We start from the raw sequence: 72089 nt of genomic DNA, 5'->3' as shown, positions 1-72089 counted from the left end.
CTCTCCCTGACAGTCTACTACTAACCCCAGACCACTCTCCCCTGACAGTCTACTGCTATCCTCAGACCACTCTCCCCGACAGTCTACTACTAACCTCAGACCACTCTCCCCTGACAGTCTACTACTAACCCCAGACCACTCTCCCCTGACAGTCTACTACTAACCCCAGACCACTCTCCCCTGACAGTCTACTACTAACCCCAGACCACTCTCCCCTGACAGTCTACTACTAACCCCAGACCACTCTCCCTGACAGTCTACTACTAACCCCAGACCACTCTCCCCTGACAGTCTACTGCTAACCTCAGACCACTCTCCCCTGACAGTCTACTGCTAACCCCAGACCACTCTCCCCTGACAGTCTACTACTAACCTCAGACCACTGTCCCCTGACAGTCTACTACTAACCTCAGACCACTCTCCCCTGACAGTCTACTACTAACCCCAGACCACTCTCCCCTGACAGTCTACTGCTAACCCCAGACCACTCTCCCCTGACAATCTACTACTAACCTCAGACCACTCTCCCCTGACAGTCTACTACTAACCCCAAAACACTCACCCTGACAGTCTACTACTAACCTCAGACCACTCTCCCCTGACAGTCTACTACTAACCCCAGACCACTCTCCCCTGACAGTCTACTACTAACCTCAGACCACTCTCCCCTGACAGTCTACTACTAACCCCATGCCACTCTCCCCGACAGTCTACTACTAACCTCAGACCACTCTCCCCTGACAGTCTACTGCTAACCCCATGCCACTCTCCCCTGACAGTCTACTACTAACCTCAGACCACTCACCCCTGACAGTCTACTACTAACCTCAGACCACTCTCCCCTGACAGTCTACTGCTAACCCCAGACCACTCTCCCCTGACAGTCTACTACTAACCTCAGACCACTCTCCCCTGACAGTCTACTACTAACCCCAGACCATTCTCCCCTGACAGTCTACTACTAACATCAGACCACTCTCCCCTGACAGTCTACTACTAACCCCAGACCACTCTCCCCTGACAGTCTACTACTAACCCCAGACCACTCTCCCCTGACAGTCTACTACTAACCTCAGACCACTCTCCCCTGACAGTCTACTACTAACCCCATGACCACTCTCCCCTGACAGTCTACTACTAACCTCAGACCACTCTCCCCTGACAGTCTACTGCTAACCCCATGCCACTCTCCCCTGACAGTCTACTACTAACCTCAGACCACTCTCCCTGACAGTCTACTACTAACCCCAGACCACTCTCCCCTGACAGTCTACTACTAACCTCAGACCACTCTCCCCTGACAGTCTACTACTAACCTCAGACCACTCTCCCCTGACAGTCTACTGCTAACCCCAGACCACTCTCCCCTGACAGTCTACTACTAACCCCAGACCACTCTTCCCTGACAGTCTACTGCTAACCCCAGACCACTCTCCCCTGACAGTCTACTACTAACCCCAAAACACTCTCCTCGACAGTCTACTACTAACCCCAGACCACTCTCCCCTGAAAGTCTACTGCTAACCCCAGACCACTCTCCCTGACAGTCTACTGCTAACCCCAGACCACTCTCCCCTGACAGTCTACTACTAACATCAGACCACTCTCCCCTGACAGTCTATTACTAACCCCAGACCATTCTCACCTGACAGTCTACTACTAACATCAGACCACTCTCCCCTGACAGTCTACTACTAACCCCAGACCACTCTCCCCTGACAGTCTACTACTAACCTCAGACCACTCTCCCCTGACAGTCTACTACTAACCCCAGACCACTCTCCCCCGACAGTCTACTACTAACCTCAGACCACTCTCCCCTGACAGTCCACTGCTAACCCCAGACCACTCTCCCCGACAGTCTACTGCTAACCCCATGCCACTCTCCCCTGACAGTCTACTACTAACCCCAGACCACTCTCCCCGACAGTCTACTGCTAACCCCAGACCACTCTCCCCTGACAGTCTACTACTAACCTCAGACCACTCTCCCCTGACAGTCTACTGCTAACCCCAGACCACTCTCCCCTGACAGTCTACTGCTAACCTCAGACCACTCTCCTCTGACAGTCTACTGCTAACCCCAGACCACTCTCCCCTGACAGTCTACTGCTAACCTCAGACCAATCTCCCCTGACAGTCTACTGCTAACCTCAGACCACTCTCCCCTGACAGTCTACTACCTCAGACCACTCTCCCCTGACAGTCTACTACTAACCCCAGACCACTCTCCCCCGACAGTCTACTACTAACCCCAGACCACTCTCCCCTGACAGTCTACTACTAACCCCAGACCACTCTCCCCTGACAGTCTACTACTAACCCCAGACCACTCTCCCCTGACAGTCTACTACTAACCCCAGACCACTCTCCCCTGACAGTCTACTGCTAACCTCAGACCACTCTCCCCTGACAGTCTACTGCTAACCCCAGACCACTCTCCCCTGACAGTCTACTACTAACCTCAGACCACTGTCCACTGACAGTCTACTACTAACCTCAGACCACTCTCCCTGACAGTCTACTACTAACCCCAGACCACTCTCCCTGACAGTCTACTGCTAACCCCAGACCACTCTCCCTGACAGTCTACTACTAACCTCAGACCACTCTCCCCTGACAATCTACTACGAACCCCCAAAACACTCACTCCTGACAATCTACTACTAACCTCAGACCACTCTCCCCTGACAGTCTACTACTAACCCCAGACCACTCTCCCCTGACAGTCTACTACTAACCTCAGACCACTCTCCCCTGACAGTCTACTACTAACCCCATGCCACTCTCCCCGACAGTCTACTACTAACCTCAGACCACTCTCCCATGACAGTCTACTGCTAACCCCATGCCACTCTCCCCTGACAGTCTACTACTAACCTCAGACCACTCACCCCTGACAGTCTACTACTAACCTCAGACCACTCTCCCCTGACAGTCTACTGCTAACCCCAGACCACTCTCCCCTGACAGTCTACTACTAACCTCAGACCACTCTCCCCTGACAGTCTACTACTAACCCCAGACCATTCTCCCCTGACAGTCTACTACTAACATCAGACCACTCTCCCCTGACAGTCTACTACTAACCCCAGACCACTCTCCCCTGACAGTCTACTACTAACCCCAGACCACTCTCCCCTGACAGTCTACTACTAACCTCAGACCACTCTCCCCTGACAGTCTACTACTAACCCCATGCCACTCTCCCCGACAGTCTACTACTAACCTCAGACCACTCTCCCCTGACAGTCTACTGCTAACCCCATGCCACTCTCCCCTGACAGTCTACTACTAACCTCAGACCACTCTCCCCTGACAGTCTACTACTAACCCCAGACCACTCTCCCCTGACAGTCTACTACTAACCTCAGACCACTCTCCCCTGACAGTCTACTGCTAACCCCAGACCACTCTCCCCTGACAGTCTACTGCTAACCTCAGACCACTCTCCCCTGACAGTCTACTGCTAACCCCAGACCACTCTCCCCTGACAGTCTACTGCTAACCTCAGACCAATCTCCCCTGACAGTCTACTGCTAACCTCAGACCACTCTCCCCTGACAGTCTACTACCTCAGACCACTCTCCCCTGACAGTCTACTACTAACCCCAGACCACTCTCCCCTGACAGTCTACTGCTAACCTCAGACCACTCTCCCCTGACAGTCTACTGCTAACCCCAGACCACTCTCCCCTGACAGTCTACTACTAACCTCAGACCACTGTCCCCTGACAGTCTACTACTAACCTCAGACCACTCTCCCCTGACAGTGTACTACTAACCCCAGACCACTCTCCCCTGACAGTCTACTACTAAACCCAGACCACTCTCCCCTGACAGTCTACTACCTCAGACCACTCTCCCCTGACAGTCTACTACTAACCCCAGACCACTCTCACCTGACAGTCTACTACCAACCCCAGACTACTCTCCCCTGACAGTCTACTGCTAACCTCAGACCACTCTCCCCTGACAGTCTACTACTAACCCCAGACCACTCTCCCCTGACAGTCTACTGCTAACTCCAGACCACTCTCCCCTGTCTGTCTACTGCTAACCCCAGACCACTCTCCTCAACAGTCTACTACTAACCCCAGACCACTCTCCCCTGACAGTCTACTACTAACCCCAAAACACTCTCCCCTGACAGTCTACTACTAACCCCAGACCACTCTCCCCTGACAGTCTACTACTAACCTCAGACCACTCTTCCCTGACAGTCTACTGCTAACCCCATGCCACTCGCCCCTGACAGTCTACTACTAACCTCAGACCACTCTCCCCTGACAGTCTACTACTAACCTCAGACCACTCTCCCCTGACAGTCTACTGCTAACCCCAGACCACTCTCCCCTGACAGTCTACTACTAACCTCAGACCACTCTCCCCTGACAGTCTACTACTAACCCCAGACCATTCTCCCCTGACAGTCTACTACTAACCCCAGACCACTCTCCCCTGACAGTCTACTACTAACCCCAGACCACTCTCTCCTGACAGTCTACTACTAACCTCAGACCACTCTCCCCTGACAGTCTACTACTAACCTCAGACCACTCTCCCCTGACAGTCTACTGCTAACCCCAGACCACTCTCCCCTGACAGTCTACTACTAACCCCAGACCACTCTCCCCTGACAGTCTACTGCTAACCCCAGACCACTCTCCCCTGACAGTCTACTACTAACCCCAAAACACTCTCCTCGACAGTCTACTACTAACCCCAGACCACTCTCCCCTGATAAACTACTGCTAACCCCAGACCACTCTCCCCTGACAGTCTACTGCTAACCCCAGACCATTCTCCCCTGACAGTCTACTACTAACATCAGACCACTCTCCCCTGACAGTCTATTACTAACCCCAGACCATTCTCACCTGACAGTCTACTACTAACATCAGACCACTCTCCCCTGACAGTCTACTACTAACCCCAGACCACTCTCCCCTGACAGTCTACTACTAACCTCAGACCACTCTCCCCTGACAGTCTACTACTAACCCCAGACCACTCTCCCCCGACAGTCTACTGCTAACCTCAGACCACTCTCCCCTGACAGTCCACTGCTAACCCCATGCCACTCTCCCCGACAGTCTACTGCTAACCCCATGCCACTCTCCCCTGACAGTCTACTACTAAACCCAGACCACTCTCCCCGACAGTCTACTGCTAACCCCAGACCACTCTCCCCTGACAGTCTACTACTAACCTCAGACCACTCTCCCCTGACAGTCTACTGCTAACCCCAGACCACTCTCCCCTGACAGTCTACTGCTAACCTCAGACCACTCTCCCCTGACAGTCTACTGCTAACCCCAGACCACTCTCCCCTGACAGTCTACTGCTAACCTCAGACCAATCTCCCCTGACAGTCTACTGCTAACCTCAGACCACTCTCCCCTGACAGTCTACTACCTCAGACCACTCTCCCCTGACAGTCTACTACTAACCCCAGACCACTCTCCCCCGACAGTCTACTACTAACCCCAGACCACTCTCCCCCGACAGTCTACTACTAACCCCAGACCACTCTCCCCTGACAGTCTACTACTAACCCCAGACCACTCTCCCCTGACAGTCTACTACTAACCCCAGACCACTCTCCCCTGACAGTCTACTGCTAACCTCAGACCACTCTCCCCTGACAGTCTACTGCTAACCCCAGACCACTCTCCCCTGACAGTCTACTACTAACCTCAGACCACTGTCCCCTGACAGTCTACTACTAACCTCAGACCACTCTCCCCTGACAGTCTACTACTAACCCCAGACCACTCTCCCCTGACAGTCTACTGCTAACCCCAGACCACTCTCCCCTGACAATCTACTACTAACCTCAGACCACTCTCCCCTGACAATCTACTACGAACCCCAAAACACTCTCCCCTGACAATCTACTACTAACCTCAGACCACTCTCCCCTGACAGTCTACTACTAACCCCAGACCACTCTCCCCTGACAGTCTACTACTAACCTCAGACCACTCTCCCCTGACAGTCTACTACTAACCCCATGCCACTCTCCCCGACAGTCTACTACTAACCTCAGACCACTCTCCCCTGACAGTCTACTGCTAACCCCATGCCACTCTCCCCTGACAGTCTACTACTAACCTCAGACCACTCACCCCTGACAGTCTACTACTAACCTCAGGCCACTCTCCCCTGACAGTCTACTGCTAACCCCAGACCACTCTCCCCTGACAGTCTACTACTAACCTCAGACCACTCTCCCCTGACAGTCTACTACTAACCCCAGACCATTCTCCCCTGACAGTCTACTACTAACATCACACCACTCTCCCCTGACAGTCTACTACTAACCCCAGACCACTCTCCCCTGACAGTCTACTACTAACCCCAGACCACTCTCCCCTGACAGTCTACTACTAACCTCAGACCACTCTCCCCTGACAGTCTACTACTAACCCCATGCCACTCTCCCCGACAGTCTACTACTAACCTCAGACCACTCTCCCCTGACAGTCTACTGCTAACCCCATGCCACTCTCCCCTGACAGTCTACTACTAACCTCAGACCACTCTCCCCTGACAGTCTACTACTAACCCCAGACCACTCTCCCCTGACAGTCTACTACTAACCTCAGACCACTCTCCCCTGACAGTCTACTGCTAACCCCAGACCACTCTCCCCTGACAGTCTACTGCTAACCTCAGACCACTCTCCCCTGACAGTCTACTGCTAACCCCAGACCACTCTCCCCTGACAGTCTACTGCTAACCTCAGACCAATCTCCCCTGACAGTCTACTGCTAACCTCAGACCACTCTCCCCTGACAGTCTACTACCTCAGACCACTCTCCCCTGACAGTCTACTACTAACCCCAGACCACTCTCCCCTGACAGTCTACTGCTAACCTCAGACCACTCTCCCCTGACAGTCTACTGCTAACCCCAGACCACTCTCCCCTGACAGTCTACTACTAACCTCAGACCACTGTCCCCTGACAGTCTACTACTAACCTCAGACCACTCTACCCTGACAGTCTACTACTAACCCCAGACCACTCTCCCCTGACAGTCTACTGCTAACCCCAGACCACTCTCCCCTGACAATCTACTACTAACCTCAGACCACTCTCCCCTGACAATCTACTACGAACCCCAAAGCACTCTCCCCTGACAATCTACTACTAACCTCAGACCACTCTCCCCTGACAGTCTACTACTAACCCCAGACCACTCTCCCCTGACAGTCTACTACTAACCCCAGACCACTCTCCCCTGACAGTCTACTACTAACCTCAGACCACTCTCCCCTGACGTCTACTGCTACCCTGAGACCACTCTCCCCTGACAGTCTTCTGCTAACCCCAGACCACTCTCCTCAACAGTCTACTGCTAACCCCATGCCACTCTCCCCTGACAGTCTACTACTAACCTCAGACCACTCTCCCCGACAGTCTACTGCTAACCCCATGCCACTCTCCCCTGACAGTCTACTGCTAACCCCAGACCACTCTCCCCTGACAGTCTACTACTAACCCCAGACCACTCTCCCCTGACAGTCTACTACTAACCCCAGACCACTCTCCCCTGACAGTCTACTGCTAACCCCAGACCACTCTCCCCTGACAGTCTACTGCTAACCCCAGACCACTCTCCTCAACAGTCTACTACTAACCCCAGACCACTCTCCCCTGACAGTCTACTACTAACCCCAGACCACTCTCCCCTGACAGTGTACTACTAACCCCAGACCACTCTCCCCTGACAGTCTACTACTAAACCCAGACCACTCTCCCCTGACAGTCTACTACCTCATACCACTCTCCCCTGACAGTCTACTACTAACCCCAGACCACTCTCACCTGACAGTCTACTACCAAACCCAGACCACTCTCCTCTGACTGTCTACTGCTAACCTCAGACCACTCTCCCCTGACTGTCTACTACTAACCCCAGACCACTCTCCCCTGACAGTCTACTGCTAACTCCAGACCACTCTCCCCTGACTGTCTACTGCTAACCCCAGACCACTCTCCTCAACAGTCTACTACTAACCCCAGACCACTCTCCCCTGACAGTCTACTACTAACCCCAAAACACTCTCCCCTGACAGTCTACTACTAACCCCAGAAAACTCTCCCCTGACAGTCTACTACTAACCTCAGACCACTCTTCCCTGACAGTCTACTGCTAACCCCATGCCACTCGCCCCTGACAGTCTACTACTAACCTCAGACCACTCTCCCCTGACAGTCTACTACTAACCTCAGACCACTCTCCCCTGACAGTCTACTGCTAACCCCAGACCACTCTCCCCTGACAGTCTACTACTAACCTCAGACCACTCTCCCCTGACAGTCTACTACTAACCTCAGACCACTCTCCCCTGACAGTCTACTGCTACCCTCAGACCACTCTCCCCTGACAGTCTACTGCTAACCCCAGACCACTCTCCTCAACAGTCTACTGCTAACCCCATGCCACTCTCCCCTGACAGTCTACTACTAACCTCAGACCACTCTCCCCGACAGTCTACTGCTAACCCCATGCCACTCTCCCCTGACAGTCTACTGCTAACCCAAGACCACTCTCCCCTGACAGTCTACTACTAACCCCAGACCACTCTCCCCTGACAGTCTACTACTAACCCCAGACCACTCTCCCCTGACAGTCTACTGCTAACCCCAGACCACTCTCCCCTGACTGTCTACTGCTAACCCCAGACCACTCTCCTCAACAGTCTACTACTAACCCCAGACCACTCTCCCCTGACAGTCTACTACTAACCCCAGACCACTCTCCCCTGACAGTGTACTACTAACCCCAGACCACTCTCCCCTGACAGTCTACTACTAAACCCAGACCACTCTCCCCTGACAGTCTACTACCTCAGACCACTCTCCCCTGACAGTCTACTACTGACCCCAGACCACTCTCACCTGACAGTCTACTACCAACCCCAGACCACTCTCCCCTGACAGTCTACTGCTAACCTCAGACCACTCTCCCCTGACTGTCTACTACTAACCCCAGACCACTCTCCCCTGACAGTCTACTGCTAACCCCAGACTACTCTCCCCTGACTCTCTACTGCTAACCCCAGACCACTCTCCTCAACAGTCTACTACTAACCCCAGACCACTCTCCCCTGACAGTCTACTACTAACCCCAAAACACTCTCCCCTGACAGTCTACTATTAACCCCATGCCACTCTCCCCTGACAGTCTACTACTAACCTCAGACCACTCACCCCTGACAGTTTACTACTAACCTCAGACCACTCTCCCCTGACAGTCTACTGCTAACCCCAGACCACTCTCCCCTGACAGTCTACTACTAACCCCAGACCACTCTCCCCTGACAGTCTACTACTAACCTCAGACCACTCTCCCCTGACAGTCTACTACTAACCCCAGACCACTCTCCCCCGACAGTCTACTGCTAACCGCAGACCACTCTCCCCCGACAGTCTACTGCTAACCCCAGACCACTCTCCCCTGACAGTCTACTACTAACTTCAGACCACTCTCCCCTGACAGTCTACTGCTAACCCCAGACCACTCTCCCCTGACAGTCTACTACTAACCTCAGACCACTCTCCCCTGACAGTCTACTGCTAACCCCAGACCACTCTCCCCTGACAGTCTACTACTAACCTCAGACCACTCTCCCCTGACAGTCTACTGCTACCCTCAGACCACTCTCCCCTGACAGTCTACTACTAACCTCAGACCACTCTCCCCGACAGTCTACTGCTAACCCCATGCCACTCACCCCTGACAGTCTACTGCTAACTCCAGACCACTCTCCCCTGACAGTCTACTACTAACCCCAGACCACTCTCCCCTGACAGTCTACTACTAACCCCAGACCACTCTCCCCTGACAGTCTACTACTAAACCCAGACCACTCTCCCCTGACAGTCTACTACCTCAGACCACTCTCCCCTGACAGTCTACTACTAACCCCAGACCACTCTCACCTGACAGTCTACTACCAACCCCAGACCACTCTCCCCTGACAGTCTACTGCTAACCTCAGACCACTCTCCCCTGACTGTGTACTACTAACCCCAGACCACTCTCCCCTGACAGTCTACTGCTAACCCCAGACCACTCTCCCCTGACTGTCTACTGCTAACCCCAGACCACTCTCCTCAACAGTCTACTACTAACCCCAGACCACTCTCCCCTGACAGTCTACTACTAACCCCTGACCACTCTCCCCTGACAGTGTACTACTAACCCCAGACCACTCTCCCCTGACAGTCTACTACTAACCCCTGACCACTCTCCCCTGACTGTGTACTACTAACCCCAGACCACTCTCCCCTGACAGTCTACTGCTAACCCCAGACCACTCTCCCCTGACTGTCTACTGCTAACCCCAGACCACTCTCCTCAACAGTCTACTACTAACCCCAGACCACTCTCCCCTGACAGTCTACTACTAACCCCTGACCACTCTCCCCTGACAGTGTACTACTAACCCCAGACCACTCTCCCACAGTCTACTACTAAACCCAGACCACTCTCCCCTGACAGTCTACTACCTCAGACCACTCTCCCCTGACAGTCTACTACTAACCCCAGACCACTCTCACCTGACAGTCTACTACCAACCCCAGACCACTCTCCCCTGACAGTCTACTGCTAACCTCAGACCCCTATCCCCTGACTGTCTACTACTAACCCCAGACCACTCTCCCCTGACAGTCTACTGCTGACCCCAGACTACTCTCCCCTGACTGTCTACTGCTAACCCCAGACCACTCTCCTCAACAGTCTACTACTAACCCCAGACCACTCTCCCCTGACAGTCTACTACTAACCCCAAAACACTCTCCCCTGACAGTCTACTACTAACCCCATGCCACTCTCCCCTGACAGTCTACTACTAACGGCAGACCACTCTCCCCTGACAGTTTACTACTAACCTCAGACCACTCTCCCCTGACAGTCTACTGCTACCCTCAGACCACTCTCCCCTGACAGTCTACTACTAACCTCAGACAGCTTTCCCCGACAGTCTACTGCTAACCCCATGCCACTCTCCCCTGACAGTCTACTGCTTAACCCAGACCACTCTCCCCTGACAGTCTACTACTAACCCCAGACCACTCTCCCCTGACAGTCTACTACTAACCCCAGACCACTCTCCCCTGACAGTCTACTACTAAACCCATAACACTCTCCCCTGACAGTCTACTACCTCAGACCACTCTCCCCTGACAGTCTACTACTAACCCCAGACCACTCTCACCTGACAGTCTACTACCAACCCCAGACCACTCTCCCCTGCCAGTCTACTGCTAACCTCAGACCACTCTCCCCTGACTGTGTACTACTAACCCCAGACCACTCTCCCCTGACAGTCTACTGCTAACCCCAGACCACTCTCCCCTGACTGTCTACTGCTAACCCCAGACCACTCTCCTCAACAGTCTACTACTAACCCCAGACCACTCTCCCCTGACAGTCTACTACTAACCCCTGACCACTCTCCCCTGACAGTGTACTACTAACCCCAGACCACTCTCCCCTGACAGTCTACTAATAAACCCAGACCACTCTCCCCTGACAGTCTACTACCTCAGACCACTCTCCCCTGACAGTCTACTACTAACCCCAGACCACTCTCACCTGACAGTCTACTACCAACCCCAGACCACTCTCCCCTGACAGTCTACTGCTAACCTCAGACCACTCTCCCCTGACTGTCTACTACTAACCCCAGACCACTCTCCCCTGACAGTCTACTGCTAACCCTAGACTACTCTCCCCTGACAGTCTACTACTAACCCCAGACCACTCTCCCCTGACAGTCTACTACTAACCCCAAAACACTCTCCCCTGACATTCTACTACTAACCCCATGCCACTCTCCCCTGACAGTCTACTACTAACCTCAGACCACTCTCCCCTGACAGTTTACTACTAACCTCAGACCACTCTCCCCTGACAGTCTACTGCTAACCCCAGACCACTCTCCCCTGACAGTCTACTACTAACCCCAGACCACTCTCCCCTGACAGTCCACTACTAACCTCAGAGCACTCTCCCCTGACAGTCTACTACTAACCCCAGACCACTCTCCCCCGACAGTCTACTGCTAACCTCAGACCACTCTCCCCTGACAGTCCACTGCTAATCCCATGCCACTCTCCCCGACAGTCTACTGCTAACCCCAGACCACTGTCCCCTGACAGTCTACTACTAACCTCAGACCACTCTCCCCTGACAGTCTACTGCTAATCTCAGACCACTCTCCCCTGACAGTCTACTACTAACCCCAGACCACTCTCCCCTGACAGTCTACTACTAACCCCAGACCACTCTCCCCTGACAGTCTACTACTAACCCCAGACCACTCTCCTCGACAGTCTACTGCTAACCCCATGCCACTCTCCCCTGACAGTTTACTACTAACCTCAGACCACTCTCCCCTGACAGTCTACTGCTAACCCCAAACCACTCTCCTCGACAGTCTACTGCTAACCCCATGCCACTCTCCCCTGACAGTCTACTACTAACCCCAGACCACTCTCCCCTGACAGTCTGCTACTAATCTCAGACCACTCTCCCCTGACAGTCTACTGCTAACCCCAGACCACTCTCCTCAACAGTCTACAACTAACCCCAAAACACTCTCCCCTGACAATCTACTGCTAACCCCATGCCACTCTCCCCTGACAGTCTACTACTAACCTCAGACCACTCTCCCCTGACAGTCTACTACTAACCCCAGACCACTCTCCCCGACAGTCTGATGCCTAACCAGAAACCCAGAAGACAGAGACATGACCTGTGACCTTCTCCAGGGCACACGCTACAATCATGACCTATGACCTTCTCCAGGGCAGACATTATGATGGCCCTACCTAAGAGCATTATCAATCTCATTCACTAAGGTTTCCAGTGCCATAACGAGTGTCTAATTCAAAGAAGTGGTGGAAACACGAAATGCTATGCCTGTCAAATGATTGGCACCCTTTATAAAGATGAGCAAAAAAGACTGTATCAGGTAAATAATACACAATTCTGACATACACTACCGTTCAAAAGTTTGGGGTCACTTAGAAATGTCCTTGTTTTTTTTGTCCATTTAAATAACATCAAATTGATACAGTGTTGACATTGTTAATGTTGTAAATGACTTTTGTAGCTGGAAACTGCTGATTTTTAATGGAATATCTACATAGGCATACAGAGGCCCATTATCAGCAACCATCACTCCTGTGTTCCAATGCCATGTTGTGTTAGCTAATCCAAGTTTATCATTTTAAAAGGCTAACCGATCATTAGAAAACCCTTTTGCAATTATGTTAGCACAGATGAAAACTGTTGTTCTGATTAAAGAAGCAATAAAACTGGCCTTCTTTAGACTAGTTGAGTATCTGGAGCATCAGCATTTGTGGGTTTCACTACAGGCTCAAAATGGCCAGAAACAAAGACATTTCTTCTGAAACTCGTCAATCTATTTTTGTTCTGAGAAATGAAGGCTATTACATGTGAGAAATTGCCAAGACACTGAAGATCTCGTACAACGCTGTGTACTACTCCCTTCACAGAACACTGCAAACTGGCTCTAACCAGAACGGAAAGAGGATTGGGAGGCTCGGTGCACAACTGAGCAAGAGGACAAGTACATTAGAGTGTCTAGTTTGAGAAACAGACACCTCACAAGTCCTCAACTGGCAGCTTCATTAAATAGTACCCATAAAACACCATTCTCAACGTCAACAGTGAAGAGGCGACTCCGGGATGCTGGCCTTCTAGGCAGAGTTGCAAAGAAAAAGCCATATCTCAGACTGGCCAAGAATACTAAAAGATTAAGATGGGCAAAAGAACATAGATACTGGACAGATGAACTCTGCCTAGAAGGAACTATTTCAGATTTAAGTATAACTGATGCCTTTAGTGAGAGGTCTAATGCTTTCATTTGTATTTTTTCCTTCATTTAACTAGGCAAGTCAGTTAAGAACAAATTCTTGACGGCCTAGGAACAGTGGGTCAACTGCCTTGTTCAGGGGCAGAACGACAGATTTTTACCTTGTCAGATCGGGGATTCGATTTTGCAACCTTTCGGTTGCTAGTCCAACACTAACCACTAGGCTACCTGACGCCTCAATTGGAATTTGTTCTTAACTGACTTGCATAGTAAAATAAATGTAAAAAAAATATATAAATAGGCTCTTTTAATTTTGTCTGGCTTGCCATTCCAAATAAAATGTAATATTTTTTGTTTAAATAAGTTAAAAAGCAGGTCACTAGGTGTAGGCAAAATCATAAGCAAATAGGTCAACTGTGATATGATTAAAGAGTTCATCAGGGTGATTTTTCCACAAATAAACAGGTATTTTCCTTTCCATGGTAGCAAGATCTTATCTATTTTTGCTAACTTTGCTAACTTTAAAATGTATTGAAGTGAGATCATTTATTTCAGGATATGTACTGTATACCGAGTATGTACACATCCCCGTCAGACCATTTTATTGGTAAACTACACGGTAATGTAAAAGTTGCATTTTTTTGTGATCCAATACGTAATATAGTGTACCTATCATAATTTGTGAGCTGAAATCATTAGAAATAATTACAAAGATGCAGTCAGAAGTAGATATTTTTTTAAATAAATATCTATGCCATTTTGTTGTATCTATTTTAGGAAACTTTTAGAGGGTGAGGAGAACTGAGTGACTACCATACTGTCTGTCACACATCTGTGTGGTTCGGAGACTGTTTCTATCCATAGGCATTGTGGGTACTGAATAGTGGACTGAATGGTTGACACACAGGCCTGCTGGTTATTGTATATATAGATACAGTATGTATGTAAATATATTTTGTAGTTGATTAATGATGAAACATGATAAATCCACACTACACTTGTTTTGTTTTATTCTTCACTTTTTTTAATAAATCAAGTGTTGTGATATTATAACCCACACAATATCACAATGTAGACTACTTTCATGGTGTGTGTGTTTTTGTGTGTGTGTGTTGTTTACTTTCTTCACTCTTTATAAATCAAATGCTGTAAGATACACAATGTTGTGATGTCCTTTGTTGTCGCTGTGTGTTTGTTTTCTACTTTTATCAATACAATTTTAAATAATGTTGTAGTGTATGTTGTGACATCGCTTGTTATACAATGTGTCATAAATCTGCTGCTGGGAATGCTTAAAAAAGGAATCGTCTTTGATTCTTCTGCAACTCAAGAGACCAACCGAAGTTACAAACAAGTGCCACTAGGGGTCACCTAAATATAATTTTAGGGAGAGAGGTCGTATTGAAATGGGTTTGATACTGTAGTTTTGCAGCTGACTCTCTCTGACGTCTCATGAAGAGGCAGAACGCATCACACCCTGGTCTGTTCAGTTTAAAGATTGTTGAAACATGGATTTGATAGTCAGCGTACCAGATTATGTTTTACACCATACAGAGGACTGAATTCAATAATTCTCACTAACTTCATGGTCATGTTAACTGACTGATAGTATCTCATAGAACAAAACGTATAAGATCTCCGAAGCCTGTGTTAACCTCTGACGTTATTTTCAGCGTTTATTCCAAAACCCTATTCTTTCCCCATTAATGTTCCCCATAGGAATGGCTGAACAATTATACCCATAGGAAGGGCTGAACGAACCAGAGGTAACTCATTTTTCCCATAGGAAGGGTAGAACGAACCAGAGGTAACTCATTTTCCCCATAGGAAGGGCTGAACGAACCAGAGGTAACTCATTTTTCCCATAGGAATGGCTGAACGAACCAGAGGTAACTCATTTTCCCCATAGGAAGGGCTGAACGAACCAGAGGTAACTCATTTTCCCCATAGGAAGGGCTGAACGAACCAGAGGTAACTCATTTTCCCCATAGGAAGGGCTGAACGAACCAGAGGTAACTCATTTTTCCCATAGGAATGGCTGAACGAACCAGAGGTAACTCATTTTCCCCATAGGAATGGCTGAACGAACCAGAGGTAACTCATTTTCGGTTTTTAGGACTACAAGCTGGCGAGCTCTATAACCTGGAAAAACTCCAAACACCTTTGACAGAACTACTGAAATGCAAAAGATGTGTACCTCCATGATGTGAAGAAAATGTATGAAATGTATGCATTCACTACTGTAAGTCGCTCTGGATAAGAGCGTCTGCTAAATGACTAAAATGTAAATGTAATAATTTGGTTTTAATCCAGAGAGGTTAGAAAAGGTATCTAGATCCTCTATGAGGCTGTGGAGGGATCCAAATTGTGGTTTTAAAAGAAAACATGAATCATCAGCGTACAATGACACCTTTGTTTTTAAGCCACGGATTTCTAATCCCTTAATATTATTGTTGGATCAAATTTTAACAGCTAACATTTCGGTTGCAAAAATAAATAGATATGCCGATAGTGGACAACCGTGTTTTACTCCTCTAGATAGTTTAAAACTTTCTGAGATGTAGCCATTATTTACTATTTTACACCTAGGGTTACTATATATAACTTTGACACATTTTATAAGAGATCCTCCAAAATTGAAATATTCCAGGCATTTATATATAAACTCCAGTCATACTTTATCAAAAGCCTTTTCAAAGTCAGCTATGAAAACCAGGCCTAGTGTCCCCGATATTTCATAGTATTCTATTGTTTCCAGTACTTGTCTTATATTATCTCCAATGTATCGTCCATGTAAAAAACCCTGTCTGATTAGGATGAATAATATCTGACAATCATTTTTTAATTCTATGAGCCCAGCATTTAGCTAGAATTTTTGCATCACAACACTGAAGTGTAAGAGGCTTCCAATTTTTGTAATAGACTGGATCTTTATATACTGCTCAAAAAATAAAGGGAACACTAAAATAACACATCCTAGATCTGAATGAATGAAATAATCTTATTAAATACTTTTTTCTTTACATAGTTGAATGTGCTGACAAGAAAATCACACAAAAATAATCAATGGAAATCCAATTTATCAACCCATGGAGGTCTAGATTTGGAGTCACACTCAAAATTAAAGTGGAAAACCACACTACAGGCTGATCCAACTTTGATGTAATGTCCTTAAAACAAGTCAAAATGAGGCTCAGTAGTGTGTGTGGCCTCCACGTGCCTGTATGACCTCCCTACAACGCCTGGGCATGCTCCTGATGAGGTGGCGGATGGTCTCCTGAGGGATCTCCTCCCAGACCTGGACTAAAGCATCTGCCAACTCCTGGACAGTCTGTGGTGCAACGTGGCGTTGGTGGATGGAGCGAGACATTATGTCCCGGATGTGCTCAATTGGATTCAGGTCTGGGGAACGGGCGGGCCAGTCCATAGCATCAATGCCTTCCTCTTGCAGGAACTGCTGACACACTCCAGCCACATGAGGTCTACAATTGTCTTGCATTAGGAGGAACCCAGGGCCAACCGCACCAGCATATGGTCTCACAAGGGGTCTGAGGATCTCATCTCGGTACCTAATGGCAGTCAGGCTACCTGTGGCGAGCACATGGAGAGCTGTGCGGGCCCCCAAAGAAACGCCACCCCACACCATGACTGACCCACCGCCAAACCGGTCATGCTGGAGGATGTTGCAGGCAGCAGAACGTTCTCCACGGCGTCTCCAGACTCTGTCACGTCTGTCACATGTGATCAATGTGAACCTGCTTTCATCTGTGAAGAGCACAGGGTGCCAGTGGCGAATTTGCCAATCTTGGTGTTCTCTGGCAAATGCCAAACGTCCTGCATGGTGTTGGGCTGTAAGCACAACCCCCACCTGTGGACGTCGGGCCCTCATACCACCCTCATGGAGTCTGTTTCTGACCGTTTGAGCAGACACATGCACATTTGTGGCCTGCTGGAGGTCCTTTTGCAGGGCTCTGGCAGTGCTCCTCCTGCTCCTCCTTGCACAAAGGCGGAGGTAGCGGTCCTGCTGCTGGGTTGTTTCCCTCCTATGGCCTCCTCCACGTCTCCTGATGTACTGGCCTGTCTCCTGGTAGCGCCTCCATGCTCTGGACACTACACTGACAGACACAGCAAACCTTGTTGCCACAGCTCGCATTGATGTGCCATCCTGGATGAGCTGCACTACCTGAGCCACTTGTGTGGGTTGTAGACTCCGTCTCATGCTACCACTAGAGTGAAAGCACCGCCAGAATTCAAAAGTGACCAAAACATCAGCCAGGAAGCATAGGAACTGAGAAGTGGTCTGTGGTCACCACCTGCAGAACCCCTCCTTTATTGGGGGTGTCTTGCTAATTGCCTATAATTTCCACCTGTTGTCTATTCCATTTGCACAACAGCATGTGAAATTTATTGTCAATCAGTGTTGCTTCCTAAGTGGACAGTTTGATTTCACAGAAGTGTGATTGACTTGGAGTTACATTGTGTTGTTTAAGTGTTCCCTTTATTTTTTTTGAGCAGTGTATATACCACTATTGACTCTATTGACCTAAATTGTACTGAATTGCATAGACTCTAAAGGCACATTTAAAGGGTCTCATACAATAAGGGGATCTGCTGTACCTATGTTATGTCTGAAAAAAGTCAGTTATAAATTCTTCTGTCCTAGTTAAAAACAAGTTATCATCCAGTAGGCTTTGATTAAATTGGAAATTCTGTCAGAATAATATATATGCCAATTATGTGATGGTCCAACCGCATTCTGTCCCGTATCAACACTTTTTAAACTTTTGGTGCCAGAATGACATAAGAAAGTAATCAAGAGGACTAGCTTGATTAAGCCTCCGCCAAGTATATCTCACTAGGTCAGGGTATTTAAGCCTGCATATATCCACTAATTCCAATATATCCATGACATTCATGATTTCCTTAAGTGCCTGAGGGTGATAGTTTGTAGTGTGATTTCCTTTCCGGTCCATAGAGGTATTTAAGACCGTATTAAAATCTCCCACCATAATAATAGAGTCTAGTGTTAATTATAGAGTTGATACATTCTTATATATATTTTCATAGAGGTTTAAACCCCTACAACTCATCCAGAACGCCGCAGCCCGTCTGGTGTTCAACCTTCCCAAGTTCTCCCGTCCTCCCCCCCCTCGCTCCGCTGAAAAATGTTTGGATATATTATTTGGATAGAGTAGGTTAAATGCATATCTGTTTAACATATCTAAAATCATTCATATACCTTGCGGATTTGTTTGGACAATTTGCACATTTGGATTAAAATGACTGTTAATTAATATCATCACTCCTTTTGAATTTCTTTGCCCATGGGAGAAATATACTTTGTCCCCCCCAGTCCTTTTTCCACAAAACTTCATCTAAAATTGTTGAATGTGTTTCCTGTAAACAATAGATATTATATTCCTTCTCTTTTAGCCAGGTAAATACAGACTGTCTTTTCTTATTATCTGCTTCTTATTATTATTACAATTAAAACTGGCTGTACTTATTTCACCAATTACCATAATGAGACACAAGTTTCAATTATATTTATCATAATACATGTTTGTAAACGTACCATTAAAAAGTAACCCCTGAATGTCTCATAATGATGAGTGACCCCTGTAGGACTGAATGTCTCATAATGATGAGTGACCCCTGTAGGACTCAATGTCTCATAATGATGAGTGACCCCTGTAGGACTGAATGTCTCATAATGATGAGTGACCCCTGTAGGACTGAATGTCTCATAATGATGAGTGACCCCTGAAGGACTGAATGTCTCATAATGATGAGTGACCCCTGTAGGACTGAATGTCTCATAATGATGAGTGACCCCTGTAGGACTGAATGTCTCATAATGATGAGTGACCCCTGTAGGACTGAATGTCTCATAATGATGAGTGACCCCTGTAGGACTGAATGTCTCATAATGATGAGTGACCCCTGTAGGACTGAATGTCACATAATGATGAGTGACCCCTGTAGGACTGAATGTCTCATAATGATGAGTGACCCCTGTAGGACTGAATGTCTCATAATGATGAGTGACCCCTGAAGGACTGAATGTCTCATAATGATGAGTGACCCCTGTAGGACTGAATGTCTCATAATGATGAGTGATCCCTGTAGGACTGAATGTCTCATAATGATGAGTGACCCCTGTAGGACTGAATGTCTCATAATGATGAGTGACCCTGTAGGACTGAATGTCTCATAATGATGAGTGACCCCTGTAGGAGACTGAATGTCTCATAATGATGAGTGACCCTGTAGGACTGAATGTCTCATAATGATGAGTGACCCCTGTAGGACTGGAATGTCTCATAATGATGAGTGACCCCTGTAGGACTGAATGTCTCATAATGATGAGTGACCCCTGAAGGACTGAATGTCTCATAATGATGAGTGACCCCTGTAGGACTGAATGTCTCATAATGATGAGTGACCCCTGTAGGACTGAATGTCTCATAATGATGAGTGACCCCTGTAGGACTGAATGTCTCATAATGATGAGTGACCCCTGTAGGACTGAATGTCTCATAATGATGAGTGACCCCTGTAGGACTGAATGTCTCATAATGATGAGTGACCCCTGTAGGACTGAATGTCTCATAATGATGAGTGACCCCTGTAGGACTGAATGTCTCATAATGATGAGTGACCCCTGTAGGACTGAATGTCTCATAATGATGAGTGACCCCTGTAGGACTGAATGTCTCATAATGATGAGTGACCCCTGTAGGACTGAATGTCTCATAATGATGAGTGACCCCTGTAGGACTGAATGTCTCATAATGATGAGTGACCCCTGTAGGACTGAATGTCTCATAATGATGAGTGACCCCTGTAGGACTGAATGTCTCATAATGATGAGTGACCCCTGTAGGACTGAATGTCTCATAATGATGAGTGACCCCTGTAGGACTGAATGTCTCATAATGATGAGTGACCCCTGTAGGACTGAATGTCTCATAATGATGAGTGACCCCTGTAGGACTGGAATGTCTCATAATGATGAGTGACCCCTGTAGGACTGAATGTCTCATAATGATGAGTGACCGCTGTAGGACTGAATGTCTCATAATGATGAGTGACCCCTGTAGGACTGAATGTCTCATAATGATGAGTGACCCCTGTAGGACTGAATGTCTCATAATGATGAGTGACCCCTGTAGGACTGAATGTCTCATAATGATGAGTGACCCCTGTAGGACTGAATGTCTCATAATGATGAGTGACCCCTGTAGGACTGAATGTCTCATAATGATGAGTGACCCCTGTAGGACTGAATGTCTCATAATGATGAGTGACCGCTGTAGGACTGAATGTCTCATAATGATGAGTGACCCCTGTAGGACTGAATGTCTCATAATGATGAGTGACCCCTGTAGGACTGAATGTCTCATAATGATGAGTGACCCCTGTAGGAGGACTGAATGTCTCATAATGATGAGTGACCCCTGTAGGACTGAATGTCTCATAATGATGAGTGACCCCTGTAGGACTGAATGTCTCATAATGATGAGTGACCCGCTGTAGGACTGAATGTCTCATAATGATGAGTGACCCCTGTAGGACTGAATGTCTCATAATGATGAGTGACCCCTGTAGGACTGAATGTCTCATAATGATGAGTGACCCGCTGTAGGACTGAATGTCTCATAATGATGAGTGACCCCTGTAGGACTGAATGTCTCATAATGATGAGTGACCCCTGTAGGACTGAATGTCTCATAATGATGAGTGACCCCTGTAGGACTGAATGTCTCATAACGATGAGTGACCCCTGTAGGACTGAAGTGGACTGAATGTCTCATAATGATGAGTGACCCCTGTAGGACTGAATGTCTCATAATGATGAGTGACCCCTGTAGGACTGAATGTCGGACTGAATGTCTCATAATGATGAGTGACCCCTGTAGGACTGAATGTCTCATAATGATGAGTGACCCCTGAAGGACTGAATGTCTCATAATGATGAGTGACACCTGTAGGACTGAATGTCTCATAATGATGAGTGACCCGCTGTAGGACTGAATGTCTCATAATGATGAGTGACCCCTGTAGGACTGAATGTCTCATAATGATGAGTGACCCCTGAAGGACTGAATGTCTCATAATGATGAGTGACCCGCTGTAGGACTGAATGTCTCATAATGATGAGTGACCCCTGTAGGACTGAATGTCTCATAATGATGAGTGACCCCTGTAGGACTGAATGTCTCATAATGATGAGTGACCCCTGTAGGACTGAATGTCTCATAATGATGAGTGACCCCTGTAGGACTGAATGTCTCATAATGATGAGTGACCCCTGTAGGACTGAATGTCTCATAATGATGAGTGACCCCTGAAGGACTGAATGTCTCATAATGATGAGTGACCCCTGTAGGACTGAATGTCTCATAATGATGAGTGACCCCTGTAGGACTGAATGTCTCATAATGATGAGTGACCCCTGTAGGACTGAATGTCTCATAATGATGAGTGACCCCTGTAGGACTGAATGTAGGACTGAATGTCTCATAATGATGAGTGACCGCTGTAGGACTGAATGTCTCATAATGATGAGTGACCCCTGTAGGACTGAATGTAGGACTGAATGTCTCATAATGATGAGTGACCGCTGTAGGACTGAATGTCTCATAATGATGAGTGACCCCAGTAGGACTGAATGTCTCATAATGATGAGTGACCCCTGTAGGACTGAATGTCTCATAATGATGAGTGACCCCTGTAGGACTGAATGTCTCATAATGATGAGTGACCCCTGTAGGACTGAATGTCTCATAATGATGAGTGACCCCTGAAGGACTGAATGTCTCATAATGATGAGTGACCCCTGTAGGACTGAATGTCTCATAATGATGAGTGACCGCTGTAGGACTGAATGTCTCATAATGATGAGTGACCGCTGTAGGACTGAATGTCTCATAATGATGAGTGACCCCTGTAGGACTGAATGTCTCATAATGATGAGTGACCCCTGTAGGACTGAATGTCTCATAATGATGAGTGACCCCTGTAGGACGAGGACTGAATGTCTCATAATGATGAGTGACCCCTGTAGGACTGAATGTCTCATAATGATGAGTGACCCCTGTAGGACTGAATGTCTCATAATGATGAGTGACCCCTGTAGGACTGAATGTCTCATAATGATGAGTGACCCCTGTAGGACTGAATGTCTCATAATGATGAGTGACCGCTGTAGGACTGAATGTCTCATAATGATGAGTGACCCCTGTAGGACTGAATGTCTCATAATGATGAGTGACCCCTGTAGGACTGAATGTCTCATAATGATGAGTGACCCCTGTAGGACTGAATGTCTCATAATGATGAGTGACCCCTGTAGGACTGAATGTCTCATAATGATGAGTGACCGCTGAAGGACTGAATGTCTCATAATGATGAGTGACCCGCTGTAGGACTGAATGTCTCATAATGATGAGTGACCCCTGTAGGACTGAGGACTGAATGTCTCATAATGATGAGTGACCCCTGTAGGACTGAATGTCTCATAATGATGAGTGACCCCTGTAGGACTGATGTAGGACTGAATGTCTCATAATGATGAGTGACCCCTGTAGGACTGAATGTCTCATAATAATGAGTGACCCCTGAAGGACTGAATGTCTCATAATGATGAGTCACCGCTGAAGGACTGAATGTCTCATAAGGATGAGTGACCGCTGTAGGACTGAATGTCTCATAATGATGAGTGACCCCTGTAGGACTGAATGTCTCATAATGATGAGTGACCGCTGTAGGACTGAATGTCTCATAATGATGAGTGACCGCTGTAGGACTGAATGTCTCATAATGATGAGTGACCCCTGTAGGACTGAATGTCTCATAATGATGAGTGACCCCTGTAGGACTGAATGTCTCATAATGATGAGTGACCCCTGTAGGACTGAATGTCTCATAATGATGAGTGACCCCTGAGGACTGAATTAGGACTGAATGTCTCATAATGATGAGTGACCCCTGTAGGACTGAATGTCTCATAATGATGAGTGACCCCTGTAGGACTGAATGTCTCATAATGATGAGTGACCCGCTGTAGGACTGAATGTCTCATAATGATGAGTGACCCCTGTAGGACTGAATGTCTCATAATGATGAGTGACCCGCTGTAGGACTGAATGTCTCATAATGATGAGTGACCCGCTGTAGGACTGAATGTCTCATAATGATGAGTGACCCCTGTAGGACTGAATGTCTCATAATGATGAGTGACCCCTGTAGGACTGAATGTCTCATAATGATGAGTGACCCCTGTAGGACTGAATGTCTCATAATGATGAGTGACCCCTGTAGGACTGAATGTCTCATAATGATGAGTGACCCCTGTAGGACTGAATGTCTCATAATGATGAGTGACCCCTGTAGGACTGAATGTCTCATAATGATGAGTGACCCCTGTAGGACTGAATGTCTCATAATGATGAGTGACCCCTGTAGGACTGAATGTCTCATAATGATGAGTGACCCCTGTAGGACTGAATGTCTCATAATGATGAGTGACCCCTGAAGGACTAGGACTGAATGTCTCATAATGATGAGTGACCCCTGTAGGACTGAATGTCTCATAATGATGAGTAACCGCTGTAGGACTGAATGTCTCATAATGATGAGTGACCGCTGTAGGACTGAATGTCTCATAATGATGAGTGACCCCTGTAGGACTGAATGTCTCATAATGATGAGTGACCGCTGAAGGACTGAATGTCTCATAATGATGAGTGACCCGCTGCAGGACTGAATGTCTCATAATGATGAGTGACCCCTGTAGGACTGAATGTCTCATAATGATGAGTGACCCCTGTAGGACTGAATGTCTCATAATGATGAGTGACCCCTGTAGGACTGAATGTCTCATAATGATGAGTGACCGCTGAAGGACTGAATGTCTCATAATGATGAGTGACCGCTGTAGGACTGAATGTCTCATAATGATGAGTGACCCCTGTAGGACTGAAGGACTGAATGTCTCATAATGATGAGTGACCCCTGTAGGACTGAATGTCTCATAATGATGAGTGACCGCTGTAGGACTGAATGTCTCATAATGATGAGTGACCCCTGTAGGACTGAATGTGGACTGAATGTCTCATAATGATGAGTGACCCCTGTAGGACTGAATGTCTCATAATGATGAGTGACCCCTGTAGGACTGAATGTAGGACTGAATGTCTCATAATGATGAGTGACCCCTGTAGGACTGAATGTCTCATAATGATGAGTGACCCCTGTAGGACTGAATGTCTCATAATGATGAGTGACCCCTGTAGGACTGAATGTCTCATAATGATGAGTGACCCGCTGTAGGACTGAATGTCTCATAATGATGAGTGACCCCTGTAGGACTGAATGTCTCATAATGATGAGTGACCGCTGTAGGACTGAATGTCTCATAATGATGAGTGACCCCTGTAGGACTGAATAGTCTCATAATGATGAGTGACCCCTGTAGGACTGAATGTCTCATAATGATGAGTGACCCCTGTAGGACTGAATGTCTCATAATGATGAGTGACCGCTGTAGGACTGAATGTCTCATAATGATGAGTGACCCCTGTAGGAGGACTGAATGTCTCATAATGATGAGTGACCCCTGTAGGACTGAATGTCTCATAATGATGAGTGACCCCTGTAGGACTGAATGTCTCATAATGATGAGTGACCCCTGTAGGACTGAATGTCTCATAATGATGAGTGACCCCTGTAGGACTGAATGTCTCATAATGATGAGTGACCCCTGTAGGACTGAATGTCTCATAATGATGAGTGACCCGCTGTAGGACTGGAATGTCTCATAATGATGAGTGACCCCTGTAGGACTGAATGTCTCATAATGATGAGTGACCCCTGTAGGACTGAATGTCTCATAATGATGAGTGACCCCTGTAGGACTGAATGTCTCATAATGATGAGTGACCCGCTGTAGGACTGAATGTCTCATAATGATGAGTGACCCCTGTAGGACTGAATGTCTCATAATGATGAGTGACCCCTGTAGGACTGAATGTGGACTGAATGTCTCATAATGATGAGTGACCCCTATAGGACTGAATGTCTCATAATGATGAGTGACCCCTGTAGGACTGAATGTAGGACTGAATGTCTCATAATGATGAGTGACCCCTGTAGGACTGAATGTCTCATAATGATGAGTGACCCCTGAAGGACTGAATGTCTCATAATGATGAGTGACCCCTGAAGGACTGAATGTCTCATAATGATGAGTGACCGCTGTAGGACTGAATGTCTCATAATGATGAGTGACCCCTGTAGGACTGAATGTCTCATAATGATGAGTGACCCCTGAAGGACTGAATGTCTCATAATGATGAGTGACCGCTGTAGGACTGAATGTCTCATAATGATGAGTGACCCCTGTAGGACTGAATGTCTCATAATGATGAGTGACCCCTGTAGGACTGAATGTCTCATAATGATGAGTGACCCCTGTAGGACTGAATGTCTCATAATGATGAGTGACCCCTGAAGGACTAAGTGTCTCATAATGATTAGTGACACCTGTAGGACTGAATGTCTCATAATGATGAGTAACCGCTGTAGGACTGAATGTCTCATAATGATGAGTGACCGCTGTAGGACTGAATGTCTCATAATGATGAGTGACCCCTGTAGGACTGAATGTCTCATAATGATGAGTGACCGCTGAAGGACTGAATGTCTCATAATGATGAGTGACCGCTGTAGGACAGAATGTCTCATAATGATGAGTGACCCCAGTAGGACTGAATGTCTCATAATGATGAGTGACCCCTGTAGGACTGAATGTCTCATAATGATGAGTGACCCCTGTAGGACTGAATGTCTCATAATGATGAGTGACCCCTGAAGGACTGAATGTCTCATAATGATGAGTGACCCCTGTAGGACTGAATGTCTCATAATGATGAGTGACCCCTGTAGGACTGAATGGACTGAATGTCTCATAATGATGAGTGACCCCTGTAGGACTGAATGTCTCATAATGATGAGTGACCCCTGTAGGACTGAATGTAGGACTGAATGTCTCAAATGATGAGTGACCCCTGTAGGACTGAATGTCTCATAATGATGAGTGACCCCTGAAGGACTGAATGTCTCATAATGATGAGTGACCCGCTGAAGGACTGAATGTCTCATAATGATGAGTGACCCGCTGTAGGACTGAATGTCTCATAATGATGAGTGACCCCTGTAGGACTGAATGTCTCATAATGATGAGTGACCGCTGTAGGACTGAATGTCTCATAATGATGAGTGACCGCTGTAGGACTGAATGTCTCATAATGATGAGTGACCCCTGTAGGACTGAGGACTGAATGTCTCATAATGATGAGTGACCCCTGTAGGACTGAATGTCTCATAATGATGAGTGACCCCTGTAGGACTGAATGTAGGACTGAATGTCTCATAATGATGAGTGACCCCTGTAGGACTGAATGTCTCATAATGATGAGTGACCCCTGTAGGACTGAATGTCTCATAATGATGAGTGACCCGCTGAAGGACTGAATGTCTCATAATGATGAGTGACCGCTGTAGGACTGAATGTCTCATAATGATGAGTGACCCCTGTAGGACTGAATGTCTCATAATGATGAGTGACCCGCTGTAGGACTGAATGTCTCATAATGATGAGTGACCGCTGTAGGACTGAATGTCTCATAATGATGAGTGACCGCTGTAGGACTGAATGTCTCATAATGATGAGTGACCCGCTGTAGGACTGAATGTCTCATAATGATGAGTGACCCCTGTAGGACTGAATGTCTCATAATGATGAGTGACCCCTGTAGGACTGAATGTCTCATAATGATGAGTGACCCGCTGTAGGACTGAATGTCTCATAATGATGAGTGACCCCTGTAGGACTGAATGTCTCATAATGATGAGTGACCCGCTGTAGGACTGAATGTCTCATAATGATGAGTGACCCGCTGTAGGACTGAATGTCTCATAATGATGAGTGACCCCTGTAGGACTGAATGTCTCATAATGATGAGTGACCGCTGTAGGACTGAATGTCTCATAATGATGAGTGACCCGCTGTAGGACTGAATGTCTCATAATGATGAGTGACCCCTGTAGGACTGAATGTCTCATAATGATGAGTGACCCGCTGTAGGACTGAATGTCTCATAATGATGAGTGACCCGCTGTAGGACTGAATGTCTCATAATGATGAGTGACCCCTGTAGGACTGAATGTCTCATAATGATGAGTGACCCCTGTAGGACTGAATGTCTCATAATGATGAGTGACCCGCTGTAGGACTGAATGTCTCATAATGATGAGTGACCCGCTGTAGGACTGAATGTCTCATAATGATGAGTGACCCCTGTAGGACTGAATGTCTCATAATGATGAGTGACCCCTGTAGGACTGAATGTCTCATAATGATGAGTGACCCGCTGTAGGACTGAATGTCTCATAATGATGAGTGACCCGCTGTAGGACTGAATGTCTCATAATGATGAGTGACCCCTGTAGGACTGAATGTCTCATAATGATGAGTGACCCCTGTAGGACTGAATGTCTCATAATGATGAGTGACCCCTGTAGGACTGAATGTCTCATAATGATGAGTGACCCGCTGTAGGACTGAATGTCTCATAATGATGAGTGACCCCTGTAGGACTGAATTGGACTGAATGTCTCATAATGATGAGTGACCCCTGTAGGACTGAATGTCTCATAATGATGAGTGACCCCTGTAGGACTGAATGTGGACTGAATGTCTCATAATGATGAGTGACCGCTGAAGGACTGAATGTCTCATAATGATGAGTGACCGCTGAAGGACTGAATGTCTCATAATGATGAGTGACCCGCTGAAGGACTGAATGTCTCATAATGATGAGTGACCCGCTGTAGGACTGAATGTCTCATAATGATGAGTGACCCCTGTAGGACTGAATGTCTCATAATGATGAGTGACCCGCTGAAGGACTGAATGTCTCATAATGATGAGTGACCCGCTGTAGGACTGAATGTCTCATAATGATGAGTGACCCCTGTAGGACTGAATGTCTCATAATGATGAGTGACCCCTGTAGGACTGAATGTCTCATAATGATGAGTGACCCGCTGTAGGACTGAATGTCTCATAATGATGAGTGACCCGCTGTAGGACTGAATGTCTCATAATGATGAGTGACCCCTGTAGGACTGAATGTCTCATAATGATGAGTGACCGCTGTAGGACTGAATGTCTCATAATGATGAGTGACCCGCTGAAGTAGGACTGAATGTCTCATAATGATGAGTGACCGCTGTAGGACAGAATGTCTCATAATGATGAGTGACCCCAGTAGGACTGAATGTCTCATAATGATGAGTGACCCCTGTAGGACTGAATGTCTCATAATGATGAGTGACCCCTGTAGGACTGAATGTCTCATAATGATGAGTGACCGCTGTAGGACTGAATGTCTCATAATGATGAGTGACCCCTGTAGGACTGAATGTCTCATAATGATGAGTGACCCCTGAAGGACTGAATGTCTCATAATGATGAGTGACCCCTGTAGGACTGAATGTCTCATAATGATGAGTGACCCGCTGTAGGACTGAATGTCTCATAATGATGAGTGACCCCTGTAGGACTGAATGTCTCATAATGATGAGTGACCCCTGTAGGACTGAATGTCTCATAATGATGAGTGACCCCTGTAGGACTGAATGTGTCTCATAATGATGAGTGACCCCTGTAGGACTGAATGTCTCATAATGATGAGTGACCCGCTGTAGGACTGAATGTCTCATAATGATGAGTGACCCGCTGTAGGACTGAATGTCTCATAATGATGAGTGACCCCTGTAGGACTGAATGTCTCATAATGATGAGTGACCGCTGAAGGACTGAATGTCTCATAATGATGAGTGACCCGCTGTAGGACTGAATGTCTCATAATGATGAGTGACCCCTGTAGGACTGAATGTCTCATAATGATGAGTGACCCCTGTAGGACTGAATGTCTCATAATGATGAGTGACCCCTGTAGGACTGAATGTCTCATAATGATGAGTGACCCCTGTAGGACTGAATGTCTCATAATGATGAGTGACCCGCTGTAGGACTGAATGTCTCATAATGATGAGTGACCCCTGTAGGACTGAATGTGGACTGAATGTCTCATAATGATGAGTGACCCCTGTAGGACTGAATGTCTCATAATGATGAGTGACCCCTGTAGGACTGAAGGACTGAATGTCTCATAATGATGAGTGACCCGCTGTAGGACTGAATGTCTCATAATGATGAGTGACCCCTGTAGGACTGAATGTCTCATAATGATGAGTGACCGCTGAAGGACTGAATGTCTCATAATGATGAGTGACCCCTGTAGGACTGAATGTCTCATAATGATGAGTGACCCCAGTAGGACTGAATGTCTCATAATGATGAGTGACCCCTGTAGGACTGAATGTCTCATAATGATGAGTGACCCCTGTAGGACTGAATGTCTCATAATGATGAGTGACCCCTGTAGGACTGAATGTCTCATAATGATGAGTGACCCCTGTAGGACTGAATGTCTCATAATGATGAGTGACCCCTGTAGGACTGAATGTCTCATAATGATGAGTGACCGCTGTAGGACAGAATGTCTCATAATGATGAGTGACCCCAGTAGGACTGAATGTCTCATAATGATGAGTGACCCCTGTAGGACAGAATGTCTCATAATGATGAGTGACCCCAGTAGGACTGAATGTCTCATAATGATGAGTGACCCCTGTAGGACTGAATGTCTCATAATGATGAGTGACCCCTGTAGGACAGAATGTCTCATAATGATGAGTGACCCCAGTAGGACTGAATGTCTCATAATGATGAGTGACCCCTGTAGGACTGAATGTCTCATAATGATGAGTGACCGCTGTAGGACTGAATGTCTCATAATGATGAGTGACCCCTGTAGGACTGAATGTCTCATAATGATGAGTGACCGCTGAAGGACTGAATGTCTCATAATGATGAGTGACCGCTGCAGGACTGAATGTCTCATAATGATGAGTGACCCCTGTAGGACTGAATGTCGGACTGAATGTCTCATAATGATGAGTGACCCCTGTAGGACTGAATGTCTCATAATGATGAGTGACCCCTGTAGGACTGAATGTAGGACTGAATGTCTCAAATGATGAGTGACCCCTGTAGGACTGAATGTCTCATAATGATGAGTGACCCCTGAAGGACTGAATGTCTCATAATGATGAGTCACCGCTGAAGGACTGAATGTCTCATAATGATGAGTGACCGCTGTAGGACTGAATGTCTCATAATGATGAGTGACCCCTGTAGGACTGAATGTCTCATAATGATGAGTGACCGCTGTAGGACTGAATGTCTCATAATGATGAGTGACCGCTGTAGGACTGAATGTCTCATAATGATGAGTGACCCCTGTAGGACTGAATGTCTCATAATGATGAGTGACCCCTGTAGGACTGAATGTCTCATAATGATGAGTGACCCCTGTAGGACTGAATGTAGGACTGAATGTCTCAAATGATGAGTGACCCCTGTAGGACTGAATGTCTCATAATGATGAGTGACCCCTGAAGGACTGAATGTCTCATAATGATGAGTGACCGCTGAAGGACTGAATGTCTCATAATGATGAGTGACCGCTGTAGGACTGAATGTCTCATAATGATGAGTGACCCCTGTAGGACTGAATGTCTCATAATGATGAGTGACCGCTGTAGGACTGAATGTCTCATAATGATGAGTGACCCGCTGTAGGACTGAATGTCTCATAATGATGAGTGACCCCTGTAGGACTGAATGTCTCATAATGATGAGTGACCCGCTGTAGGACTGAATGTCTCATAATGATGAGTGACCCCTGTAGGACTGAATGTCTCATAATGATGAGTGACCGCTGTAGGACTGAATGTCTCATAATGATGAGTGACCCCTGAAGGACTGAATGTCTCATAATGATGAGTGACCCCTGTAGGACTGAATGTCTCATAATGATGAGTGACCGCTGTAGGACTGAATGTCTCATAATGATGAGTGACCCCTGTAGGACTGAATGTCTCATAATGATGAGTGACATCTGTAGGACTGAATGTCTCATAATGATGAGTGACCCGCTGTAGGACTGAATGTCTCATAATGATGAGTGACCCGCTGTAGGACTGAATGTCTCATAATGATGAGTGACCCCTGTAGGACTGAATGTCTCATAATGATGAGTGACCCCTGTAGGACTGAATGTGGACTGAATGTCTCATAATGATGAGTGACCCGCTGTAGGACTGAATGTCTCATAATGATGAGTGACCCGCTGTAGGACTGAATGTCTCATAATGATGAGTGACCGCTGTAGGACTGAATGTCTCATAATGATGAGTGACCCCTGTAGGACTGAATGTCTCATAATGATGAGTGACCCCTGTAGGACTGAATGTCTCATAATGATGAGTGACCCGCTGTAGGACTGAATGTCTCATAATGATGAGTGACCCGCTGTAGGACTGAATGTCTCATAATGATGAGTGACCCCTGTAGGACTGAATGTCTCACTAATGATGAGTGACCCCTGTAGGACTGAATGTCTCATAATGATGAGTGACCCCTGTAGGACTGAATGTCTCATAATGATGAGTGACCCCTGTAGGACTGAATGTCTCATAATGATGAGTGACCCCTGTAGGACTGAATGTCTCATAATGATGAGTGACCGCTGTAGGACTGAATGTCTCATAATGATGAGTGACCCCTGTAGGACTGAATGTCTCATAATGATGAGTGACCCCTGTAGGACTGAATGTCTCATAATGATGAGTGACCCCTGAAGGACTGAATGTCTCATAATGATGAGTGACCCCTGTAGGACTGAATGTCTCATAATGATGAGTGACCCCTGTAGGACTGAATGTCTCATAATGATGAGTGACCCCTGAAGGACTGAATGTCTCATAATGATGAGTGACCCCTGTAGGACTGAATGTCTCATAATGATGAGTGACCCCTGTAGGACTGAATGTCTCATAATGATGAGTGACCCCTGTAGGACTGAATGTCTCATAATGATGAGTGACCGCTGTAGGACTGAATGTCTCATAATGATGAGTGACACTGTAGGACTGAATGTCTCATAATGATGAGTGACCCCTGAAGGACTGAATGTCTCATAATGATGAGTGACCCCTGTAGGACTGAATGTCTCATAATGATGAGTGACCGCTGTAGGACTGAATGTCTCATAATGATGAGTGACCCCTGTAGGACTGAATGTCTCATAATGATGAGTGACCCCTGTAGGACTGAATGTCTCATAATGATGAGTGACCCCTGTAGGACTGAATGTCTCATAATGATGAGTGACCCGCTGTAGGACTGAATGTCTCATAATGATGAGTGACCCCTGTAGGACTGAATGTCTCATAATGATGAGTGACCCGCTGTAGGACTGAATGTCTCATAATGATGAGTGACCCCTGTAGGACTGAATGTCTCATAATGATGAGTGACCCGCTGTAGGACTGAATGTCTCATAATGATGAGTGACCCCTGTAGGACTGAATGTCTCATAATGATGAGTGACCCCTGTAGGACTGAATGTCTCATAATGATGAGTGACCCCTGTAGGACTGAATGTCTCATAATGATGAGTGACCCGCTGTAGGACTGAATGTCTCATAATGATGAGTGACCCCTGTAGGACTGAATGTCTCATAATGATGAGTGACCCCTGTAGGACTGAATGTCTCATAATGATGAGTGACCCGCTGTAGGACTGAATGTCTCATAATGATGAGTGACCCCTGTAGGACTGAATGTCTCATAATGATGAGTGACCCCTGTAGGACTGAATGTCTCATAATGATGAGTGACCCCTGTAGGACTGAATGTCTCATAATGATGAGTGACCCGCTGTAGGACTGAATGTCTCATAATGATGAGTGACCGCTGTGAAGGACTGAATGTCTCATAATGATGAGTGACCCGCTGTAGGACTGAATGTCTCATAATGATGAGTGACCCCTGTAGGACTGAATGTCTCATAATGATGAGTGACCCGCTGTAGGACTGAATGTCTCATAATGATGAGTGACCCCTGTAGGACTGAATGTCTCATAATGATGAGTGACCGCTGTAGGACTGAATGTCTCATAATGATGAGTGACCCGCTGTAGGACTGAATGTCTCATAATGATGAGTGACCCCTGTAGGACTGAATGTCTCATAATGATGAGTGACCGCTGTAGGACTGAATGTCTCATAATGATGAGTGACCCGCTGTAGGACTGAATGTCTCATAATGATGAGTGACCCGCTGTAGGACTGAATGTCTCATAATGATGAGTGACCCCTGTAGGACTGAATGTGGACTGAATGTCTCATAATGATGAGTGACCCCTGTAGGACTGAATGTCTCATAATGATGAGTGACCCCGCGATGTAGGACTGAATGTCTCATAATGATGAGTGACCCCTGTAGGACTGAATGTCTCATAATGATGAGTGACCCCTGTAGGACTGAATGTCTCATAATGATGAGTGACCCGCTGTAGGACTGAATGTCTCATAATGATGAGTGACCCCTGTAGGACTGAATGTCTCATAATGATGAGTGACCCGCTGTAGGACTGAATGTCTCATAATGATGAGTGACCCCTGTAGGACTGAATGTCTCATAATGATGAGTGACCCCTGTAGGACTGAATGTCTCATAATGATGAGTGACCGCTGTAGGACTGAATGTCTCATAATGATGAGTGACCCCTGTAGGACTGAATGTCTCATAATGATGAGTGACCCGCTGTAGGACTGAATGTCTCATAATGATGAGTGACCGCTGTAGGACTGAATGTCTCATAATGATGAGTGACCGCTGTAGGACTGAATGTCTCATAATGATGAGTGACCGCTGTAGGACTGAATGTCTCATAATGATGAGTGACCCCTGTAGGACTGAATGTCTCATAATGATGAGTGACCCCTGTAGGACTGAATGTCTCATAATGATGAGTGACCCGCTGTAGGACTGAATGTCTCATAATGATGAGTGACCCGCTGTAGGACTGAATGTCTCATAATGATGAGTGACCCCTGTAGGACTGAATGTCTCATAATGATGAGTGACCCGCTGTAGGACTGAATGTCTCATAATGATGAGTGACCCGCTGTAGGACTGAATGTCTCATAATGATGAGTGACCCCTGTAGGACTGAATGTGGACTGAATGTCTCATAATGATGAGTGACCGCTGAAGGACTGAATGTCTCATAATGATGAGTGACCCCTGTAGGACTGAATGTCGGACTGAATGTCTCATAATGATGAGTGACCCCTGTAGGACTGAATGTCTCATAATGATGAGTGACCCCTGTAGGACTGAATGTCTCATAATGATGAGTGACCCGCTGTAGGACTGAATGTCTCATAATGATGAGTGACCGCTGTAGGACTGAATGTCTCATAATGATGAGTGACCCCTGTAGGACTGAATGTCTCATAATGATGAGTGACCGCTGAAGGACTGAATGTCTCATAATGATGAGTGACCGCTGTAGGACTGAATGTCTCATAATGATGAGTGACCCCTGTAGGACTGAATGTCTCATAATGATGAGTGACCCCTGTAGGACTGAATGTCTCATAATGATGAGTGACCCCTGTAGGACTGAATGTCTCATAATGATGAGTGACCGCTGTAGGACTGAATGTCTCATAATGATGAGTGACCCCTGTAGGACTGAATGTCTCATAATGATGAGTGACCCCTGTAGGACTGAATGTCTCATAATGATGAGTGACCCCTGTAGGACTGAATGTCTCATAATGATGAGTGACCGCTGAAGGACTGAATGTCTCATAATGATGAGTGACCCGCTGTAGGACTGAATGTCTCATAATGATGAGTGACCGCTGTAGGACTGAATGTCTCATAATGATGAGTGACCGCTGTAGGACTGAATGTCTCATAATGATGAGTGACCCCTGTAGGACTGAATGTCTCATAATGATGAGTGACCCGCTGTAGGACTGAATGTCTCATAATGATGAGTGACCCGCTGTAGGACTGAATGTCTCATAATGATGAGTGACCCCTGTAGGACTGAATGTCTCATAATGATGAGTGACCCCTGTAGGACTGAATGTCTCATAATGATGAGTGACCCCTGTAGGACTGAATGTCTCATAATGATGAGTGACCCCTGTAGGACTGAATGTCTCATAATGATGAGTGACCCCTGTAGGACTGAATGTCTCATAATGATGAGTGACCCCTGTAGGACTGAATGTCTCATAATGATGAGTGACCGCTGTAGGACTGAATGTCTCATAATGATGAGTGACCGCTGTAGGACTGAATGTCTCATAATGATGAGTGACCCGCTGTAGGACTGAATGTCTCATAATGATGAGTGACCCGCTGTAGGACTGAATGTCTCATAATGATGAGTGACCCCTGTAGGACTGAATGTCTCATAATGATGAGTGACCCCTGTAGGACTGAATGTCTCATAATGATGAGTGACCCCTGTAGGACTGAATGTCTCATAATGATGAGTGACCCCTGTAGGACTGAATGTCTCATAATGATGAGTGACCCGCTGTAGGACTGAATGTCTCATAATGATGAGTGACCCCTGTAGGACTGAATGTCTCATAATGATGAGTGACCGCTGTAGGACTGAATGTCTCATAATGATGAGTGACCCGCTGTAGGACTGAATGTCTCATAATGATGAGTGACCCCTGTAGGACTGAATGTCTCATAATGATGAGTGACCCCTGTAGGACTGAATGTCTCATAATGATGAGTGACCCGCTGTAGGACTGAATGTCTCATAATGATGAGTGACCCGCTGTAGGACTGAATGTCTCATAATGATGAGTGACCGCTGTAGGACTGAATGTCTCATAATGATGAGTGACCCCTGTAGGACTGAATGTCTCATAATGATGAGTGACCGCTGTAGGACTGAATGTCTCATAATGATGAGTGACCGCTGTAGGACTGAATGTCTCATAATGATGAGTGACCCCTGTAGGACTGAATGTGGACTGAATGTCTCATAATGATGAGTAACCGCTGTAGGACTGAATGTCTCATAATGATGAGTGACCCCTGTAGGACTGAATGTCGGACTGAATGTCTCATAATGATGAGTGACCCCTGTAGGACTGAATGTCTCATAATGATGAGTGACCGCTGTAGGACTGAATGTCTCATAATGATGAGTGACCGCTGTAGGACTGAATGTCTCATAATGATGAGTGACCCCTGTAGGACTGAATGTCTCATAATGATGAGTGACCGCTGTAGGACTGAATGTCTCATAATGATGAGTGACCGCTGTAGGACTGAATGTCTCATAATGATGAGTGACCCCTGTAGGACTGAATGTCTCATAATGATGAGTGACCCCTGTAGGACTGAATGTCTCATAATGATGAGTGACCCCTGTAGGACTGAATGTCTCATAATGATGAGTGACCGCTGTAGGACTGAATGTCTCATAATGATGAGTGACCCCTGTAGGACTGAATGTCTCATAATGATGAGTGACCCGCTGTAGGACTGAATGTCTCATAATGATGAGTGACCCCTGTAGGACTGAATGTCTCATAATGATGAGTGACCCCTGTAGGACTGAATGTCTCATAATGATGAGTGACCCGCTGTAGGACTGAATGTCTCATAATGATGAGTGACCCCTGTAGGACTGAATGTCTCATAATGATGAGTGACCCGCTGTAGGACTGAATGTCTCATAATGATGAGTGACCCGCTGTAGGACTGAATGTCTCATAATGATGAGTGACCCCTGTAGGACTGAATGTCTCATAATGATGAGTGACCCCTGTAGGACTGAATGTCTCATAATGATGAGTGACCGCTGTAGGACTGAATGTCTCATAATGATGAGTGACCCCTGTAGGACTGAATGTCTCATAATGATGAGTGACCCCTGTAGGACTGAATGTCTCATAATGATGAGTGACCCGCTGTAGGACTGAATGTCTCATAATGATGAGTGACCGCTGTAGGACTGAATGTCTCATAATGATGAGTGACCCCTGTAGGACTGAATGTCTCATAATGATGAGTGACCCGCTGTAGGACTGAATGTCTCATAATGATGAGTGACCCGCTGTAGGACTGAATGTCTCATAATGATGAGTGACCCCTGTAGGACTGAATGTCTCATAATGATGAGTGACCGCTGTAGGACTGAATGTCTCATAATGATGAGTGACCCGCTGTAGGACTGAATGTCTCATAATGATGAGTGACCCGCTGTAGGACTGAATGTCTCATAATGATGAGTGACCCCTGTAGGACTGAATGTCTCATAATGATGAGTGACCGCTGTAGGACTGAATGTCTCATAATGATGAGTGACCGCTGTAGGACTGAATGTCTCATAATGATGAGTGACCCGCTGTAGGACTGAATGTCTCATAATGATGAGTGACCCCTGTAGGACTGAATGTGACTGAATGTCTCATAATGATGAGTGACCCCTGTAGGACTGAATGTCTCATAATGATGAGTGACCCCTGTAGGACTGAATGTAGGACTGAATGTCTCATAATGATGAGTGACCCCTGTAGGACTGAATGTCTCATAATGATGAGTGACCCCTGTAGGACTGAATGTCTCATAATGATGAGTGACCGCTGTAGGACTGAATGTCTCATAATGATGAGTGACCCCTGTAGGACTGAATGTCTCATAATGATGAGTGACCCCTGTAGGACTGAATGTCTCATAATGATGAGTGACCCCTGAAGGACTGAATGTCTCATAATGATGAGTGACCGCTGAAGGACTGAATGTCTCATAATGATGAGTGACCCCTGTAGGACTGAATGTCTCATAATGATGAGTGACCCCTGTAGGACTGAATGTCTCATAATGATGAGTGACCCCTGTAGGACTGAATGTCTCATAATGATGAGTGACCCCTGTAGGACTGAATGTCTCATAATGATGAGTGACCGCTGTAGGACTGAATGTCTCATAATGATGAGTGACCCCTGTAGGACTGAATGTCTCATAATGATGAGTGACCCCTGTAGGACTGAATGTCTCATAATGATGAGTGACCGCTGTAGGACTGAATGTCTCATAATGATGAGTGACCGCTGTAGGACTGAATGTCTCATAATGATGAGTGACCCCTGTAGGACTGAATGTCTCATAATGATGAGTGACCCTGTAGGACTGAATGTCTCATAATGATGAGTGACCCCTGTAGGACTGAATGTCTCATAATGATGAGTGACCCCTGAAGGACAGAATGTCTCATAATGATGAGTGACCCCAGTAGGACTGAATGTCTCATAATGATGAGTGACCCCTGTAGGACAGAATGTCTCATAATGATGAGTGACCCCAGTAGGAATTGGACTGAATGTCTCATAATGATGAGTGACCCGCTGTAGTACTGAATGTCTCATAATGATGAGTGACCCCTGTAGGACTGAATGTCTCATAATGATGAGTGACCCCTGAAGGACTGAATGTCTCATAATGATGAGTGACCCCTGTAGGACTGAATGTCTCATAATGATGAGTGACCCCTGTAGGACTGAATGTCTCATAATGATGAGTGACCGCTGTAGGACTGAATGTCTCATAATGATGAGTGACCGCTGTAGGACTGAATGTCTCATAATGATGAGTGACCGCTGTAGGACTGAATGTCTCATAATGATGAGTGACCCCTGTAGGACTGAATGTCTCATAATGATGAGTGACCGCTGTAGGACTGAATGTCTCATAATGATGAGTGACCCCTGTAGGACTGAATGTCGGACTGAATGTCTCATAATGATGAGTGACCCCTGTAGGACTGAATGTCTCATAATGATGAGTGACCCCTGTAGGACTGAATGTAGGACTGAATGTCTCAAATGATGAGTGACCCCTGTAGGACTGAATGTCTCATAATAATGAGTGACACCTGAAGGACTGAATGTCTCATAATGATGAGTCACCGCTGAAGGACTGAATGTCTCATAATGATGAGTGACCGCTGTAGGACTGAATGTCTCATAATGATGAGTGACCCCTGTAGGACTGAATGTCTCATAATGATGAGTGACCGCTGAAGGACTGAATGTCTCATAATGATGAGTGACCGCTGTAGGACTGAATGTCTCATAATGATGAGTGACCCCTGTAGGACTGAATGTCTCATAATGATGAGTGACCGCTGAAGGACTGAATGTCTCATAATGATGAGTGACCCCTGTAGGACTGAATGTCTCATAATGATGAGTGACCCCTGTAGGACTGAATGTCTCATAATGATGAGTGACCCCTGTAGGACTGAATGTCTCATAATGATGAGTGACCCCTGTAGGACTGAATGTCTCATAATGATGAGTGACCCCTGTAGGACTGAATGTCTCATAATGATGAGTGACCGCTGTAGGACTGAATGTCTCATAATGATGAGTGACCGCTGTAGGACTGAATGTCTCATAATGATGAGTGACCGCTGTAGGACTGAATGTCTCATAATGATGAGTGACCCCTGTAGGACTGAATGTCTCATAATGATGAGTGACCGCTGTAGGACTGAATGTCTCATAATGATGAGTGACCCCAGTAGGACTGAATGTCTCATAATGATGAGTGACCGCTGTACGACTGAATGTCTCATAATGATGAGTGACCCCTGTAGGACTGAATGTCTCATAATGATGAGTGACCGCTGTAGGACTGAATGTCTCATAATGATGAGTGACCCCTGTAGGACTGAATGTCTCATAATGATGAGTGACCCCTGAAGGACTGAATGTCTCATAATGATGAGTGACCGCTGTAGGACTGAATGTCTCATAATGATGAGTGACCGCTGTAGGACTGAATGTCTCATAATGATGAGTGACCGCTGTAGGACTGAATGTCTCATAATGATGAGTGACCCCAGTAGGACTGAATGTCTCATAATGATGAGTAACCGCTGTACGACTGAATGTCTCATAATGATGAGTGACCCCTGTAGGACTGAATGTCTCATAATGATGAGTGACCGCTGTAGGACTGAATGTCTCATAATGATGAGTGACCCCTGTAGGACTGAATGTCGGACTGAATGTCTCATAATGATGAGTGACCCCTGTAGGACTGAATGTCTCATAATGATGAGTGACCCCTGTAGGACTGAATGTAGGACTGAATGTCTCATAATGATGAGTGACCCCTGTAGGACTGAATGTCTCATAATGATGAGTGACCCCTGTAGGACTGAATGTCTCATAATGATGAGTGACCCCTGTAGGACTGAATGTCTCATAATGATGAGTGACCCCTGTAGGACTGAATGTCTCATAATGATGAGTGACCCCTGTAGGACTGAATGTCTCATAATGATGAGTGACCCCTGTAGGACTGAATGTCTCATAATGATGAGTGACCCCTGTAGGACTGAATGTCTCATAATGATGAGTGACCCCTGAAGGACTGAATGTCTCATAATGATGAGTGACCCCTGTAGGACTGAATGTCTCATAATGATGAGTGACCGCTGAAGGACTGAATGTCTCATAATGATGAGTGACCCCTGTAGGACTGAATGTCTCATAATGATGAGTGACCCCTGTAGGACTGAATGTCTCATAATGATGAGTGACCGCTGTAGGACTGAATGTCTCATAATGATGAGTGACCCCAGTAGGACTGAATGTCTCATAATGATGAGTGACCCCTGTAGGACTGAATGTCTCATAATGATGAGTGACCCCTGAAGGACTGAATGTCTCATAATGATGAGTGACCCCTGAAGGACTGAATGTCTCATAATGATGAGTGACCCCTGTAGGACTGAATGTCTCATAATGATGAGTGACCGCTGAAGGAATGAATGTCTCATAATGATGAGTGACCCCAGTAGGACTGAATGTCTCATAATGATGAGTGACCGCTGTAGGACTGAATGTCTCATAATGATGAGTGACCCCTGTAGGACTGAATGTCTCATAATGATGAGTGACCGCTGAAGGACTGAATGTCTCATAATGATGAGTGACCGCTGCAGGACTGAATGTCTCATAATGACGAGTGACCCCTGTAGGACTGAATGTCTCATAATGATGAGTGACCGCTGTAGGACTGGATATTAAAGCTGTGAATTGTTTTCTATACTTAGCTTTCAGGAGGTAGATAAACAACATAAAGGTAGACCAAAGATGATGGATAAATGAAGATGGTTCACTCAGGCCATTTGCCATTGAGGAAAAAAAGTATGTTCCGGTCTATTTAACTGGGTGTGTCTCCCATAGACACCAATGCAATAGCAGCTGGGTCTGGTCTACTTATAGTAAGTAGTTCATTGACTTACATTCATTGAACCAGAAAAAAACAAGTGTGGTGTCTCGCTTTCTCTTCGGTCTCTGGGTAGCTCAGCAAAATGACAGTGCCATGAGCAGCACCGCAGATAATGGCCGCGTTCAAGAGGATAAAAATTGTAATATATCATGGGTAAATTGTGACTGACTGACGTACAAATAATAATGAGTTGTTATTTAGTCAAGACTTCGCTCTCACATAGTCACACTCAGTATCCACTCATGTGCATACAGTGCGTTCGTAAAATATTCAGACCCCTTGACTTTTTCCCCATTTTGCTATGTTACAGCCTTATTCTAAAATTGATGAAATTAATTGTTTTCCTCATCAATATACACACAATACCCCATAATGACAAAGAGAAAACAGGTTTTTAGATATGTTTGCAAATGTATAAAAAATTATAAACTGGAAAACCTTATTTACATAAGCTTTCAGACCCTTTGCTATGAGACTCGATATTGAGCTCAGGTGCATCCTGTTTCCATTGATCATCCTTTCTACAACTTGATTAGAGTCCACCTGTGGTAAATTCAATAGTTTGGACATGATTTGGAAAGGCACACACCTGTCTATATAAGGTCCCACAGTTAACAGTGCATGTTAGAGCAAAAACCAAGCCATGAGGTCGAAGGAATTGTCAGTAGAGCTCCAAGACAGGATTTTGTCGAGGCACAGATCTGGGGAAGGGTACCAAAAAATGTCTGCAGCATTGAAGGTCCCCAAGAACACAGTGGCCTCCATCATTCTTAAATGGAAGAAGTTTGGAACCCCCAAGACTCTTCCTAGAGCTGGCCTAGCCTGGCCAAACTGAGCAATCAGGGGAGAAGGGCCTTGGTCAATGAGGTGACCAAGAACTCGATTGTCACTCTGAGAGAGCTCCAGAGTTCCTCTGTGGAGATGGGAGAATCAGGCCTTTATGATAGTGGCCAGACAGAAGGCACTCTTCAGTAAAAGGCACATGACAGCCCTCTTGGAGTTTGTCAAAAGGCACCTAAAGACCCTCAGACCATGAGAAACAACATTCTCTGGTCTGATGAAACCAAGATTGAACTCTTTGGCCTGAATGCCCAAACGTCACGTCTGGAGCAAACCTGGCACCATCCGTGACGGTGAAGCATGGTGCTTGCAGCATCATGCTGTGGGAATGTTTTTCAGCGGCAGGGACTGGGAGACTAGTCAGGATCGAGGGAAAGATGAATGGAGCTAAGTACAGAGAGATCCTTGATGAAAACCTACTCCAGAGCACCCAGGACCTCAGACTGGGGTGTAGAGTCACCTTCCAACAGGACAATGACCCTAAGCACACAGCCAAGATAACTCAGGGGTGGCTTCGGAACAAGTCTCTGAATGTCCTTGAGTGGTCCAGCCAGAGCCCGGACTTGAGCCTGAATGTCTCTCTTGAGAGGATCTGCAGAGAACAATGGGAGAAACTCCCCAAATTCAGGTGTGCCAATATTGTAGCGTCATACCTAACAAGACTCAAGGCTGTAATCGCTGCCAAAGGTGTTTCAACAAGTACTGAGTAAAGGGTCTGAATACTTATATAACTGTGATATTTCTGTTTTGATTTATCATTATGGGTTATTATGTATAGATTGCTGAGGGGGGAAAAACGATTTAATCAATTTTAGAATAAGGCTGTAACTGTAACGGCTGTCTATGGAAGAAGTGGACCAAAATGCGGCGGAGTTAGGGTTCGTCATATTTAATGTCACGAACACTATGCATTTACAAAAAACACAAAAACTGACAGCCAACACAGTCCTGTTAGGTGCAACCACATTGACAAGCACAATTACCCACACCACACAAAGGAAACGTAGGCAACTTATGTGTGACTCCCAATCAACCACAACCCTCTACAGCTGTGCCTGATTGGAAGTCACACGGCCAAAATCAACGAAACAATAAAACACTCACTCCCTTCTGCCACGTCCTGACCCAACTACACCCTCTACTGGTCAGGACGTGACAGTAACCTAATAAAATGTGGAAAAAGTCGAAGGGTCTGAATACTTTCTGAATGGATTCTATGTTAGTATTAGGAGATATGTTAGTAGGAGATATGTTAGTAGGAGATATGCATCTTTAAAATTACTTATTTAAAGCACCCAGCACGTCATCCTCATTAACAGTTTAAAAAATGTCAGAGAGTGAGATAGGGAAGCGACAGCAGGGAAGTCCTGTAAGGCAATACAAACCAGACTAGATGCCAAAACTGTGACGGCCGGGATGGAGAAATTGTACAATGATTGCTCTGCAAGTAGGCCTACAAAGCGCCAGCTCTCAAACACCTTATGTGGCACAACAGATTGTTAGATGTCTATGAACACGCTGTAATACATCACTGCAGCAACCCATCACATTGATGAGCACGTGGGAAATGAAGTCCCATGTAGGCTACTACTGACCACAGAACATGGAGGAGAGGCACACAGCAGAAAACCTAAAACGGCATTAACTACCATCGTTGCTGAGTGGGTGGGGGACAGCGGTAAGATGAGCGCTGTCTGGTAGGGTTTCCACTAGATAGCACAGCCACAAAGTCAAAATTGTCTATCGTAAAAATGATAGAAATAGGTGGGGTTTATGACTTTGTGGCTGTGGTAACTACGGTGACGACCATCTGGTAGGTAGCCAGGTCTGCGGTAGATTGAACTGCATTGCCCCTTAGTGGTCATACACAGGAAAATATCTGCATTTTAGAAAAGGAAGTTAAAATGGGAAACCTCAATTCTTGCATAGATATGACACAGACCTATAGATACATTTTTTTCTGAAGACAGACTGACTATAACTGTGAAAGTGTCTCCAGCAAGACCATTAGAGTACGCACACAGACATGAATCCTCTTTACTACTAAACAGGTTCTTATGTGACAAATAACACCTTGGATAAAGAGCTTCCGCTTCTTCCCCTTAGGTTAAAGGTTATATGTCAATTGCACCAGAATAAATATATCCTGTTTCTACTACACAGCTCCTGTGGGCTATGTAGACCCATGTGTTATATGTTCTAATTAAGCAATAAGTCCTGAGGAGGTGTGGTATATGGCCAATATACTGTACCACGGCTAAGGGCTGTTCTTATGCACAACGCAACGCGGAGTGCCTGGACACAGCCCTTAGCCGTGGTATATTGGCCATATCACAAACCTCTGAGGTGCCTTACTGCTATTATAACTATACCAACGTAATTAGAGGAGTAAAAATACATGTTTTGTCATACCCATGGTATACGGTCTGATATACCATGGCTGTCAGCCATTCAGCATTCAGGGCTCGAACCACCCAGTTTATAATTAATATAAGGGAATGGTTTCAGATATCAGTGACCCATCCGTTTGCTCATTAGCAATGAACCATAAAGCATTCTTTCGTCAGAGCATAGCAAGTAGAAATGGCATGTTCACATATTTTGTTGAGGGATTATAATGAGGAACATCCAGCAGAGGAAATGGTGCAGAAGATACATTTATGCTGCAAAAACTTTGGTTTCGATTCATTTAAAAAAAAAATGTATCTGATGATATATGCATATGTACTTTGGATGGTGCCCTCGTTGATCGTGTCCCCGCGTATAAATATCTGGGAATCTGAATTGACAAAAAGCTGTGTTTCAAAAAGCATGTTGATGAGTTAAGTAAGAAATTAAGGTTTAAAATAGGCTTCTTCTATAGGAACAAATCATTTATTCCAGTTATTGACTATTGCGATACCGTTTATATGAATGCAGCTGCCACTGTATTGAAGCCATTGGACACAGTTCATCATAGCGCATTGTGTAGTTAAATTAAGGTTAAATAAAATACAAAATATTACAAGCAATAGGTTCAGTACACATCATTGCATTTTGCATCAGAAAGTAGGCTGGCCGTCCTTGAAGTCTCATTGTCTAGAAAGCCCTCTTGCATAAACTTACACCATACCTGACCTCACCGTTAACCTTCAGACGTATAAGTTACTAGATCCGGAGTCATGGATGGCTAACCCTAGAGATCCCTTCAATCTCTTCGGAGTTAGGTAAATCTGCTTTTAGTTTTTTGTGCCTGTGGAATGACCTCCAAAAGTCCTAAAAGATGAATTGGTGCCTCTAAGGCAATTCAGGCAGATGTTAGAGGGTCTTTTTATTGAACAATGTGTTTGTTTCATATGATTGTGTTTTGCTTTTCCTGTTTTGTGTTTGCTTTTCGTGTATTGTGTAATTAGTGTGTATAGTGTAATTGTTGTTGATTGACGTGGTCATGCAGGGCTCATCTCCAATATAGGCCGTGGTCTCAGCATGACTCCCTGCTTAAATAAAGGTTCAATACAATTAAATACAATTTCACTGGTAAATAACTAGTTTATTTGTAGGCCTATAGCGAAGTTAGTTTGTACGAGTTTAGAATTCTAAGCAGGTTGAGCAGTTTACTACCCCTGTTAGCAGTGCGTGTATTCATGGATGGCAAGGGAAGTCAGGCTTTCCCAAAACATTGACCAATAAAAAGAATACATAAATGTCCTTCAGTTCGCAAGAAGGTGAAAGAATCTCACCGGAGAAAGCATCCGAGCCTGCGAAACAGCGGCCATTATCTGATGCTGCCTGGTCAACATTGTTGCCGCCCGTAGCATTAAATGCAAGGGAAGCCAGCGAGCATTTGGCCTCCCTTGATAAAAAAATTATTATAATAATAGCCAATCAGCGTTGAGCTAAACTGAGCGAGCTAAACTGTGAATGGTCCTGGCACACCCAAAAAAAGTGTAAAGGGAATCCAGTTTGGATTTCACATCAAAAGCAAAACATAATTGACAGAAACATAAATTGTATCTCGTTGTGCTGTTGTCCTCCATTTGCTAGCTAACTAGCTAAAATTGGCCCTTTCCTAAATTACCCATGGATGGAGATAGGGATTTGTACTTGTGGTTTTACTTATTTTTCCTTACTGATCAATGATTATAACGGTGATTCTGATCCAACCATTAATTCATACTTTGTGCCCCTGGCCTGAGAGGATGGAAGTTCAATATGTAGCTAATGTACTTTAGTAGGCTAATGTTAACTAGCGGCACATCGTTGCCCATGAAAGGAAGTTAGGCTAGCGAGCAAGCATTTTAGCCAGGTAGCCTAAGACAACAAAAACTAAAAGTGTTTACTGTATGACAGTGTCCCTCTAGTGGTGTGGGGGCTGTGCTTTGGCAAAGTGGGTGGGGTTATATCCTGCCTGTTTGGCCCTGTCCGGGGGTATCATCGGATGGGGCCACAGTGTCTTCTGATCCCTCCTGTCTCAGCCTCTAGTATTTATGCTGCAGTAGTTTATGTGTCGGGGGGCTAGGGTCAGTCTGTTACATCTGGAGTATTTCTATTGTCTTATCCGGTGTCCTGTGTGTATTTAAATATGCTCTCTCTAATTCTCTCTTTCTGTCTTTCTCTCGGAGGACCTGAGCCCTAGGACCATGCCTCAGGACTACCTGGTATGATAACTCCTTGCTGTCCCCAGTCCACCTGGCCGTGCTGCTGCTCCAGTTTCAACTGTTCTGCCTGCGGCTATGGAACCCTGACCTGTTCACCGGACGTGCTTGTTGCACCCTCGACAACTACTATGATTATTATTATTTGACCATGCTGGTCATTTATGAACATTTTAACATTTTAACATCTTGACCATGTTCTGTTATAATATCCACCCTGCACAGCCAGAAGAGGACTGGCCACCCCTCATAGCCTGGTTCCTCTCTAGGTTTCTTCCTAGGTTTTTGGCCTTTCTAGGGAGTTTTTCCTAGGGAGTTTTTCCTAGCCACCGTGCTTCTTTCACATGCTTTGCTTGCTGTTTGGGGTTTTAGGCTGGGTTTCTGTACAGCACTTTGAGAATATCAGCTGATGTACCAAGGGCTGTATAAAAATAAATTTGATTTGAAATTTGATTTGATAGACTGTTTCGTCAACATGAAAGAGAGGAGGATGGCATTGGCATTTCTCTACAAGTAGAGTCAACATGTTTTTTTCCACTTGCACAAATGCACACACACACACACACACACACTCTGTGGTTCTAAATCTAAATCAACAGTTGTTAGTAGTCCGAAAATGTCGGAAACATTAACTTGCTTGACCATGCTTTAGATCATGTAACTGTTTGTTACATGAAATATGCTTTGTGGACTTCACCGGAGAGAGGTTGCTCTCCGGTTTTGTGATGAAACAAAGGTGTTGTTGAATTGATTCAGCCACTGCGTCTTCTTATTGACTCGACCTTACACGGAACCCAAACCAGCTGCTGCACGTGCATAAATGTATTTTGTCCCCCTACCCCAAACGCGATCACGACACGCAGGTTAAAATATCAAAACAAACTCTGAACCAATGACATTAATATGGGGACAGGACGAAAAGCTTTAAACATTTATGGCAATTTAGCTAGTTAGCTTAAAACGTTCAACCGAATCGTTTCTAGTCATCTCAATTATCACAACACATAGGTTGGGCTTCCCCTGTGATTTTACACACACCACTATTGCCTGTTAGCCAAATATATCCCAACAGACAAGTACAGGCCTCTCACACATTGAGTTTTTTTGTTTTTTTTACAAGAATTGCCTTCTGCTAGCCTGTATTTCGGGAGCAATTATACCAGATTTTAAATCCAAAGGCAGCCACATTCTGATATTTTGCCCCATTATTGGTATTTAGACCAATCAGATCAGAATTAGGCTGCCTGTGTATACTAGGTGCTTTGAGCTTGCATTGTAAAGTACTGAATAACTAAGCACAGGTCACGTATTTGACATGGTCTAACATGTATTTGATTAATGTCTACAGACTATGAAGGGCAGCATAGCCCACCTATGCCTATCTCCGGTCAAACTTTCGACGCAACACTCTGGTCCAGGGTGCTCAGATCTGATGCAATACAATGCAATGCATGACACGCAGCTGATCTTTCAAAAGAATAGTTGGGCAAACATTTATTTAACAAAACAAAACATAATCAAGCCATGTTCATAAATTACGATGGGATCGGGCACATAGAGGTATTCTATTTGATCGCGCCCTATCGGCTACTTTTGTCTCACTACAATATGAGCGCACCAGTCCTCTTTTCCCATTGTCTTTTCCACAATGTGGATTCACTTGATAAAGGGTTAGCCTGCTAACACATTCAACGACGTCTCTTACATTTCCAAATTCTACTGAATTTAAATGACCCAAAACCTGTAGGCTAACCGAACATGTACCTGTTTCCTTCCAATCCATGCAGTCTCTTTCATGTCGTCTAGCCTGGGAATGACAACGGTCAGTCACTTCCACCGTAAAACACCTCCCAATCCAATCCGGTGTCTTTTTTTGAAAACAATGCCCATATTTGGTGTGTGCAGGTGAACGTGAAGGCGGAGGATGATGCACGGCTGGGGAGAAAAGAAGGTATATAGTCTCCTGCTGAAATGTGGACGTCACGCACACTTTGTGGAGAACATAATCATTCCCGGATTCTTGACGAGAAGTCCCAACTGACAGGTAAGCAAACGCCACTCTCCCGACGTTTGGGAAAGCTAATCTGAAATGTCGAGTTGTATCGTTAAATGTGTTTGTTCTAGCTTGGTTAAAATCACTTGACTTGAAATACAGCTTTGCTTGGATTTGTCTGAATACGTGTTTGAGCTGTTGGAATCGGAGCCATATATTGAGAACTTTGCTTTGTTCCAAACTATTGTATTAGGTTCAATTCCACTATTTTTTAAAAGTTCTGCTAGTAGACTAATGCTCGTTAACAGTTACTGTGGTTAAACATTTAACTAATTGTTACGAATTACAGTTGACTATGGTCCTATGTCTACACTTACTAATGAGGACCTCTAAATTGTCACATTTATACTGTAGTGGTATGTGTTGACGATATACCCTACACCAGGCAATGGTATGGCTTTGTTCTTGCTTTTAGGCCTTGCTTCATTAATCCTCAATTATTATTATTTTTTTACAGAATGGCTGAAGACGATATTGCTGCATTGGTGGTTGACAATGGTTCAGGCATGTGCAAGGCTGGTTTTGCAGGGGATGATGCTCCCCGTGCTGTCTTCCCCTCCATTGTTGGAAGGCCCAGACATCAGGTTGGAACCATACTGGGCTCTCAGATATTGGATTCACTTAATATAGGCTATATAATTTGTGTATAAAAGTGTGTGGACACCCCTTCAAATTGGTGGATTTGGCTATTTCATCCACATGTTGGCAGTAGAAGGGCCTTACTGAAAAGCTCTGCCCTGCTAGAGTTGCCCCGATCAACTCTTAAGTGCTGTTACTGTGTAGTGGAAATGTCTAGGAGCAACAATGGCTCAGCTGTGAAGTGGTAGGCCACACAAACTCACAGAATGGGACTGCTGAAGCATGTAAAAGTCGTCTGACCTCGGCTGCAACACTCCCTACTGTGTTTCAAACTGCCCCTGGAAGCAACGTCAGCACAAGAACTGTTCGTCGGGAGCTTCATGAAATGCGTTTCCGTGGCCAAGCAGCTGCACACAAGCTTAAGATCACTATGTGCAATGCCAAGCGTTGGCTGGAGTGGTGTAAAGCTCACCGCCACTGGACTCTGGAGCAGTGGAAACACGTTCTCTTGAGTGCTGACTCACACTTCACCATCTTGCAGTCCGACAGACGAATCTGGGATTGGCGGATGCCAGGAGAACGCTACCTGGCAGACTGCCTAGTGTCAACTAAAGTTTGGTGGAGGAATAATGGTCTAGGGCTGTTTTTCATGGTTCAGGCTAGGCCACTTAATTCCAATAACGGGAAATCTTAATGCTACGGCATACAATGACATTCTGGATGATTCTGTGCTCCTGTCTTTGTGGCAACAGTTTGGGTGAAGACCATTTCCTGTTTCAGCATGACAATACTCCTGTGCACAAAGCAGAGGTCCATACAGAAATGGTCTGTGGATCGTATGGAAGAACTTGACTGGCCTGCACAGAGCCCAGACCTCAACCCCATCGAACACTTCTGTGATGAAATGGAACACTGACTGCGAGTCAGGCCTATTTTTCTCAACATCAGTGCCTGACTTCACTAATGCTCTTGTGGCTGAATGGAAGCAATTCTCCACAGCAATGTTCAAACATCTAGTGGAAAGCCTTCTAAGAAGAGAAGGCTTTCCACTAGAAGAGCTGCAAACGAGGGTAACAACTCCATATTAATACCCATGATTTTGGAATTGAGATGTTTGACAAGCATGTGTCCACTTTTGGTAATGTTCTCTATTTGACTTTGGGAGAGTTTGAAGAGGCTATACAGAACTCTTCCTTCTGGGGGTGCTCTTGATCCAAGAGGTCCACTAAATGGACAAGTATCGGCCAGAAATTGCCTCATTAAAAAGAAAGGGACACCCCTCCCCAAACCCATTAACAAAAGCATAATATATTGGTAGCCTAAAACTGAAGATTGTGATTTCAGGAGTTAAGAAATTGATTGTGATTTGTATATGGAACATACAGGCAACTCAAGCCAACATTTGATGAAAACAACTTCTGTAGTGTAACTTGAGTTAATGCGTAATGCAGGGACAAAGTGTAACGGTAATGTCTCTTTCCCCAGGGTGTGATGGTGGGCATGGGACAGAAGGACAGCTACGTGGGAGATGAGGCCCAGAGCAAGAGGGGCATCCTGACTCTGAAGTACCCCATCGAGCACGGCATTGTTACCAACTGGGACGACATGGAGAAGATCTGGCATCACACCTTCTACAATGAGCTGCGTGTGGCCCCTGAAGAGCATCCCGTCCTGCTCACGGAGGCCCCACTTAACCCCAAAGCCAACAGGGAGAAGATGACCCAGGTAGTAGTGGGGGCATTAGTGTTTTTTACAAATGAAACCCTGTGGCAGTAGTAAATAAACCCAGCCATTTTATTTACTACATGTGAAGACTCCTCATCCACTAGCAGAATGTAGAGCAGTAGACAGGGCTACTGTTTACCTTGCCCGAGGGTAGGTATTGATTAGTGGTGGGCCTCACATTCCTAGCAGTATTTGTAGGTGTTTAAAATCTTTTTTTGATAAAGGGTCTCATGTAGTTCTAATTCCCACCTTCTATTATTCTACCAGATTATGTTTGAGACCTTCAACAGCCCAGCCATGTATGTAGGTATCCAGGCCGTGCTATCTTTGTACGCATCTGGTCGCACCACAGGAATAGTGATGGATTCCGGGGATGGTGTTAGCCACACGGTGCCCATCTACGAGGGCTACGCTCTTCCCCACGCCATCCTGCGTCTGGACCTGGCCGGACGTGACCTCACGGACTACCTGATGAAGATCCTGACTGAGCGTGGCTACAGCTTCACCACCACGGCCGAGAGGGAGATTGTGCGCGACATCAAGGAGAAGCTGGCCTATGTGGCGCTGGACTTCGAGCAGGAGATGAAGACCTCCGCCTCCAGTTCCTCTCTGGAGAAGAGCTACGAGCTGCCTGATGGACAGGTCATCACTATCGGCAACGAGCGCTTCCGGTGCCCTGAGACCATGTTCCAGCCGTCCTTCATTGGTGAGGTGATAAAGAGGAACTTCAGCTAAAAAATGTCCTTGCTAAAAGATATTTGTCGATGGTTGGCCACTATAGTAATTCTAGTCCTGAAATCCACATTTCTATCCACTACTAAAATGGAGTTTCTGAAAATGTTTCTCTTAGAGGTCACACACTCAAGATGCACCCTCATTTATGTATTGATATGACTGTTCATAAGCACTAAACACCCAACTTTTTGCAGATTTTTGGAAATCAGAGGACAAAGCTTCCATTTGGCCACGAGTCGCTATTTAATACATGTACAAATGTTCTTGTCTAGACAATGTTACTTAGGTTAGTGACGGTCCTTCACCACTACACAAACCATTTTCACAATCCTATGGAGCTCTGAGGTTCTTCACAGTTGCGTGTTCACTGACCTCATTAAAAGAGCCATACTTGTAGGCCTGTGTTTCTGTTCCTAGGGCTGCCATCAACATATGCTTGCTTTTGTAGGAATGGAAAGCACTGGAGTGCACGAGACCACCTACAACTCTATCATGAAGTGTGATGTGGATATCAGGAAAGACCTGTATGCCAACACTGTTCTCTCTGGTGGAACCACCATGTTCCCTGGCATCGCAGATAGAATGCAGAAGGAGATCAGTGGCTTGGCACCCCCTACTATGAAGATTAAGGTGGGCATTCATGTGTGACTCTATGAATTTCAGCCCATGGTCATTCAGTGTGGCATCTCTCGACTAGCTTTTTTTTTCTCAGTTCTCTTTTTGGCTTCCCAAATACTTTTCATAAGCTCATGATCAGAATCACATTTAATGTATTCTGCACTAAAACAACTTTAGATGACCTCCCTGTTTTACTAATGAATGCGTTCAAATCTCTGGTCTCCAGATCATCGCCCCTCCTGAGCGTAAATACTCTGTGTGGATCGGCGGCTCCATCCTGGCCTCTCTCTCCACCTTCCAACAGATGTGGATTTCCAAGCAGGAATACGAGGAATCTGGCCCGTCTATCGTCCACCGCAAATGTTTCTAAAGCCTCCACTCTTAACCTCACTGTTACTCTTTTCAGTGAATGTTATTTCAGATGGCTCTCCTGTCCAGAAGCCAACACCTTGCCCCTAAGCATTTGTGTGGCTCTAAAATTATCAGATGAGTAGAAGTGAATACCATGTATCCTAACCGGTAGAGATAAAGCCATCTTGTTTCAGTTCTACATGGTGTCCTGGGGGGAGTGACAGGATGGTTTCTGGGTAGGCTCAGTGTTAGGGTTTTGACATTCTGCCTTGTGTTGTATTTGTTACTATTAGTCTTGCTGTAACATCTGCTCCTGGGCCATTGAATAAACATTCACTGTAACATGATACTCTGTAGTCTGTATTTGCAACATTAAGTCTTGTCATATGTTCAGAATGCATTTGTCACTTATTTTTTTTGTTTACTGATCATTTCAGGGAATGATTTGGGAACAAAGTGGTTTGAGATTCTGGCTTTGTCCACTGGTTGGCACTATTGCCTCATCCTACTGGAAAGTGAACTGTTTCTTGTCATGGCAGATCAGATGCCTTCATGTATTTGTCATTGACTGGCACCCACTGCAGGTTAGAAATCAAATGGGTCAATCTAACAGTTTTCTCATTGTTATATTCTCTTGGTGAACCTCATGTTTATGGCTTCAGCTCTTTGGGATGTGCTGGCCAGATATGACATTCTTTCATGTCAGTATAGCTGAAGGCAAGGTGACGAAGCCACTTCTCTAATGTACACTGAAAGACCACTGTCTTTGACAGGAGTACATGCTAATGAACAGAAGTAGCTGTTCCAATCAGGGGGGTCTTGTCATGAAAAGCTTTGCAGGTGTTCTACACCAGTACTAAAATACCTGGTGACAGTAATTAAATCCCAGACTGAAGCAGGTGAGTTTACCAAAGACCTCGCTAGACCCAAAGCCTGTTTTGGCATAGGTAACACTGGTCAACTGGGTGGGACTTCATACGGCAGACACATTTCAATCTGGAACTTGACGCCAGGTCCACTGATATCTAGACCTGGGTCACCAGGTGGGTGCAATTTAATAATCCTATAGAACAGCTCTAGGGTTAGTCCTGGAAGTAACACCTGCACAGACTCCAGGACCACAGTTGGAGATCCCTGATTTACATGCTATGTCCACTAGATGGCAGTGCTGTCTTCACATGACCTACACTGGTTGGGGAGCAGGTGCTGCTTTCACATTGTCACATGACCTACACTGGTGAAGACAGTGTTTGAGGTCCAAACACACCCTATCCCCTCAGCCCTCAAATTTAGTGGACACTTCTGTATCATGTCTGACGAGTATACACTTGCACATTAAGGGGCGATGGAGGAAGAAATGGTTTTTAAATGGACCGCCCTTGACCGGAAATTCGTCACTCGTTTATCCCGCCACTGGTAGCTTGTGGATGCTTTATATGCGCTACAGTCAATTGAGTGCATGTCTACTTATATAAAATATAATTAATTTACACCTACTGTATGATAGCTTGCAAATGAGTTAGCTAAGTAACATTATCCTGATTAGCTGGAACTTCTGAAGGAGGGAAATGTTTCATTTCCACAATTTCCAAAACAAGAATATTTTTTACGAGACGTGTTTGTGCCGTCATGTGCATTAGTAGCACAATTTCTAACTTATTTACATTTGCTTTTACTTACACTTGTATGTTGACTCCATACTGGCGCTCACGTTTACATTTTTGGCTGACTTTTCTTAGCGGATGCACAGTCGTCGTGAATTGAATTATGGGGAGTTTCAGGGCCTGGAGTGAATATAATTGTACACTTGAAAACTTGACTAAAAATGAGGGCTGAGGGGCTTACGTTACAAACTTCCCATGCTTGGCTAATCATTTGGACCGCCCTCCAAGATGGTGATGGGGATTCAGCCAAGGGCATAAGATGAGGGTGTGTCTTTTATGAGTTTGAACCGCAGCCAGTACTGCCTTCACATCCTGTCACATGACCTACACTGGTAGTGAAGCCAGTGCTGCTTTCACATTCTGTCACATGACCTACACTGGTAGTGAAGATGGTGCTGCATTCACATTCTGTCACATGACCTACACTGGTAGTGAAGATGGTGCTGCTTTCACATTCTGTCTCATGACCTACACTGGTGGTGAAGACGGTGCTGCTGTCACATGACCTACACTGATAGTGAATACGGTGCTGCTGTCAAATGACCTACACTGGTGGTGAAGACGGTGCTGCTGTCACATGACCTACACTGGTAGTGAAGACGGTGCTGCCTTCACATTCTGTCACATGACCTACACTGGTAATGAAGATGGTGCTTCCTTCACATTCTGTCACATGACCTACACTGGTAGTGAAGATGGTGCTGCCTTCACATTCTGTCACATGACCTACACTGGTAGTGAAGATGGTGCTGCCTTCACATTCTGTCACATGACCTACACTGGTAGTGAAGCCAGTGCTGCTTTCACATTCTGTCTCATGACCAACCTTGGTGGTGAAGACGGTACTGCCTTCACATTCTGTCACATGACCTACACTGGTAGTGAAGACGGTGCTGCCTTCACATTCTGTCACATGACCTACACTGGTAGTGAAGCCGGTGCTGCTTTCACATTCTGTCTCATGACCTACACTGGTGGTGAAGACGGTGCTGCTGTCACATGACCTACACTGGTGGTGAATACGGTTCTGCTGTCACATGACCTACACTGGTGGTGAAGACGGTGCTGCTGTCACATGACCTACACTGGTAGTGAAGACAGTGCTGCTGTCACATGACCTACACTGGTAGTGAAGACAGTGCTGCTGTCACATGACCTACACTGGTGGTGAAGACAGTGCTGCTGTCACATGACCTACACTGGTAGTGAAGACAGTGCTGCTGTCACATGATCTACACTGGTAGTGAAGACAGTGCTGCTGTCACATGACCTACACTGGTAGTGAAGACAGTGCTGCTGTCACATGACCTACACTGGTGGTGAAGACGGTGCTGCTGTCACATGACCTACACTGGTGGTGAAGACGGTGCTGCTGTCACATGACCTACACTGGTGGTGAAGACGGTGCTGCTGTCACATGACCTACACTGGTAGTGAAGACGGTGCTGCTGTCACATGACCTACACTGGTAGTGAAGACGGTGCTGCTGTCACATGACCTACACTGGTAGTGAAGACGGTGCTGCTGTCACATGACCTACACTGGTAGTGAAGATGGTGCTGCCTTCACATTCTGTCACATGACCTACACTGGTAGTGAAGATGGTGCTGCCTTCACATTCTGTCACATGACCTACACTGGTAGTGAAGCCAGTGCTGCTTTCACATTCTGTTTCATGACCTACCTTGGTGGTGAAGACGGTACTGCCTTCACATTCTGTCACATGACCTACACTGGTAGTGAAGACGGTGCTGCCTTCACATTCTGTCACATGACCTACACTGGTAGTGAAGCCGGTGCTGCTTTCACATTCTGTCTCATGACCTACACTGGTGGTGAAGACGGTGCTGCTGTCACATGACCTACACTGGTGGTGAATACGGTTCTGCTGTCACATGACCTACACTGGTGGTGAAGACGGTGCTGCTGTCACATGACCTACACTGGTGGTGAAGACGGTGCTGCTGTCACATGACCTACACTGGTGGTGAAGACGGTGCTGCTGTCACATGACCTACACTGGTGGTGAAGACGGTGCTGCTGTCACATGACCTACACTGGTAGTGAAGACAGTGCTGCTGTCACATGACCTACACTGGTGGTGAAGACAGTGCTGCTGTCACATGACCTACACTGGTAGTGAAGACAGTGCTGCTGTCACATGATCTACACTGGTAGTGAAGACAGTGCTGCTGTCACATGACCTACACTGGTAGTGAAGACAGTGCTGCTGTCACATGACCTACACTGGTAGTGAAGACGGTGCTGCTGTCACATGACCTACACTGGTGGTGAAGACAGTGCTGACTGAGCATGGGAGAACCTCAGTGGTTTAATCTAAACCCTTAGGGATCTTAGTCTATGATATGTTTTGTTGGAGGCTGCATGCACCTAGAACTGATACTGTATAGCCCTCATATTCATATCTGGACTGGAAGTTCCACTGCTTTATTTTTCATTGTTCCCCTCTAATCAGGTATTGATTTAGACCTGGGATACCAGGTGGGTGCCATTAATGATCAGGTAGAACAGAAAACCAGCAGTACTCCAGACCTCCAGTGTATGATTTGAATGCCCCTGCTGTATAGAATCATAGGTTAACATTTACATTTAAGTCATTTAGCAGACGCTCTTATCCAGAGTGACTTACAAATTGGTGGATTCACCTTATGATATCCAGTGGAACAATCAATTTACAATAGTGCATCTAAATCTTTTAAGGGGGGGGTTAGAAGGATTACTTTATCCTATCCTAGGTATTCCTTAAAGAGGTGGGGTTTCAGGTGTCTCCGGAAGGTGGTGATTGACTCCGCTGTCCTGGCGTCGTGAGGGAGCTTGTTCCACCATTGGGGTGCCAGAGCAGCGAACAGTTTTGACTGGGCTGAGCGGGAACTGTGCTTCCTCAGAGGTAGGGAGGCGAGCAGGCCAGATGTGGATGAACGCAGTGCCCTTGTTTGGGTGTAGGGCCTGATCAGAGCCTGAAGGTACGGAGGTGCCGTTCCCCTCACAGCTCCGTAGGCAAGCACCATGGTCTTGTAGCGGATGCGAGCTTCAACAGGAAGCCAGTGGAGAGAGCGGAGGAGCGGGGTGACATGAGAGAACTTGGGAAGGTTGAACACCAGACGGGCTGCGGCGTTCTGGATGAGTTGTAGGGGTTTAATGGCACAGGCAGGGAGCCCAGCCAACAGCGAGTTGCAGTAATCCAGACGGGAGATGACAAGTGCCTGGATTAGGACCTGCGCCACTTCCTGTGTGAGGCAGGGTCGTACTCTGCGAATGTTGTAGAGCATGAACCTACAGGATTGAGTCACCGCCTTGATGTTAGTAGAGAACGACAGGGTGTTGTCCAGGGTCCCGCCAAGGTTCTTAGCACTCGGTGAGGAGGACACAATGGAGTTGTGTCTAGCCTCCCTACACTGGCTTCCTGTTAAGGCAAGGGCTGATTTCAAGGTTTTACTGCTAACCTACAAAGCATTACATGGGCTTGCTCCTACCTATCTTTCCGATTTGGTCCTGCCGTACATACCTACACGTACGCTACGGTCACAAGATGCAGGCCTCCTAATTGTCCCTAGAATTTCTAAGCAAACGGCTGGAGGTAGGGCTTTCTCCTATAGAGCTCAATTTTTATGGAATGGTCTGCCTACCAATGTGAGAGACGCAGACTCAGTCTCAACCTTTAAGTCTTTACTGAAGACTTATCTCTTCAGTAGGTCCTATGATTAAGTATAGTCTGGCCCAGGAGTGTGAAGGTGAACGGAAAGGCTGGAGCAACGAACCGCCCTTGCTGTCTCTGCCTTGCCGGTTCCCCTCTTTCCACTGGGATTCTCTGCCTCTAACCCTTTTACAGGGGCTGAGTCACTGGCCTACTGGTGTTCTTCCATGCCGTCAATGGGAGGGGTGCGTCACTTAAGTGGGTTGAGTCACTGACGTGGTCTTCCTGTCTGGGTTGGCGCCCCCCCCCTTGGGTTGTGCCATGGCGGAGATCGTTGTGGGCTATACTCGGCCTTGTCTTAGGACGGTAAGTTGGTGGTTGGAGACATCCCTCTAGTGGTGTGGGGGCTGTGCTTTGGCAAAGTGGGTGGGGTTATATCCTGCCTGTTTGGCCCTGTCCGGGGGTATCATCGGATGGGGCCACAGTGTCTTCTGATCCCTCCTGTCTCAGCCTCCAGTATTTATGCTGCAGTAGTTTATGTGTCGGGGGGCTAGGGTCAGTCTGTTACATCTGGAGTATTTCTCTTGTCTTATCCGGTGTCCTGTGTGTATTTAAATATGCTCTCTCTAATTCTCTCTTTCTGTCTTTCTCTCGGAGGACCTGAGCCCTAGGACCATGCCTCAGGACTACCTGGTATGATGACTCCTTGCTGTCCCCAGTCCACCTGGCCGTGCTGCTGCTCCAGTTTCAACTGTTCTGCCTGCGGCTATGAAACCCTGACCTGTTCACCGGACGTGCTTGTTGCACCCTCGACAACTACTATGATTATTATTATTTGACCATGCTGGTCATTTATGAACATTTTAACATTTTAACATTTTGACCATGTTCTGTTATAATATCCACCCTGCACAGCCAGAAGAGGACTGGCCACCCCTCATAGCCTGGTTCCTCTCTAGGTTTCTTCCTAGGTTTTTGGCCTTTCTAGGGAGTTTTTCCTAGGGAGTTTTTCCTAGCCACCGTGCTTCTTTCACATGCTTTGCTTGCTGTTTGGGGTTTTAGGCTGGGTTTCTGTACAGCACTTTGAGAATATCAGCTGATGTACGAAGGGCTATATAAAAATACATTTGATTTGATTTGATTTGAGTTGTCAACCGTGATGGCGAGATCATGGAACGGGCAGTCCTTCCCCGGGAGGAAGAGCAGCTCCGTCTTGCCGAGGTTCAGCTTGAGGTGGTGATCCGTCATCCACACTGATATGTCTGCCAGACATGCAGAGATGCGATTCGCCACCTGGTTATCAGAATATCAGAAGGGGGAAAGGAGAAGATTAATTGTGTGTTGTCTGCATAGCAATGATAGGAGAGACCATGTGAGGATATGACAGAGCCAAGTGACTTGGTGTATAGCGAGAATAGGAGAGGGCCTAGAACAGAGCCCTGGGGGACACCAGTGGTGAGAGCACGTGGTGCGGAGACAGATTCTCGCCACGCCACCTGGTAGGAGCGACCTGTCAGGTAGGACGCAATCCAAGCGTGGGCCGCGCCGGAGATGCCCAACTCGGAGAGGGTGGAGAGGAGGATCTGATGGTTCACCGTATAAAGGCAGCAGATAGGTCTAGGAGGATGAGAGCAGAGGAGAGAGAGTTAGCTTTAGCAGTGCGGAGAGCCTCCGTGACACAGAGAAGAGCAGTCTCAGTTGAATGACCAGCCTTGAAACCTGACTGATTTGGATCGAGAAGGTCATTCTGAGAGAGATAGCAGGAGAGCTGGCCAAGGACGGCACGTTCAAGAGTTTTGGAGAGAAAAGAAAGAAGGGATACTGGTCTGTAGTTGTTGACTTCGGAGGGATCGAGTGTAGGTTTTTTCAGAAGGGGTGCAACTCTCGCTCTCTTGAAGACAGAAGGGACGTAGCCAGCGGTCAAGGATGAGTTGATGAGCGAGGTGAGGTAAGGGAGAAGGTCTCCGGAAATGGTCTGGAGAAGAGAGGAGGGGATAGGGTCAAGCGGGCAGGTTGTTGGGCGGCCGGCCGTCACAAGACGCAAGATTTCATCTGGAGAGAGAGGGGAGAAAGAGGTCAAAGCACAGGGTAGGGCAGTGTGAGCAGGACCAGCGGTGTCATTTGACTTAGCAAACGAGGATCGGATGTCGTCAACCTTCTTTTCAAAATGGTTGACGAAGTCATCCGCAGAGAGGGAGGAGGGGGGGGGAGGGGGAGGAGGATTCAGGAGGAAGGAGAAGGTGGAAAAGAGCTTCCTAGGGTTAGAGGCAGATGCTTGGAATTTAGAGTGGTAGAAAGTGGCTTTAGCAGCAGAGACAGAAGAGGAAAATGTAGAGAGGAGGGAGTGAAAGGACGCCAGGTCCGCAGGGAGGCGAGTTTTCCTCCATTTCCGCTCGGCTGCCCGGAGCCCTGTTCTGTGCGCTCACAATGAGTCGTCGAGCCACGGAGCAGGAGGGGAGGACCGATCCGGCCTGGAGGATAGGGGACATAGAGAATCAAAGGATGCAGAAAGGGAGGAGAGGAGTGTTGAGGAGGCAGAATCAGGGGATAGGTTGGAGAAGGTTTGAGCAGAGGGAAGAGATGATAGGATGGAAGAGGAGAGAGTAGCGGGAGAGAGAGAGCGAAGGTTGGGACGGCGCAATACCATCCGAGTAGGGGCAGAGTGAGAAGTGTTGGATGAGAGCGAGAGGGAAAAGGATACAAGGTAGTGGTCGGAGACTTGGAGGGAAGTTGCAATGAGATTAGTGAACGAACAGCATCTAGTAAAGATGAGGTCAAGTGTATTGCCTGCCTTGTGAGTAGGGGGGGAAGGTGAGAGGGTGAGGTCAAAAGAGGAGAGGAGTGGAAAGAAGGAGGCAGAGAGGAATGAGTCAAAGGTAGACGTGGGGAGGTTAACCTCTTGGGGCTAGGTGGGACGCTAGCGTGCCACCCGTGGTGCACTCCATCAACAGCAGGTGCATTTCAAGAGCGGCAAATTTGAATCCAAATAAATGTCAAAATTCAAATTTTTCAAAAATACAACTATGTTACACCATTTGAAAGATAAACATCTCCTTAATCTAACCACGTTTTACGATTTCAAAAAGGTTTTACGGCGAAAGCATAAATTTAGAGTATGTTAGGACAGTACATTTACAAGAGTTGTGTGTAATGTTTTGTCAAGTCAAAGACAGGGTCACCAAAACCATAAAACCAGCTAAAATGATGCACTAACCTTTTACAATCTCCATCAGATGACACTCCTAGGACATTATGTTAGACAATGCATGCATTTTTAGTTCTATCAAGTTCATATTTATATCCAAAAACAGCGTTTTACTATGGCATTGATGTTGAGGAAATCGTTTCCCTCCAATAACCGGCAGTCAAGTCAGCGTAACAAATTAAATAATTAAAATTAGAAAACATTGGTAAAATATTATATTGTCATTTAAAGAATTATAGATTTACATCTCTTGAACGCAATCAACTTGCCAGATTTAAAAATAACCTTACTGGGAAATCACACTTTGCAATAATCTGAGCACTGCGCCCAGAAAAATACGCGTTGCGATACAGACTAGACGTCATGTTGGGGAGATCTAAAATCGAAAATACTATGTAAATAATCCATTACCTTTGATTCTCTTCATCAGATGTCACTTCCAGGTATCACAGGTCCATAACGAATGTAGTTTTGTTCAAAAAAGCTCATCATTTATGTCCAAAAATCTCCGTCTCGTTAGCACATGATGTAAGCCAGCCGGACTTCTCGTCATGAACGAGGGGAAAAAATATATTTCCGTTCGTTCAAACATGTCAAACGTTGTATAGCATAAATCATTAGGGCCTTTTTTAACCAGAACATGAATAATATTCAAGGTGGACGAATGCATACTCTTTTATAACGTATTGGAACGAGGGTACCCAACATGAACTAGCGCGCCAGGTGTCTAATGGGACATCAACGTTCCATGGCTCTTGTTCGGTCAGATCTCCCTCCAGAAGACTCAAAACACTTTGTAAAGGCTGGTGACATCTAGTGGAAGCAATAGGAAGTGCCAAAATATTCCTAAACCCCTGTGTTTTTCAATGGGATAGGTTTAAAGTCAATACAACACATCAGGTATCCACTTCCTGTCAGAAAATGTCTCAGGGTTTTGCCTGCCAAATGAGTTCTGTTATACTCACAGACACCATTCAAACAGTTTTGGAAACTTTAGAGTGTTTTCTATCCATATATAATAAGTATATGCATATTCTAGTTACTGGGTAGGATTAGTAACCAGATTAAATCGGGTACATTTTTTTTATCCAGACGTGCAAATGCTGCCCCCTAGACCCAACAGGTTAAAGTCACCCAGAACTGTGAGAGGTGAGCCATCCTCAGGAAAGGAACTTATCAAGACGTCAAGCTCATTGATGAACTCTCCAAGGGAACCTGGAGGGCGATAAATGATAAGGATGTTAAGCTTGAAAGGGCTGGTAACTGTGACAGCATGGAATTCAAATGAGGAGATAGACAGATGGGTCAGGGGAGAAAGAGAGAATATCCATTTGGGAGAGATGAGGATTCCAGTGCCACCACCCCGCTGGCCAGATGCTCTCGGGGTATGCGAGAACACGTGGGCAGACGAGGAGAGAGCAGTAGGAGTAGCAGTGTTATCTGTGGTAATCCATGTTTCCGTCAGTGCCAAGAAGTCGAGGTGCTGGAGGGTAGCATAGGCTGAGATGAACTCTGCCTTGTTGGCCGCAGACCGGCAGTTCCAGAGGCTGCCGGAGACCTGGAACTCCACGTGGGTCGTGCGCGCTGGGACCACCAGGTTAGAGTGGCAGCGGCCACGCGGTGTGAAGCGTTTGTGTGGCCTGTGCAGAGGGGAGAGAACAGGGATAGACAGACACATAGTTGACAGGCTACAGAAGAGGCTACACTAATGCAAAGGAGATTGGAATGACAAGTGGACTACACTTCTCGAATGTTCAGAAAGTTAAGCTTACGTTGCAAAAATGTTATTGACTAAAAATGACGAAGATGATACAGTACTGCTGGCTGGTGAAGTAGGCTAGCCTCTCTGGGCTAGGCGGGACGTAATCGTCCCACCTACGTAACAGCCAGTGTAATCCAGTGGCGCGATTTTCAAATACCTTAAAAATCCTATTACTTCAATTTCTCAAACATATGACTATTGTACAGCTATTTAAAGACAAGACTCTCGTTAATCTAACCACACTGTCCGATTTCAAAAAGGCTTTACAACGAAAGCAAAACATTAGATTATGTCAGCAGAGTACCCAGCCAGAAATAATCAGACACCCATTTTTCAAGCTAGCATATAATGTCACAAAAACCCAGAAGACAGCTAAATGCAGCACTAACCTTTGATGATCTTCATCAGATGACAACCCTAGGACATTATGTTATACAATACATGCATGTTTTGTTCAATCAAGTTCATATTTATATCAAAAAACAGCTTTTTACATTAGCATGTGACGTTCAGAACTAGCATACCCCCGCAAACTTCCGGGGAATTTACTAACAATTTACTAAATTACTCACGATAAACGTTCACAAAAAGCATAACAATTATTTTAAGAATTATAGATACAGAACTCCTCTATGCACTCGATATGTCCGATTTTAAAATAGCTTTTTGGTGAAAGCACATTTTGCAATATTCTAAGTACATAGCCCAGCCATCACGGGCTAGCTATTTAGACACCCGGCAAGTTTAGCCTTCACCAAAATCAGATTTACTATAACAAAAATGTTATTACCTTTGTTGTCTTCGTCAGAATGCACTCCCAGGACTTCTACTTCAATAACAAATGTTGGTTTGGTCCCAAATAATCCATCGTTATATCCAAATAGCGGCGTTTTGTTCGTGCGTTCCAGAAACTATCCGAAATGGTAAATCAGGGTCGGGCGCATGGCGCAATTCGTGACAAAACATTTCTAAATATTCCATTACCGTACTTCGAAGCATGTCAACCGCTGTTTAAAATCAATTTTTATGCAATTTATCTCGTAAAAAAGAGATAATATTCCCGACCGGGAATCTCCTTTTCGGTAAACAGAGGAAAATTCACAAAGACGGGGGCGGCCAGTGCACGCGCCTAATGCCCATTGTCCCTTGATCGGCCACTTGAGAAAGGCGATAATGTGTTTCAGCCTGGGGCTGGAATGACGACATTCAGGTTTTTCCCGGGCTCTGAGAGCCTATTGGAGCCGTGGGAAGTGTCACGTTACCGCAGAGATCCTAAGTTTTAGAAAGAGATGTCAAAGAAAGACAATAAATGGTCAGACAGGCCACTTCCTGTAAAGGAATCTCTCAGGTTTTGACCTGCCATTTGAGTTGTGTTATACTCACAGACACCATTCAAACAGTTTTAGAAACTTTGGAGTGTTTTCTATCCAAAGCCAATAATTATATGCATATTCTAGTTACTGGGCAGGAGTAGTAACCAGATTAAATCGGGTACGTTTTTTATCCAGCCGTGTCAATACTGCCCCCTACCCTCAACAGGTTAACAACCCTCCAGACGAGCTTCAATGCCATACAACTCTCCTTCCGTGGTCTCCAACTGCTCCTAAATACAAGTAAAACTAAATGCATGCTCTTCAACCGATCACTGCCTGCACCTGCCCGCCTGTCCAGAATCACTTCGTCGGACGGTTCTGACTTAGAATTTGTGGACAACTACAAATACCTAGGTGTCTGGTTAGACTGTAAACTCTCCTTCCAGACTCACATCAATCATCTCCAATCCAAAGTTAAATCTTCCTATAGGCTTCCTATTTCGCAACAAAGCATCCTTCACTCATGCTGCCAAACATACCCTCATAAAACTGACCATCCTACCAATACTCGACTTCGGCGATGTCATTTACAAAATAGCCTCCAATACCCTACTCAACAAGCTGGATGCAGTCTATCACAGTGCCATCCGTTTTGTCACCAAAGCCCCATATACTACCCACCACTGCGACCTGTACGCTCTCGTTGGCTGGCCTTTGCTTCATAATCGTCGCCAAACACATTGGCTCCAGGTCATCTACAAGACCCTGCTAGGTAAAGTCCCCCCTTATCTCCGCTCACTGGTCACCATAGCAGCACCCACCTGTAGCACGCGCTCCAGCAGGTATATCTCTCTGGTCACCCCTAAAGCCAACTCCTCCTTTGGCCGTCTCTCCTTCCAGTTCTCTGCTGCCAATGACTGGAACGAACTACAAAAATCTCTGAAACTGGAAACACTTATCTCCCTCACCAGCTATCAGAGCAGCTCCCAGATCACTGCACCTGTACATAGCCCATCTATAATTTAGCCCAAACTACTACCTCTTCCCCTACTGTATTTATTTATTTTATTTATTATTTAGCTCCTTTGCACCATATTATTTATATTTTAACTTTGAACTTTCTTCAAATTACAAATCTACCATTCCAGTGTTTTACTTGCTATACTTTATTTACTCTGCCACCATGGCCTTTTTTGCCTTTACCTCCCTTATCTCACATCATTTGCTCACATTGTATATAGTCTTATTTTTGTCTACTGTATCATTGATTGTATGTTGTTTTACTCCATGTGTAACTCTGTGTTTTTGTGTGTTGTCGAACTGCTTTGCTTTATCTTGGCCAGGTCGCAATTGTAAATGAGAACTTGTTCTCAACTTGCCTACCTGGTTAAATAAAGGTGAAATAAAAAAAATAAAAAATAAAATAAAGATGAGCAAAAAAGACTGTATCAGGTAAATAATACACAATTCTGACATACACTACCGTTCAAAAGTTTGGGGTCACTTAGAAATGTCCTTGTTTTTTTTGTCCAGTTAAATAACATCAAATTGATACAGTGTAGACATTGTTAATGTTGTAAACGACTTTTGTAGCTGGAAACTGCTGATTTTTTATGGAATATCTGCATAGGCATACAGAGGCCCATTATCAGCAACCATCACTCCTGTGTTCCAATGCCACGTTGTGTTAGCTAATCCAAGTTTATCATTTTAAAAGGCTAACTGATCATTAGAAAACCCTTTTGCAATTATGTTAGCACAGATGAAAACTGTTGTTCTGATTAAAGAAGCAATAAAACTGGCCTTCTTTAGACTAGTTGAGTATCTGGAGCATCAGCATTTGTGGGTTCGACTACAGGCTCAAAATGGCCAAAAACAAAGACATTTCTTCTGAAACTCGTCAATCTATTTTTGTTCTGAGAAATGAAGGCTATTCCATGTGAGAAATTGCCAAGACACTGAAGATCTCGTACAACGCTGTGTACTACTCCCTTCACAGAACACTGCAAACTGGCTCTAACCAGAACGGAAAGAGGATTTGGAGGCTCGGTGCACAACTGTGTCACGAATCCCACCGAAGGTGGCTCCCCTGCCTGCTCGGGCGGCGCTCGGCGGTCGTCGTCGCCGGCCTACTAGCCGCCGCTGATCCCTTTTTCCTTTTCGTTTGGTATGTCTGATTGTTTGCACCTGTTCCTCATTTGGTTCTCTTGATTTGGTTATTTAAGCCTGTGTAGCCCGCCCAGGTTTGTGCGGGATTATTTGCGTCAGTGTGTTTTGTTATTGGATGTGCTGGCGATCGTATAGTGTTGTTTTATGTGCGTGCTGTGTACCTGTTGTTTTTGGGCACCTCGCATTTCACGCCGGTTGTGTTGGCGTCGACCGTTTTTGTTGTGTTACGGAATAAACACATTATCTCCTTACCTCTGCTCTCTGCGCCTGACTCCTACCACCACTCCTAGCATTTACTGACAAACTGAGCAAGAGGACAAGTACATTAGAGTGTCTAGTTTGAGAAACAGACGCCTCACAAGTCCTCAACTGGCAGCTTCATTAAATAGTACCCGTAAAACACCATTCTCAACGTCAACAGTGAAGAGGCGACTTCGGGATGCTGGCCTTCTAGGCAGAGTTGCAAAGAAAAAGACATATCTCAGACTGGCCAAGAATAATAAAAGATTAAGATGGGCAAAAGAACATAGATACTGGACAGATGAACTCTGCCTAGAAGGAACTATTTCAGATTTAAGTAGAAATGATGCCTTTAGTGAGAGGTCTAATGCTTTCATTTGTATTTTTTCCTTCATTTAACTAGGCAAGTCAGTTAAGAACAAATTCTTGACGGCCTAGGAATAGTGGGTTAACTGCCTTGTTCAGGGGCAGAACAACAGATTTTTACCTTGTCAGCTCGGGGATTCGATTTTGCAACCTTTCGGTTGCTAGTCCAACACTAACCACTCGGCTACCTGACGCCCCAATTGGAATTTGTTCTTAACTGACTTGCATAGTAAAATAAATGTAAAAAAATGATGTAAATAGGCTCTTTTAATTTTGTCTGGCTTGCCATTCCAAATAAAATGTAATATTTTTTGTTTAAATAAGTTAAAAAGCAGGTCGCTAGGTGTAGGCAAAATCATAAGCAAATAGGTCAACTGTGATATGATTAAAGAGTTAATCAGGGTGATTTTTCCACAAATAAACAGGTATTTTCCTTTCCATGGTAGCAAGATCTTTTCTATTTTTGCTAACTTTGCTAACTTTAAAATGTATTGAAGTGAGATCATTTATTTCAGGATATGTACTGTATACCGAGTATGTACACATCCCCGTCAGACCATTTTATTGATAAACTACACGGTAATGTAAAAGTTGCATTTTTTTGTGATCCAATACGTAATATAGTGCACCTATCATAATTTGGTTTTAATCCAGAGAGGTTAGAAAAGGTATCTAGATCCTCTATGAGGCTGTGGAGGGATCCAAATTGTGGTTTTAAAAGAAAACATGAATCATCAGCGTACATTGACAACTTTGTTTTTAAGCCACGGATTTCTAATCCCTTAATATTATTGTTGGATCAAATTTGAACAGCTAACATTTAGATTGCAAAAATAAATATATATGCCGATAGTGGACAACCTTGTTTTACTCCTCTAGATTGTTTAAAACTTTCTGAGATGTAGCCATTATTTACTATTTTACACCTAGGGTTACTATACATAACTTTGACACATTTTATAAGAGATCCTCCAAAATTGAAATATTCCAGGCATTTATATATAAACTCCAGTCATACTTTATCAAAAGCCTTTTCAAAGTCAGCTGTGAAAACCAGGCCTGGTTTCCCCGATATTTCATAGTGTTCTATTGTTTCCAGTACTTGTCTTATATTATCTCCAATGTATCGTCCATGTAAAAACCCCTGTCTGATTAGGATGAATAATATCTGACAATAATTTTTTTATTCTATGAGCCCAGCATTTAGCTAGAATTTTTGCATCACAACACTGAAGTGTAAGAGGCTTCCAATTTTTGTAATGGACTGGATCTTTATATACTGCTCAAAAAAATAAAGGGAACACTAAAATAACACATCCTAGATCTGAATGAATGAAATAATCTTATTAAATACTTTTTTCTTTACATAGTTGAATGTGCTGACAACGAAATCACACAAAAATAATCAATGGAAATCCAATTTATCCACTCATGGAGGTCTGGATTTGGAGTCACACTCAAAATTAAAGTGGAAAACCACACTACAGGCTGATCCAACTTTGATGTAATGTCCTTAAAACAAGTCAAAATGAGGCTCAGTAGTGTGTGTGGCCTCCACGTGCCTGTATGACCTCCCTACAACGCCTGGGCATGCTCCTAATGAGGTGGCGGATGGTCTCCTGAGGGATCTCCTCCCAGACCTGGACTAAAGCATCCGCCAACTACTGGACAGTCTGTGGTGCAACGTGGCGTTGGTGGATGGAGCGAGACATTATGTCCCAGATGTGGTCAATTGGATTCAGGATTGACCAGATGTGGTCAATTGGATCCAGTCCATAGCATCAATGCCTTCCTCTTGCAGGAACTGCTTACACACTCCAGCCACATGAGGTCTAGCATTTTCTTGCATTAGGAGGAACCCAGGGCCAACCGCACCAGCATATGGTCTCACAAGGGGTCTGAGGATCTCATCTCGGTACCTAATGGCAGTCAGGCTACCTCTGGCGAGCACATGGAGAGCTGTGCGGCCCCCCAAAGAAATGCCACCCCACACCATGACTGACCCACCGCCAAACCGGTCATGCTGGAGGATGTTGCAGGCAGCAGAACGTTCTCCACGGCGTCTCCAGACTCTGTCACGTCTGTCACATGTGCTCAGTGTGAACCTGCTTCATCTGTGAAGAGCACAGTGTGCCAGTGGCGAATTTGCCAATCTTGGTGTACTCTGGCAAATGCCAAACGTCCTGCACTGTGTTGGGCTGTAAGCACAACCCCCACCTGTGGACGTCGGGCCCTCATACTACCCTCATGGAGTCTGTTTCTGACCGTTTGAGCAGACACATGCACATTTGTGGCCTGCTGGAGGTCATTTTGCAGGGCTCTGGCAGTGCTCCCCCTGCTCCTCCTTGCACAAAGGCGGAGGTAGCGGTCCTGCTGCTGGGTTGTTGCCCTCCTACGGCCTCCTCCACGTCTCCTGATGTACTGGCCTGTCTCCTGGTAGCGCCTCCATGCTCTGGACACTACGCTGACAGACACAGCAAACCTTCTTGCCACAGCTCGCATTGATGTGCCATCCTGGATGAGCTGCACTACCTGAGCCACTTGTGTGGGTTGTAGACTCCGTCTCATGCTACCACTAGAGTGAAAGCACCGCCAGCATTCAAAATTGACCAAAACATCAGCCAGGAAGCATAGGAACTGAGAAGTGGTCTGTGGTCACCACCTGCAGAACCACTCCTTTATTGGGGGTGTCTTTCTAATTGCCTATAATCTCCACCTGTTGTCTATTCCATTTGCACAACAGCATGTGAAATTTATTGTCAATCAGTGTTGCTTCCTAAGTGGACAGCTTGATTTCACAGAAGTGTGATTGACTTGGAGTTACATTGTGTTGTTTAAGTGTTCCCTTTATTTTTTGGAGCAGTGTATATACCACTATTGACTCTATTGACCTAAATTGTACTGAATTGCATAGACTCTAAAGGCACATTTAAAGGGTCTCATACAATAAGGGGATCTGCTGTACCTATGTTATGTCTGAAAAAAGTCAGTTATAAATTCTTCTGTCCTAGTTAAAAACAAGTTATCATCCAGTAGGCTTTGATTAAATTGGAAATTCTGTCAGAATAATATATATGCCAATTATGTGATGGTGCAACCACATTCTGTCCCGTATCAACACTTTATAAACTTTTGGTGCCAGAATGACATAAGAAAGTAATCAAGACGACTAGCTTGATTAAGCCTCCGCCATGTATATCTCACTAGGTCAGGGTATTTAAGCCCGCATATATCCACTAATTCCAATATATCCATGACATTCATGATTTCCTTAAGTGCCTGAGGGTGATAGTTTGTAGTGTGATTTCCTTTCCGGTCCATAGAGGTATTTAAGACCGTATTAAAATCTCCCACCATAATAATAGAGTCTAGTGTTGCTTATAGAGTTGATACATTCTTATATATATTTTCATAGAGGTTTGGATCATCATTATTTGGATCGTATAGGTTAATATGCCATATATGTTAATGGTCCAATAACATATCTAAAATCATTCATATACCTTGCGGATTTGTTTGGACAATTTGCACATTTGGATCAAAATGACTGTTAATTAATATCATCACTCCTTTTGAATTACTTTGCCCATGGGAGAAATATATTTTGCCCCCTCCAGTCCTATTTCCACAAAACTTCATCTAAAATTGTTGAATGTGTTTCCTGTAAACAATAGATATTATATTCCTTCTCTTTTAGCCAGGTAAATACAGACTGTCTTTTCTTATTATCTGCTTATTATTATTATTACAATTAAAACTGGCTGTACTTATTTCACCAATTACCATAATGAGACACAAGTTTCAATTATATTTATCATAATACATGTTTGTAAACGTACCATTAAAAAGTAACCCCTGAATGTCTCATAATGATGAGTGACCCCTGTAGGACTGAATGTCTCATAATAATGAGTGCCACCTGAAGGACTGAATGTCTCATAATGATGAGTCACCGCTGAAGGACTGAATGTCT

The 72089-nt window shown here is 45.6% G+C and overlaps 1 protein-coding gene across 1 annotated transcript; it reads left to right on the top strand.

Annotated features, from left to right (window-relative positions):
- The first annotated feature begins 49569 nt into the window (after positions 1 to 49569).
- LOC106606252 (actin, non-muscle 6.2) lies at positions 49570 to 54089 on the top strand. The gene is made up of 6 exons (XM_014202401.2): positions 49570 to 49725; positions 50192 to 50318; positions 51799 to 52038; positions 52306 to 52744; positions 53222 to 53403; positions 53618 to 54089. Exons 2-6 carry the CDS (start codon positions 50193 to 50195, stop codon positions 53759 to 53761), a joined length of 1131 nt encoding a protein of 376 aa, XP_014057876.1. The 5' UTR covers positions 49570 to 49725; position 50192; the 3' UTR covers positions 53762 to 54089.
- Positions 54090 to 72089: the final 18000 nt, after the last annotated feature.

The sequence above is a fragment of the Salmo salar genome, chromosome ssa06 (genome assembly GCF_905237065.1).
Source record: "Salmo salar chromosome ssa06, Ssal_v3.1, whole genome shotgun sequence".
NCBI lineage: Eukaryota > Metazoa > Chordata > Actinopteri > Salmoniformes > Salmonidae > Salmo > Salmo salar.
The sequence above is the reverse complement of the archived record's forward strand: the minus strand, read 5'-3'. Positions and strand labels throughout refer to the sequence as shown.

Coding starts and splice junctions, on each gene's coding strand:
- LOC106606252 (XM_014202401.2), top strand. CDS start 50,193: ATGGCTGAAGACGATATTGCTGCATTGGTGGTTGACAATGGTTCAGGC. Junction 52,039..52,305: donor ACAGGGAGAAGATGACCCAG/GTAGTAGTGGGG, acceptor TTATTCTACCAG/ATTATGTTTGAGACCTTCAA. Junction 53,404..53,617: donor CCCCTACTATGAAGATTAAG/GTGGGCATTCAT, acceptor TCTGGTCTCCAG/ATCATCGCCCCTCCTGAGCG.